This window comes from Bubalus bubalis, chromosome 23 (assembly GCF_019923935.1).
Source record: "Bubalus bubalis isolate 160015118507 breed Murrah chromosome 23, NDDB_SH_1, whole genome shotgun sequence".
Lineage (NCBI taxonomy): Eukaryota > Metazoa > Chordata > Mammalia > Artiodactyla > Bovidae > Bubalus > Bubalus bubalis.
In genome coordinates this window covers 42,562,497-42,633,322 of record NC_059179.1, presented here as the reverse complement: position 1 = coordinate 42,633,322, position 70,826 = coordinate 42,562,497, and the positions used below count along the sequence as shown (strand labels likewise).

At 46.2% G+C, this 70,826-nt stretch overlaps 3 protein-coding genes and 1 non-coding gene across 4 annotated transcripts; 1 reads left to right on the top strand and 3 right to left on the bottom strand.

Annotated features, from left to right (window-relative positions):
• The first annotated feature begins 12,536 nt into the window (after window positions 1-12,536).
• Window positions 12,537-15,548, top strand: C23H10orf120 (chromosome 23 C10orf120 homolog). Its single transcript, XM_006080399.4, has 3 exons — window positions 12,537-12,788; window positions 13,000-13,075; window positions 14,793-15,548. Exons 1-3 carry the CDS (start codon window positions 12,589-12,591, stop codon window positions 15,546-15,548), a joined length of 1,032 nt encoding a protein of 343 aa, XP_006080461.3. The 5' UTR covers window positions 12,537-12,588.
• A 3,864-nt stretch (window positions 15,549-19,412) lies between these two features.
• LOC102396169 (spermadhesin-1) lies at window positions 19,413-27,169 on the bottom strand. The gene is made up of 5 exons (XM_044935118.2): window positions 26,677-27,169; window positions 24,292-24,321; window positions 23,075-23,210; window positions 20,966-21,153; window positions 19,413-19,417 (listed from the first exon to the last, which is right to left on the bottom strand). Exons 1-5 carry the CDS (start codon window positions 26,720-26,722, stop codon window positions 19,413-19,415), a joined length of 405 nt encoding a protein of 134 aa, XP_044791053.2. The 5' UTR covers window positions 26,723-27,169.
• Window positions 27,170-29,616: 2,447 nt separating this feature from the next.
• On the bottom strand, window positions 29,617-29,688 carry TRNAC-GCA. Its single transcript has one exon. It is a non-coding gene; the product is annotated as a tRNA-Cys (tRNA).
• Window positions 29,689-41,512: 11,824 nt separating this feature from the next.
• LOC112577723 (spermadhesin Z13-like) lies at window positions 41,513-48,116 on the bottom strand. Its single transcript, XM_025273926.3, has 4 exons — window positions 47,949-48,116; window positions 45,582-45,611; window positions 44,575-44,716; window positions 41,513-41,699 (listed from the first exon to the last, which is right to left on the bottom strand). Exons 1-4 carry the CDS (start codon window positions 47,992-47,994, stop codon window positions 41,513-41,515), a joined length of 405 nt encoding a protein of 134 aa, XP_025129711.2. The 5' UTR covers window positions 47,995-48,116.
• Between the last annotated feature and the right edge of the window lie 22,710 nt (window positions 48,117-70,826).

Below are 70,826 nucleotides of genomic sequence, written 5' to 3'. Positions count from 1 at the left end.
ATCTCCCTGGACTAGGAAAAGGCAACTCACTCCAGTATTTTTGCCTGGAAAATTCCATGGACAGAGGAATCTGGTGGCCTACAGTCCATGGGGTTGCAAAGAGTCGGACATGACTGAGCACACACATAAACACACACACACACACACCCCATCATAGCAGATTACTAAAGCTTTTAATATGCTTTGTTTTCGAAGCAAATGCCTTCTAAACTCTCATTAATATTGTTTTAAATAAATATGCATATTTAGAGTATTTAAATATTTTAAGGCATGTATAGTTCATACACTGTTGCCTATCCGTGAATGCTCTGTGGTTGTTAATTATTATTGCTAATCTTGGTGGCATTCCTTATTTCAGACCAGATCTGTGGTTTAGGGGTGGTGACTTTGGGGCTGCTAAACCCTTGCCTCTAACCATTTTCCTGTGTGAATTTCATTAGCTTCCTGTTCATATTTAATCTCTTTATCAGACTAATTTGTATCCATTCAGCACCTCATCATTTCCTGGAGGGACTCTAACCTCAGATTATACTGAGATTGGTGGGTTTTTTGTTTTTCTAGTTTTAAATAGTGTGACCTTGGGAAAATCATTGAAACTTTCCCCCAAAGTAGCCAACTTCTTTGTCTGTAAAACTCCATCAAAGGACCTCCTGAGGAAGAATGAGTAGGGGGCTGCCCAGAGACCCCGGTGCAACAGTGCTGAGAGCCGTGTTTACTGTGTTAACATTAGAGACAACTTCTGTGAGTCCTTTCCTGCTGTCTTCTTTTCCAGATCCATAAATGGGACTTCCTGGAGGTCAAGACCCCAAAACGCAAAATCATTCATATTTGTAACTTCTTTCTGCTTGGGGAGAGCTGTTTGTTATCTTTTTGGGGCCATGTCTGCCTCCTTGAAATTAAAAAAAAAAAAGTTCTTTTTTTTAAACTGGATTATAATTGCTTCATAATGTAGTGTTAGTTTCTGCTGTACGACAACTGTGCATGCTAAGTCACTTCAGTAGTGTCCGACTCTGTGCAACCCCATAGACAGCAGCCCACCAGGATCCAGTCCCCGGGATTCTCCAGGCAAGAACACTGGAGTGGGTTGCCATTTCCTTCTCCAATGCATGAAAGTGAAAAGTGAAAGTGAAGTCGCTCAGTCGTGTCTGATTCTTAGCGACCCCATGGACTGCAGCCTTCCAGGCTCCTCCGTCCCTGGGATTTTCCAGGCAAGAGTACTGGAGTGGGGTACCATTGCCTTCTCCGTGAATCGGCAATATTTAGACATATATCCCCTCCCTCTCGAGCCCCCCTCCCACCCCCATCATCCCACCCCTCTAGGTCAGCACAGAGCACTGGGCTCAGCTTCCTTGTAAGTTGATTCCCAGTTTCCCCATCATTCCTTCCCTGCTATATCTTGGCCACGTCTCACTTAGAAAAAAAAGTTTTTTATTGGAGTATAGTTGAATTTCGATATTGTGTTACTCTCTGCTGCACAGCAAAGTGAATCAGTTACACATCCATAGATTGATATATCCCCTCTTTTTCAGATCCTTTTCCCGTTACAGGTCAAGCACCCGCAGAACGGGAGGGGCAGAGCTGAGACCTGAACCTGGGACAAATCCCTTCACCAGAAGCTACAGTTTCCCTCTCAAAATGATGAAGAATATCATCATTTCCTTTTCCTTCTTGGCTCATCTGTATGGGGCACTCTTGGTGTAAGCAGAGCCTTGAGCTGACTTAAGGGCTTTGGTCATATCAGCCCTGGGTTTCCACTGCTGGGGTGCACGTTGCTTTAGTTAGAGGACGAAAATGATGTTTTTCTCATTTGCACTTAGTAATTCATCGTCTCTCTCTTTTTTAAAACCTATTCTCATTGCCCTGGGGACTCAGATCTGCCGTTAGACCACATGGTCTTGAGTGACTCCTCTGTCTCTCTTTTTCTCTAAGTCTCCACAGGTCAGATGAGCACCCTGTAAGCCTTGCATCTGGTGAGCCAGCTGGGACGTACCTCCCAGACACGGCCAACTCCTTTCCTCTGACATGCTCTTTTTGGCTGTTGGCCTCTCAGATGGGGTATGTAGCAACCCAGATGGGGGACAGAGCTGAATCAGATGTCAGCGAGGCTGGGACGCAAGACAGGAATGGAGCCTGGACCCTGCTTAGTCATACCCTTCCCCATCCTCTTCCCATTCCCCCACTTCGTGGGAGAGAAAGGAACATCACAGCCTATGGACTTGACTTGGTGTGGCCCAGCAAGGAGGGTCTTTTCTCCTATTTTATCTATGTCCAGATTTCACAAGGAGTGACAGGCAAGAAGGAGCGTTCTAAATACAGGAAGGTGGCCCATCCCCCCGCCTCCTGCCTTGTCTGGTTGCAGTGGAACCAGCAGAATCAATGTCTGGTTTGTCTGGCGCCATCTTCACACCAGGCTAACAGAGGAAGTTCTTATTTAAAGATAAAGGAAACCACAGTTCACACCCTCCTCTGTAATCTGATGGAGTCTCAGAACTGCTAAGCTGGAGTAAGGGTAAGATAGGACCATCCCCAGCCTGACTCTCACAGTGAGCTCAGACATTATCCCAGGCTGGTACTTCCAGTTTCATGAGCCAGGATTTAGCAGTGCCTCCAGTGTTGACGGAGGGGCAACAAAACCCCCAACACACTCTGCAGCTGAAAGCCAGAAAGTGAAGTCAAGTGAAGTGAAAGTCGCTCAGTGGTGTCTGACTCTTTGTGACCCCACAGACTATACAGTCCATGGAATTCTCCAGGCCAGAATACTGAAAAGGGATCACTTCAAAAAGAAAGCACTTGAATGCAAATTTGTAGAGACAGAAAGTAGACCAGCAGACTACTGGCTTCCAGGGGATTAACTGTAAATCCGCAGGAGAGATCGTTTGGGGGAGACATTCCAAAACTGAATTGTGAAGGCAATCATACAATTCATTAAACTTATTATCTGTGAATGACATGTCTAAAACAGGCAAATTTTATAGTAGATAAAGTTTACTCTGGGGCTTCCCGCTGATGACTCAGTGGTAAAGAATCTGCCTGCCAAGCAGGAGAAACAGATTCAATCCCTGGCTCCACAAGATCCCCTGGGGAAGGGAATGGCAACCTACTCCAGTATTCTCGCCTGGAGAATGCCATAGGCAGAGGAATCTGGCAGGTTACATCCATGGGGTTGCAAGAGAGTTGGACATAACAGCTACTAAACAAAAACAAAAGTTTATCCTGATAAAGTTGTTTTTAAAGAACTAAGCTGTTAAGCATGCTGCCTCCTTCGAAGGAAGTTGCAATGCTAGTCTCACTCTTCGGGGTGAAAGTGCCAACTTGTCTGCATGGCCTGACAGGCTCTTCTAGTTTCTGCCTGCGTCCTTTTCTGGCCCCTTGTCCTGTCCCCACACGCCCTTTTCTGCCAACAGTTCCGTGAACTCACAGGCTCTCTCTGGCTTTGCTCTTTCCTCTGTGTGGAGTGCCCACCCCTTCTGCCCTCCTGATGGGTCCTGTCACTTCATCTACAGACAGATCAGATCCAGCCCAGATTTCCCCAAGGTGGGCAGGGGAGGGACTGGCCAGGATGGAGAGTGTGGATCTCAGGGACCACCCCTAAGCGCTCCTCTCTGGATCTCTGCTTCCCCTTGAGAGGGGTCTCACTAACCACTGCTGACCCCAGGGTCCTGGCCTCCGAAGCACAGTCCACACTCCTGCCCCACCACCCCTCCCCGCAGCCCCAGTGTAACCCTGGACCGAGACCAGACTGGAGCAGTTGGAGCTCTGGCTCGCTCTTCAGGGAAGCAGACATAATCAGGAAAGTACATGGAACCACGAGGTTCAGCTTATCTCTGGCCACCATGATGGGGCTCCCAGTCTGGCTCCTGACTTTGCTCCAAGCTGGCTCCCTGGGGTAGAGGTCACCTTTTCCTCACCACCAGGGCCACCGGCAAGAGTGGTTAGATCTTTCCAAGATCTAGATGCAGGACAGTAAGAGCTGGAGAGTGGCAGTAATTCTTTTAGCTTAAAGCCCTTCCATGAACCCGTTTCTTGCCAGAGGACTGGGCTCACCCCTGATGCTTTCAGGAAGATGCCTCCACCTCCTATACACAGTGGTGTGGCCTCACCTAAGTGATTCAACCAGGCAACCAGAAGCGAGCCCTGGAGATGCACACTGTCAGGAGCTGTGGGCTGTTTTCACTCAACCTGTGGCCCCTCCCTTTACACCTCAGCCCACATAAGGACATCAAGCCACTCTATGGCCCAGAGCTCCCTGCTTCACTTTACAGCGCTATCTTAGCTAAGCTTTTTGCTTTCACAGATATTTATTAAGTGTTTTCTATGTGTCAGTAACTTCATTTTAATAAGATCTCTAGGAACTTTATATGGACTTCCCAGGTGGCTCAAATGGTAAAGAATCTGCCTGCAATGCAGGAGACCTGGGTTCGATCCCTGGGTTGGGAAGATCCCCTGGAGAAGGACATGACAACCTGCTCCAGGATTCTTGCCTGGAGAAGCCCATGGACAGAGGAGCCCAGTGGGCTACAGTCCATAGAGTCTCAAAGAGCTGGACACGACTGAGCGAGTAACACTTGCCGTGGGTTTATATACACATAAATTTTGGAGAATCACTGGCCTAGAAGACCTTTCTAGGAGGCTGGAGCAGCCATGAAGAGATACCCCACGTCCAAGGTTAGAGAAACCCAAGTAAGACGGTAGGTGTGGCGAGAGGGCATCAGAGGGCAGACACACTGAAACCATAATCACAGAAAACTAGCCAATCTGATCACACAACCACAGCCTTGTCTAACTCAATGAAACTAAGCCATGCCCTGTGCGGCCATCCAAGACAGGAGAGTCATGGTGGAGAGGTCTGATAGAATGCGGTCCACTGGAGAAGGGAATGGCAAACCACTTCAGTATTCTTGCCTTGAGAACCCCATGAACAGTATGAAAAGGCAAAATGATAGGATACTGAAAGATGAACTCCCCAGGTCAGTAGGTGCCCAATATGCTACTGGAGATCAGTGGAGAAATAACTCCAGAAAGAATGAAGGGATGGAGCCAAAGCAAAAACAACACCCAGTTGTGGATGTCACTGGTGATAGAAGCAAAGTCTGATGCTGTAAAGAGCAATATTGCACAGGGACCTGGAATGTCAGGTCCATGAATCAAGGCAAATTGGAAGTGGTCAAACAGGAGATGGCAAGAGTGAACGTCGACATTCTAGGAATCAGTGAACTAAAATGGACTGGAATGGGTGAATTTAACTCAGATGACCATTATATCTACTACTGTGGGCAGGAATCCCTCAGAAGAAATGGAGTAGCCATCATGGTCAACAAAAGAGTCCAAAATGCAGTACTTGGATGCAATCTCAAAAACGACAGAATGATCTGTTTCTAAGGCAAACCATTCAATATCACATTAATCCAAGTCTATGCCCCAACCAGTAATGCTGAAGAAGCTGAAGTTGAACGGTTCTATGAAGACCTCCAAGACCTTTTAGAACTAACACCCAAAAAAGATGTCCTTTTCATTATAGGGGACTGGAATGCAAAAGTAGGAAGTCAAGAAACACCTGGAGTAACAGGCAAATTTGGCCTTGGAATACGGAATGAAGCAGGGCAAAGACTAATAGAGTTTTGCCAAGAGAACACACTGGTCATAGCAAACACCCTCTTCCAACAACACAAAAGAAGACTCTACACATGGACATCACCAGATGGTCAACACCGAAATCAGACTGATTATATTCTTTGCAGCCAAAGATGGAGAAGCTCTATACAGTCAGCAAAAGCAAGACTGGGAGCTGACTGTGGCTCAGATCATGAACTCCTTATTGCCAAATTCAGACTCAAATTGAAGAAAGTAGGGAAAACCACTAGACCATTCAGGTATGACCTAAATCACATCCCTTATGATTATACAGTGGAAGTGAGAAATAGATTTAAGGGCCTAGATCTGATAGAGTGCCTGATGAAGTATGGATGGAGGTTTGTGACATTGTACAGGAGACAGGGAGCAAGACCATCCCCAAGAAAAAGAAATGCAAAAAAGCAAAATGGCTGTCTGAGGAAGCCTTACAAATAGCTGTGAAAAGAAGAGAAGCGAAAAGCAAAGGAGAAAAGGAAAGATATATCCATTTGAAAGCAGAGTTCCAAAGAATAGCAAGGAGAGATAAGAAAGCCTTCCTCAGCGATCTACTACTACAAAGCAATCCACCACAGCAAAGAAATAGAGGAAAACAACAGAATGGGAAAGACTAGAGATCTCTTCAAGAGAATTAGAGATACCAAGGGAACATTTCATGCAAAGATGGGCTCGATAAAGGACAGAAATGGTATGGACCTAACAGAAGCAGAAGATATTAAGAAGAGGTGGCAAGGATACACAAAAGAACTGTACAAAATAGAGTCTCATGACCCAGATAATCACAAAGGTGTGATCACTCAACTAGAGCCAGACATCCTGGAATGTGAAGTCAAGTGAGCCTTAGAAAGCATCACTACGAACAAAGCTAGTGGAGGTGATGGAATTCCAGTTGAGCTATTTCAAATCCTGAAAGATCATGCTGTGAAAGTGCTGCACTCAATATACCAGCAAATTTGGAAAACTCAGCAGTGCCCACAGGACTGGAAAAGGTCAGTTTTCATTCCAATCCCAAAGAAAGGTAATGCCAAAGAATGCTCAAACTACCTCACAATTGCACTTATCTCACACGCTAGTAAAGTAATGCTCAAAATTCTCCAAGCCAGGCTTCAGCAATACGTGAATGATGAACTTCCAGATGTTCAAGCTGGTTTTAGAAAAGGCAGAGGAACCAGAGACCAAATTGCCAACATCTGCTGGATCATGGAAAAAGCAAGAGTTCCAGAAAAACATTTATTTCTGCTTTATTGACTATGCCAAAGCCTTTGACTGTGTGGATCACAATAAACTGTGGAAAATTCTGAAAGAGATGGGAATACCAGACCACCTGACCTGCCTCTTGAGAAACCTATATGCAGGTCAGGAAGAAAAAGTTAGAACTGGACATGGAATAACAGACTGGTTCCAAATAGGAAAAGGATTACGTCAAGGCTGTATATTGTCACCCTGCTTATTTAACTTATATGCAGAGTACATCATGAGAAATGCTGGGCTGGAAGAAGCACAAGCTGGAATCAAGATTGCCGGGAGAAATATCAATAACCTCAGCTATGCAGATGACACCACCCTTATGGCAGAAAGTGAAGAGGAATTAAAAAGCCTCTTGATGAAAGTGAAAGAGGAGAGTGAAAAAGTTGGCTTAAAGCTCAACATTCAGAAAACGAAGATCATGGCATCTGGTCCCATCACTTCATGGGAAATAGATGGGGAAACAGTGGAAACAGTGTCAGACTTTATTTTTCTGAGCTCCAAAATCACTGCAGATGGTGACTGCAGCCATGAAATTAAAAGATGCTTACTCCTTGGAAGGAAAGTTATGACCAACCTAGATAGTATATTGAAAAGCAGAGACATTACTTTGCCAAGAGAGGTCTGTCTAGTCAGGGCTATGGTTTTTCCAGTGGTCATGTATGGATGTGAGAGTTGGACTGTGAAGAAGGCTGAGCGCCGAAGAATTGATGCTTTTGAACTGTGGTGTTGGAGAAGACTCTTGAGAGTCCCTTGGCCTGCAAGGAGATCCAACCAGACCATCCTCAAGGAGATCAGTCCTAGGTGTTCATTGGAAGGACTGATGCTAAAGCCGAAACTCCAATACTTTGGCCACCTCATGCGAAGAGTTGACTCATTGGAAAAGACCCTGATGCTGGGAGGGATTGGGGGCAAGAGGAGAAGGGGACGACAGAGGATGAGATGGCTGGATGACATCACCGACTCGATGGACATGAGTTTGAGTAACCTCCGGGAGTTGGTGATGGACAGGAAGGCCTGGCGTGCTGTGATTCATGGGGTCGCCAAGAGTCCGACACGACTGAGCAACTGAACTGAACTGGTCTGCCTAGAGCCAATGGGTTTGTAAAGGGAACTATCATTCTAAAGCACACAGCCTCTGATATAAAGTCTGAATATAGCGCAATGTTAGAAAAGAGCACCATTCTTATAAACCAAGGGGGCCATGTCTGTAGGGAACCTTAGCCCTGGAGAGCTGGGGTGGCTGGTGGGTCTTTGCAGAGCCAGCTTTCACTGAGTGGCAAAATCCACCAGAGGGCGCCAGAGCCCAGGAGGTGACTGCAGGGACAGGTGTGGCTAGCGGGGGAAGAGAATCTTGGACGTTTTGGTGTATGACCTGCATACACACACACGCAAACACACACATGTATGAGCACTCCTTGATAGTCATAAAATAAGTTGGAAAATGTACTTAAAGAAAAAAAGGTAGGAAGTTAAGTTCAAAAGAAAAGAAATTTTTAGAGAATGATATGAGAAATCATAAATATATATGCAGTATGTATATAGATTATCATTCCTACCTAGGACAGGAAATGCTTTCTTAAACAATCCATGAAAAGCAATGACCATTCAGGAAAAGGCTCATAAATTGGAGTGCAGCTGGAATAAAGGATGTATTTTAAACTTAATTTTGTATTGGAGTATATTTGGTTTAGAATGCTGCATTAGTTTTAGATGTACAGCAGAATGGTTCAGTTATCCATATACGTATATCCATTCTTTTCCAGATTCTTTCCCCATATATGCTATTACAGAATACCGAGTAGACTTCCCTGTGCTGTGCAGTAGGTCCTTGTTGGTCATCTGTCTTATATACAGTACTGTGTATATTTTTAAAATTAATTTTTGGTGGAGTATAGTTGCTTTACAGTGTTGTGTTAGTTTCTGCTGTACAGAGAAGTGAGTCAGTTACACATGTACATGTATCCACTCTTTTTCAGATTTCCTTCCCATTTAGGTTACCATAGAGCTTTGAGTAGAGTTCCCTGTGCTATACACTAGATTCTCATTAGTTATCTATTTTATACATAGTATAAATAGTGTATATATGTCAATCCCAATCACCCAACTCTTCTCACCCCCAAAAGGCATCTTTAAGAAAGGGGAGAGGCTAGTCAAGAGTAGGAGCAGATATTTGCAGATATTTTACTGGCAATAGGCTTATAAAAAGAATATGTAAAGAAGTTGTACATATCAATAAGAAAAGCAATTACTAGAAAAAATGGACAAAAGTCTTGAATAGACATTTCACTAAGGGTAATCTCAATGGGCAATAGAAAAAGTATTGGACTTCATTTGTAATCATTAAAGTATAAATTAAAGCCACAATGACATATCGCAACATACCCACTAGTGTTGGCAAAAAGGAATTCTCATACATTATTGGTGGGATGGTGAATTATAAAGACATTTTTGAACAGAGCTGAGAATTCTCTAGGAAACTGAAGTTACACATACCCTGCTGCTGCTGCTAAGTCACTTCAGTCATGTCTGACTCTGTGAGACCCCATAGACGGCAGCCCACCAGGCTCCCCCGTCCCTGGGATTCTCCTAGGCAAGAACACTGGAGTGGGTTGCCATTTCCTTCTCCAATGCATGAAAGTGAAAAGTGAAAGTGAAGTCGCTCAGTTGTGTCCAACTCCTAGCGACCCCATGGACTGCAGCCTACCAGGCTCCTCCGTCCATGGGATTTTCCAGGCAAGAGCACTGACTGGAGTGAGGTGCCATCGCCTTCTCCAACACATATCCGAGGGCTTACCAATTTCACTCTTAGGTACGCACCCAACAGAGTAACTGCAAGCAAACCTGTACAATCATGCTCCCCAAAGTAAAAAAATCCAAATGTAAGCAACAGAAGACTGCTTAATAAATAAGACACTCATGCTAAATGACAATGAAAATGATTGAACTACAAGCATAACAACAGCAGAGTCTGGAAAATACAATGTTGAGGGGAAATGCAAGTGTGAAAGAATTCATACTGTATGAATCTATTAATACGAAGCTCAAAAATGGGCAAAACTATGCACAAAAACAAGCACCCTGATATTAAAAAGCTATTTAAAAATGAAGCAAATCATTAAAACCTAATACTTAGAAGTAGATTTGAGAGTTACTTTCATGTGTTGACTTGGTTGGGCCATAGTGCCAGCCAGGGCTTCCCAGGTGGCGCTTGTGGTAAAGAAACTGCCTGCCAGCCAATACAGGAGACCATGGTTAGATCCCTGGGTCAGAAAGATCCCCTGGAGGAGGGCATGGCTACCCACTTCAGTATTCTTGCCTGGAGAATCCCATGGACAGAGGAGCCTACAGTCCATAGGGTCGCAAAGATTCAGACACGACTGAAGCAACTTAGCACACATGTATGCCCAGTCATGCTTTGGTCTGATCCATTATTCTGGATAGTTATGTGAGGGTGTCTTTGGATGAGATTGATATTTAAATCAGCAAACTTTGAGTAAAGCAGATTGCCTGTTGCTCCATAATGTGGGTGGGCCTCATCCAATCAGCTGAAGGCATGAATAGACTGAAGACTTATGTCCCTTGAACAAGAGGCAATTCTCCCAGTGGTCTTGAACCTCTACATGGGCTCTCCCAGAGTCTTCAGCCTGCTGGACCACGCCAGCAGATTTTGGACCTTCCAGCCTCTACAATCATGTAAGCTAATTTCTTAAAATAAATTTCTCTCTTTTTCCAGTTCCCACCCCAAACCTACCATAGTCATGGCGACATCACTTCTGGGCAGCATGGCAGGGTGCCCTTTATCACTGTCTTTCTGATGCCTGGAGGAGCTGTGCCACCTTTTTCTACCTGAACCTGCTAAGACAAGGCCATAGCTACTCCATCTCAGTACCTGGATGGGACCAGGCTGCAGGTCCATGGCCAGTCCTAGAATATCCTCCACTAGCCCACAGTCTACTGCTCGTATCTCTGTGTTTTTCCTTCTAGTCCTTTTTCTTCTTGAATTCTGTTGTATTGACACACCCAGATCATACTTTATATAAGTTTTGTATGGTCTTTAAAAAAATATCACATTACATCCTGAGTGTATTATTGGAAATTTGACTAAGACTTGATTTTTTTGATGTGTGCCATGCTTAGTCGCTCAGTCGTGTCCGACCCTTTGCGACCCTCTGAACTGCAGCCTACCAGGCTCCTCTTTTCATAGGGATTCTCCAGGCAAGAATACTGGAGTGGGTTGTCATGCCCTCCTCTAGGGGATCTTCTCAACCCAGGGGTTGAACCCAGGTCTCCTGCATTGCAGGTGGATATTTTTACCATCTGAACCGAGATCCATAATAATCTTTTTTTTTATATATATATTTTTGGCTGTGCTAAGTCTTAGTTGTGGCACAATCTTCAGTCTTCACTGTGGCAAGTGGGATCTTTAGTTGAGGCATGCAAATTCTTAGTTGAAGAGTGTGGGATCTAGTTCCCTGACCAGGGATTGAACCCAGGCCACCTGCACTGGGAGTGCAGTCTTGGCCTCTGGACCACCAGGAAAGTCCCCGCCCTTAATATTCTATCATGTACCAGTCATTGGTTGTTCCACAAACATTTGTGCAGTGCACGCAATATGCCAGGTGTTGTGTGGGTTGTGCAAATGGCTGTGTGTAGGACAAATGTGTGAGTCGATGCATACAGGGCAAGAGGCACTGTCTATACCGCTCCACGGCACTGGCTGCTGATTTCCAGGTTCACAGCTGTTCTAGGGAACTGAAATTGCCTGAGTATGTGAGAGGAGCATTGGTGCATTTTAGATGGCTGCTGTGGGCATGAGCTCTGGACATATCCCCACTTAGGGGTGTTTTCTGGTAGAAGCAAAGGAAAGCTTCAGGACCAGTACTTGTCAGAGATATCATCTTCCATGAGCTGCTTCTTTACTTTTTAAACTCATTTTTTTCAAAAGGTAATAGGCTCTCATGGTTCTAAACAATACTGTACAAAACAATAATGTACACAATGAAAAGACCCATTACCACCTTATCCATATCTGCCAGGTACCCACCTCTGATAACCATTTACGACATTTTTTGCATGTATTATTCTAGTGTTTATTTATGCAAATGCAAGTATACATGCTTATTTTTTTCCTTTTCAATACAAAAAGGTTGTCTACAATGTATATACTTTTGTGCCTTGATTTTTGCACTAACAGTATTTCTCAGAGATATTTCCAGGTAAGCTGGGCCCTAAAAGATAAGCAAGTTGTCAAGGCAGAGAGGCATATTTGAGACATGAGGGGAGCATGTCTAGAAGCTGATTCCAAGAACCATGGATAGAGTTCATGGATGGAGCATGAGGAACTAAGATTGGAGCTAAGATTGGAGAGGCAAGCCAATACCAGGGAGAGACTTCAGGTCATGAGTGTTCATCCAGAAAGAGCTGAGCAGTCTTTATGGGCTTATAAGTGGCATTGACGTGGTCAGATCGTCTCCCAGCTACACTTCTCTGCCCACTCTATTTCTCTGGACTCCAACATACCGAGACCATGGTAGTGTGTGTCCATTTCAGTCCAGGGGATCATCTGATGCCTAAACTCAGACCTCACAATAGCTGCCACGTAGGCCAGTTATGATGCAAGATGTTTGTGACTGTCATTTGGATTCGCATTAAAGCTGTCTTAGGAAGAAACTCCAGGCACTGACACCTCCCATCCTAGCCTGGAGCCAGAGTATGATCAGAGAATGGGAGAATGGCTGTCCGAAGATTGGAAAACAGAGGGCTAGAGATTCAAGGGCCCAAGAGAGGATGACTACAGAGGGGAAGTTAAATAAGAATGGAATACCGGTGCGCGTATTCAATATAAGCGATTCCTTCCTGAATAAAGAGTCCCTGTCCTCCCAAGGGGATCTATGCCCTGCTTCACCACTGGGGTGAGTGTAACTGTGCTCCTGGTCCGTTCCCTCCCACCCATGTCAGATTTGAAGCCAAATGGAAGAGCCCACCCTGTGGCTGTAGAAACTGTGATCACAGAGCATCACCCTTTGTGATCAACGTGGCATCAGCCTTTGTGAGATTTCCCACTCCAAAAGGCAAAACTAGGAAGACCATTTCCGAGTTCTAATACACCTCTCTGCCTTCCAGGATATGGACCAAGTTCTACAAGTCAGACCCACGCATCGCCCTCGGGAAATACTCTCCCTTGGAGAAAGAGATCCTAGTAAGTGCTGTGAAATTTATACACAGGGAGGCTCCAGGGAATCCAGGCAGTTAGGCTAGGAGAGTCAGAGTTTCAAAAACCACCAGCAACACAGGTGTGAGTCTCCCAAGCAGTGGAGGAGAGTTGGCTGAGTTAACTAGTGGCTTCCATATTTGCCTAGCAAAAGCAAAATACTCTCTTATTACAAAGTCCCAAGCAGGACTGTAACTACAAGTGATAACAAATCACGGAAGCGGCCTCTTCTTGAGCCCTTATCTTGCACTAGTTGCTTTCATATATGTTATCTTATGGAGACCTCACAGGGGTAAGATCAATACAATTCTCTCAGATTCATAGTAGGTGAGAAGGAGAGTCAGATTTGAAACCAGGCTCATCTGTTCCCAAAGATCTACCCTCATTCTCACTATACAGGGTCTCGGGCACCCTCACAGATGAAGGGCAAGGGAGCCACTAGATAATTCTTTCTGTGCGTGTCCTTTGCTCCTGTCCCATTGAGAACTTTTTAAAAATTTTCCATCGTAAATGCTATATTTTTATGTTTTTGTTGTTGTTGAGGTAACATTGATTTAGAACATTATTGTTGAGGCAGTCCGAGAGCAGGTGGGAAAAGAATTTCCGGACACAGAATACTGCAGAAAGGAGTGTTTTATTTAAAAAAAAAAAAAAATAGCAGAGATAAAGTGGGCATTTCGAGTGCAACAGGCTGATAACTTCTGACAAGCCAGGGAGAGTTGACCACTTTCATGAGTTAATAGCCAATTTTTATAGCCTCAAGACAAAGACAGTTCCTACTGGAAGGCTGGTGTTAGGTGATTGGAGTGCGACAGGGTGTTTACTGGAGTGGGCATCTTTGCCTAACTGGGAATCAGGAAGCTTGTTAGTGATGAACAAGGGGACTTTTGGTAAGGTTACAAAGGGGCCCGGTTGGCTTTGGTAAGGTTACAAAGGGGCTCAGTTAGCCTTGGTTCCAGGCTCTGCTTCTGTGGCCTTGGTACAGGGGCCTCACACCTGTGACCTGCAGCAGAACTCAGCAATTACATCAGCGTCTTGTGTACAACGCTGGGTTTCATATTTCTCTATGTGCTACGTGTGCTCCCCGCCAAAATTTAGTTTTCTCCATAACCTTACAGCTCATCTCCTTTACCCTTTTTTCCCTTCCCCTCCCCACTCTTCCTTCTCTGGTAACCACTACTCTTGTTTTCTCCCCTTTACTAACCCTTGATGTACGATACTAAGTGAAGTGAAGTCGCTCGGTCATGTCTGGCTCTTTGCAGCCTGGTGGGCTCCTCCGTCCATGCGATTCTCCAGGCAAGAATACTGGGGTGGGTTGCCATTTCCTTCTCCAGGAGATCTTCCTGACCCAGGGATCAAACCTGGGTCTCCTGCATTGCAGGCAGATACTTTACCCTCTAAGCCACCTGGGAAGCCCATACTAAGTGAAATAAATCAGATTGAGAAATACAAATACTGTAGAAATTCACCCACATGTGGATTATAAAAAACTAACGAACAAACAAATGAACACATCAATCCCCTTGAGATTTTAACCACCACCTCTCCCCACTCACCCCCCAGCCCCCTGCCCATTGGCCCTGGAGAAGGGGATGTCAACCTACTGCAGTATTCTTGCCTGGAGCAGAGCCTGGCAGGCTCTAGTCCATGGGGTTGCAAAGAGTCGGACACGACTGATGGACTCACACACCTTTTCCCTCGTCAGCGTCTAGGTGGCGTTCACACCGTCGCAGCCCGGAGGTTTCTGACTTACAAGCAAGAGGAAGAACGGAAAATGCTCAAGGAACTACAGACGCTGTCTTCAGACTACAAACGGGCGGTGGATTATAGAAGGCAACACACCCCTCCTTGTGCCATCTGTGGGCCCCTGGGGAAAATGTGGACGGCCAAGGTGATCGTGTCCCCGGAGGAGTTCAGGATGCCCCGGCGGGAGAGGCTGAACGTCAGCAAGCACATAGAGCGTATGCAGCTGGCGAGAGCCCTGCGGAGCAAGCAGCTCCTACCCTACATCGAAAGGTTTAGGAGCTCGTCGCTTCTGCCTGCAGGGGGCCTGGGCCCCATGGCAAGGGCCAGGGCTGGGGAAGGCCAGGATGACTGCAACGCCGACGATGGTAACGATGCCCATCAAAAGGGGAGAGGCGAGGCAGAGAGCAAAACCTCCAAAAGACAGGAAATTAAAATGAACGTCATTTTCAAGTCAGAAGAACCCAAAAAATGCATAACGTACCATCCAATCGATCTAAAACCATTCTTCCCTGCAAAGAAAGCGGAAAGGTCCATCACTGGCTTAACAAACAGAAGTCTTTTGCACGTGTCAGAATTTCCTGGCGACCTCATGCTAATGAATCAGGATTTTCTGTCTCGGGGGATCTACCCCAGTTATGCATCACAGGCCACCCGTCTGGAGGAAGAGAATGCCTGGAAAGAGTACATGTGCAAAGTTGCTTCCCATCATTATTAAAGTTTTGTTTATCTCCATGGTAACCCAGCCTCCTGGTCCTTATTACTCCTGCAGCTCTGCCCCAGGTGTCCTTTCTCTTTTTTTTTCTTTTTTTTTCTTTTTTTTACTTTTAAAAAACTTTTCATTAAAAAAAATTATTTTATATTGTAATGGGGTTGATTAACAATATTTCAGGTGTACAGCAGAGTGATTCAGTCATATATATTAATATTTTTTTGGGCTTCCCTGGTGGCTCAGCTGGTAAAGAATCTGCCTGCAGTGAGAGAGACCTGGGTTCGATCCCTGGGTTGGGAAGATCCCCTGGCGAAAGGAAAGGCTACCCACTCCAGTATTCTGGCCTGGAGAATTCCAGGGACTGTCTAGTCCAAGGGGTTGCAAAGAGTCAGACACAACTGAGCAACTTTCACTTCTGTGCTCTTTTTGGCTTCCTAGGTGGTACAGCGGGAAAGAATCCACCTGCCAGTGCAGAGACAGTCCATGGGATCACACTAAGTCAGACACTTCTGAAGCAGCTGAGCATACACACACACACACACACACACACACACACAAAGCAAGTGTAAACTCTGCAAGGCCTTGCAGATCCTTGAAAAGAAGCCCTGTTGCGCACGGACATTGCCGGTGGTAGAATAAGCATATGTCCAGAAGGGACACATGGACTGGTTTATGTTATGGGGGGAAGGGCAGGGAGACAAGGGACATTCTGAGATGGGACGCTGGGTTCTCACCTGGACAGTGTGTGGTCTGGGGCTGGGCATCTGTGTGAGAGAGAAGGAAGGTTAGATCTAAAGCACAGATGTGTCCAACTGGAATCAAAGCTGAAGCAACTTTGAGAAATAGACTCTGGGCTGATGTTTTTCATGATTCCTCTGAGGAGTCACTGTCAATGTCATCATGATCTTTCTGACCCATGTCATTTTGGGACACCCCGATGCATGGCCATTGCCCACATCAGTGTGGCCAAAGGCTTTCTGTCCACATGTCCACGGCCCCTCCTGTGACAGCCAGAGGTCATTATAGCCACATCGCCCAGGACCATCAGTCAGTCTTCCTCAGGTCTATGACAACCCCATGGTCACCCTGGAGGTGTTAGGATTCTGGGCTGTGCACGAATGCCTGGAGAGTCTCCGAGGGGCTCTGCTCCAGATAGCCATGCCCTAGCCGGTCCCTAGCATTCCATTTGTCACCTGCCTGCCATCCCCACGCCCTTGAATCATCAAGGGGCTTCATGATGAGCTGTTTACCCAGGAATTCTTTTCTCTAGGTAGATGCTAGGGAAAAGCAACATAATACACCAACTGAGGTTAAACAGTGCTGCCCCGGAGAAGGAACTCTGAGGAAGCAATTGACGAGTGCCTCGCAGAGATGGATGAATGCTTCTGCAGAAAATAAAACCTTTCATTGTTCTGTCCTCAGAAGCAGAGCTTTCCTTCTGACCTGAGTGTGTAGCCACTTCTTGGTTTCTGACCCCCCCTCCTCAGGCAGATGGGGTTGGGGGTGGGGCCGCCGGCTCCAGCAGCCATTCTTGCGTCCAAGAGCAGGATCAGAGGCACAAGTTGTGTCCATATTCTTGTGGAGCACCCTCCTAGTCTTGAGGAGGTCCTTCTGCTTCTCTCTCTGGCCTTCAAAGCCCTCTCTGCTCTTAACTCCTGATCCCTTCCTTTATCCTCACTTAGCCACAAGCACGTGCCCTGCTCACAAGAGACAGGCTGGAGGCTCTAAAGGATCTAGCAGGAGGCAGGGGACATGTCCAGGAAGAACCAGGACCTTCTGTACAGGTTTCACCCTTGACCAAACAGAGCCTTCCCAGAGATAAGGACAAGAAGAGCCCGAAATCTCTGAAAATGGCAAAGGGCCAATGCAGGGAAGTTTTCGGAGCCATCTAACCATCTGAACCCTCGAGAAATTACATAAACCATGGGAAATGCGTGTGTTGTCAATCCCACCTCCTTGAGTTTGCACCCCAGTCTTGATTCTTGACCACACTATTTCAAGTTTACAGAAGCAACGTTTGAATAGTCTAAACCCCGTTTTGCAGCCATTTGCAAGGCGTTTCATCCTTGGGCACACAAGAGTAACTTAGTGTAGGTCCAGACCCCATGTCAAATCTGGAAGGACAGAGACCCTTCCTCACACAGATGACTTCTTCTGTCTCAGCATCTTTTCTGGTCTGTGTTTGGCTTAGCCTACCGTTGAGGGAAACGTGACTCCCATGTTAACACTGAAGACTGCCTGGAGAGAAATGCAGAGCCTCATTGGAACATTGAAAACACAATCTGACCTTATCACTCATTCATTCATTTAAGAATTACTAGTCGGACCCTAAAGTTTGAGTGCCACAATCGTACGCACTGAATAAATAAGCAACTGATACTGTATGCTTGACCTCCCTGGTGGCTCAGATGGTAAAGAATCTGCCTGCAATGCAGGTGGCCCAGGCTCCACTCGTGGGATCGCCTCGAATATGACCGAGTGACTAACAGCCCCTGTATACTTAAATCTCATTGAGATCTACATGAGGCAAGTGAGAGAGGCACAAAGATGCAATGGTAGAGTCAGTCCTTCAGCTGAACCAGGATGTGCTTCATGGGGCTCCCCGAGCAGCAGGCAGATGTGTCTGGAAGGTTGGAAGGATGGATTCCTGGCCGAGGGGACAGTGTGAGCAAAGGCTCAGAGTTGCTCAAAGGTGTGCAGTGTCCAAAGCTCAGTATGTGATGGCTCAGCCCTGAGAGGGGCCGGAGGGGAGAAGACATTAGAAGGGAGGGAAGGTCAGGTGAAGAAGGGTTTGATAAAACTCTGCTAAGGTGGGTAAACTCTATGGACTGGTTTTCAACAGGAAGTGAAAAATGGAACCGGATTGTGGTTTGATGCCTATGCTGGATGGTGGGGGGTGAACTGGAAAAGATCCTAAAATCTACAATATCAACAAAGAAAAATCACCTTCAGAGAACTCACTTGAGGAAGGGAGATTCCAGCGTGACTTTTTGAGTTGACCTCAACAGGATGGTCCACACACACAGATTATTGTGCCTGAGGGAGTTGATGGTTCTCCCCACAAGTTAATGAAAAGACCCCCACACTCCCCCTCCTCTCTGAACAGAAGAAAGGGACATGGAAGCAGCTCCAGGCTTATAAGGGGCTGTGCCATCCCTGTTTTTGACCCTCCCAACTCCTGGTCTGAAAAAATGCAACATCACCAGACTTGATGAGCCCGCAAACCATGTGAACTTTATCTTTTACTCTCTGCAGACCTTTAAAAGGGACTATGATGCAATATAATTGATAGTTGGATGGTGGGAATCAAAAGACATTCAACATATCCTCACCAAAGATTCTTTATCCTCAAGCACATTGCTTGAAACTTGGCAGGGAGCCGGGCCAGCGTCTCACTGCTATGTCTGTAGAGGGTTTCCTTGTGCAGGCGAGGAAAATCATAAATAGACAGAGCTCTTGTCCTGACATAGACCTCAGACCAATGAGAACCCCTCTGGGCATAAAGACCTTCAGGAGGGGTTTCAACTACTCTCAGCGATGCCTGGGGTTCCAAACCTGTGACACCAGGACTCACCAACTAAAACAAAATCCAGACTCAGGTAAAGAGACTTTATTCAAAATGATTATAATGATAAAGAGAAGGAACTAACCACAAGACTGGCAACAATCTAAAGCCCAGTAGTAAGGAATCTTTCTGTAGTTAGGAGACCAGGGGCTGGAAAGGATGGAGGTGACAGGCTGAGAGCAGCAGGTGTGATTAGACAGGTGATCAGAAGATGCCTCTCCTTGTGGGCAGCTGATTCCAGAGGGTCTTCAAGGAATGTTGTTCTCTTTTGCAACGCTTGTCCACTCAGGCCTGAGCAGAGATCACTAAGCTGTGGGATGGAGAACAGGTTAAGTAGAGTTTAAGGAGCATTTTCTTCCAATTGACATGTGGGTGAAATTGCAGTCAATCATTAATGAGGAAAAAATACACTCTTGAGGGACTGTGCTTGGTTTGTTTTAGGTTACATATACATCTGGTCCCATTACTTCATGGCAAATATATGGGGAAACAGTGGAAACAGTGAAAACAGACTTTATTTGGGGGGGCTTAAAAATCACTGCAGATGGTGACTGCAGCCATGAAATTAAAAGACGCTTACTCCTTGGAAGAAAAGTTATGACCAACCTAGACAGCATATTAAAAAGCAGAGACATTACTTTGCCAACAAAGGTCCTTCTAGTCAAGGCTATGGTTTTTCCAGTAGCCTTTCACATGTATGGATGTGAGAGTTAGACCATAAAGAATACTGAGTGCATAAAAGTTGATGCTTTTGAACTGTGGTGTTGGAGAAAACTTGAGAGTCACTTGGACTGCAAGGACTGCAAGGATGCAACCAGTCCATCCTAAAGGAGATCAGTCCTGAATGTTCATTGGAAGGACTGATGCTGAAGCTGAAACTCCAATACTTAGGCCACCTGATGCGAAGAACTGACTGATGCTGGGAAAGATTGAAGGTGGGAGGAGAGGGGGACGACAGAGGATGGGATGGCTGGATGGCATCACTGACTCAATGGACATGAGTTTGAGTAAATTCCGGGCATTGGTGATGGACAGGGAGGCCTGGCATGCTGCAGTCTGTGGGGTCGCAAAGAGTCGGACACGACTGAGTGACTGAACTGAACTGATTGATATATGCCTGCTGCTGCTGCTGCTGCTGCTGCTGCTGCTAAGTCGCTTCAGTCGTGTCCGACTCTGTGCGACCCCATAGATGGCAGCCCACCAGGCTCTGCGGTCCCTGGGATTCTCCAGGCAAGAATACTGGAGTGGGTTGCCATTTTCTTCTCCAATGCATGAAAGTGAAAAGTGAAAGTGAAGTCGCTCAGTCATGTCTGACTCTTCGAGACCCCATGGACTGCAGCCTATCAGGTTCCTCCATCCATGGGATTTTCCAGGCAAGAGTACTGGAGTGGGTTGCCATTGCCTTCTCCAGATATATGCCTAAAGGATTTTAATATGATCAGGAAGGGAAATTTTATATTTGAGAGGAAATGATTATCTTGTTTAGATGTAAAATAAAACTTGTAAAAGAATTTTCATGTCAGATCTTCACAACTGCAAGATCTGGGGATGCAGAAAGGCTGTCATAGAACTGGTGGATCTTTCTGGAGAAGGAAATGGCTACCCACTCCAGTGTTCTTGCCTGGAGAATCCCATGGACAGAGGAGCCTGGCAGGCTACTGTCTATGGGGTCGCAAGAGTCAGAAATGACTGAGCGACTTTCACTTTCACTTCACTTCACTAGGTCACACTGCCTCTGGCTCATCTGCTGACAATCGAGTTTATTTCAACAATTGTATAAACACCACACGTCCAACTTCCCTGTACCATGCACAGAGAAGGAGGACTTATCAGCAGGTGCCTGTCTCCTTTTACCTACCTTGTGGATCCTGAAAGTATAACACTTCATAGAAAGAAGCTGGGTGCTCAGGCTCTCTGATGTACTTGACAGTCATGATACTGCCAGAAGATCTATAATCCAGGAGTGAACCTTCACAAATCTTCCCTAAGAGAGAAGATCTTGGCAGCCCATCTATAATCTCCAGAGACTCTTTATTACAGTTGAGGCTGTTGGAGCAGAGAGAAGGGCAGGCATCAGCCTTTGGAATCATGGTCCCTCCAGCAGGCAGCCTCCCCTGTCCAGACCCAGTGCAATCACAGAGCTTTGCTCACCAGACTTCCCAGGCATGGTGCCCACAGGGAAGGAGACTAACCCTTCTGGAGGAGGGGATGGTGGTCACCCAGGACCCTCCCCACACCAGGGCTGCAGGTGACTCCTTGCCTCCTGAGCAGCCCCACTGATGGGGCTCAGGGAAGCCCACCCAGAACTCTGGGATCAGGAGCCACTGGAGGGAATAGTAAAGTCAACCCTGAGGACTGTTTCCTTGGGCAACAAGAATGGAGTCAGTTGAGGCCCAGACATGCTTGTATGACTCCACTCCTGCTTCACCTTCTGCACCCCTGGCACAAAGAACCCAGGACCCCCTATTAGCCTCCAGGATCTAGAGAGGCGAAAGGGGCATCCAGCTCTCCCTGCTGTGGGCAAAGTGCACACTCGGGTAGTCACACTCCTGCTGAGGTCTCCGTCTCCTCCTGCTCATCAGACCTGACCCCACCCTGTCTTTCTCTCTCAGCCACCAGCGTGTGTCCCACCCAGGAGCGAGATTGGAGCCTCTCTGTGCTAAAACGAGACACGGAAGGGATATCTCACCAGGACACACACTCAGCTCCCTCTATACTAGCTCACTCTTGGACAGACTGATTCCTTCCTGGTCCCAAGGACAGTCATATACAAAACTGGCCTTTGAGAGGGTCAAAGGAACAATTAATGAAAATTTTAAGAATAATCTGTCCCTCTGATCCTAATAGAAATGGTGATGTAGGAAATGCCTGCCTCCTTCAGCCCTGGCGTGTGGTTTCGGTAGATGGTCTGAGCCCTGCTGTGAGGCAGGCATCTCCAGGTTGTCCTCACACAGAGCAGCTCCTCCATCTAGTGGAGACCTGACCCTGTAGAAGGTCTGGGGGGACAGGGCCCTCAGTCACAAGATAACATCACCTGTCTCAACCACCACTGTGGATTATACATCACTTGGTCTGCAACTGGTGGAAATGTGGCCCCTGTGTTAGTATCTGTGAAGAGTAACCTACTATAGAAATGCTACAACTTGTTTCTACATTGACAGTGCTTTCTGTTGCAGTATTATTCATTCTGTCTTTTAATTGTTCATTCAGTCTTTCATTCATCCATGCACTCACTAGTTAGAAAATATTTCTTGACCGCCAAAAATAAGACTCCCTTTCTTGTAGGCACAAACTCAGACATGGGCAGGAATGGTGTGTGCATCGTCGCTCAGTCATGTCGCTCAACTATTTGAGACCCTATGGACTGTGGCCCATCAGGCTCCTCTATCCATGGGATTCTCCAGGAAAGAATATTGAAATGGGATGCCAGTCCCTTCTCCAGGGGATCTTCCCAAAGCAGGTAATATATGGGGCACAAATCTGAGAAAGATCTGCCCAGCTGTGGACAGAGTCAGAGAAGGGGTTTCATGTGTGATGGAAAAGTTCTTCCAGTGAACTCGTGAACTAGGAAATGAGGACCCTAAGCAGCAGGTGGTGAGTCTGGGAGAGGTGGAAGGTGCCTTCCAGGCAGAGGGGACAGTGTGAGCAAAGGCTCAGAGCTGCCCAGCAGTCTGATGGGTCCACAGCTCAGTGTGTGCTGGCTCAGCTCAGAGAGGGGGCAGAGGGGAGAAGAGGTTAGAAGGGAGGGGAGATCGGGGTCCCCTGGAGGGATCTGAAAGCCATGCAAGGAGGGTCAGCTCTATGCAGAGGGCAGGGGGCCATGCAGGGTCGTCAGCAGGAGTGAGCTGGAGTCAGGATGTGTCTGGATGTGTGTGCTGGGTGGTGCAGGGGGAACGGGAAGGGGCAAAGAGGGACACCTTCCCATAAAACCACACCATCAGCAAAGAACACTCAACTGAGTACTTACTGGAGATATTGGATAGACACCCTAACATGGTACTGTGGTGGCATCTGGATAGTCCAGACACAGTTCGTTTTTGGTCCATAATAGGTGGCGATCACTCCAGACTCCTCTTTTAGGATTCCCCCACAGTTAGTATTCCCTATAACAGAAGAAAGGATTCCAGTCTCCCAGAAGGTGCACCAGGCTGCTGGGATCTGTGCCATCCCTCGCCTACCCCACTGCAGGTGGTCCTGACTCCCACTCCCCAATCACAAACAGACATCCACCATCCAGTCTGAGCATCCAGGAAAATGTGGTTTTCAAGGTTTTACTCTTTTCAGAATTTTAAAGAGATCCATACCCTTTACTGCAGTTTGTTTTGATCCCTGAAAAATATAAGAGTTTAACACCTTGTCAGCAAAAAATTGTTTGTCAAGTGAAAGTGCAAGTCACTCAGTCGTGTCCGACTCTTCGACGCCATGGACCATACAGTCCATGGAATTCTCCAGGCCAGAATACTGGAGTGGGTAGCTGTTCCCTTCTCCAGGGGCTCTTCCCAACCTAGGGATCAACCCAGGTATCCCACATTACAGGCATATTCTTTTACCAGCTGAACCGCCAGAGAAGCCCATTGTTTGCAAAGTGAAGATAAAATAGCACTTTCGTCATTAGTGTTTTGATCAAATGAGTTCAAGTTTTACCTGGACCTGAAAATCACTAGGGAAATCAGTCAATCATCGATTGATCAATCATCAGTCACTCAATCATCTATCAGCCCCCACATCAGGGGGAAAACGTTCTCTTTGCCCAGCACCCCCCTGATGCCAATGCACCCTCTGCCTGGAGGCTCTGATATCTGACACTGGACACGGTGATGCCCCTCAGCCCTCCAGGCTCCAGCCATTGAAGGTGGCTCCATAGTCCTGGGACACCTGTGCTGTGGAGAGGTGGTCCCATTCCTGCCTCATGAGGTTGTGCAGGTAGGAGGGCAGGGGAAGCTCCTGGGTTGTGGAGGTGAGGAGGGGAGGGAGAAGGAACAAGGTGGGAGTCGTAGGAGGTCAGGTTATGGGACCCTAGGGATTGTTAAGACCAAGGCTGACGGTCAGCTCCGGAAATGCCAAGTTCCTTTAACCAAAAGGTAAATGACACCAGTGTTTCCAGGAGAGGCATCTGAACTGAAGCCCTAAAGCACTGCTCCCCGTGAGGAGCATAAAATGGTAAAGCATTAAGACTGTACTTACAGGGGAGCCAGTCCATTGAATCCACTGTGGCTGGAAAGACATCAAAAGAGAACAACAAATGAAAAGCTGGAAGTTACTGAAGTGTTAAGGCTATATAACACACACAGTGCACACCCTGTGAGGAGGGGCTGTGTTTCCAGGGATCGTGCTGGGCTCACAATACTTGGCTGCCCTCGTCCTGGGAAGAGCTGGGTCCTGCAGGGACAGAGCAGGAAGGAAGTCTGGAGCTTAGCCTTCAAGACTCGCTCATTCAGCTGTGACTGTCTGTTTCTCAGGCCCACTCAGTGAAAATGAATGTTCTGGTTCTGGAGCCACAGTCAGACAAGTCAGCTCTCAGGAGGCTGAGTGGCTTCTCCAGTTAACCTGGGAGTTTCTGCTCGGCAGGTTGAACCTGCTGTTTCCTAGGAAACCTCTCAGTCCCGGGCCAATCAGAACAGAGAGGCACTCAAAAATAACTTGAGTATTTCTTGTAATTCTTCAATGAGACTAATGATGAATTTGCTTTTGGTGTAAATACATGGAATAAAAATCTCAGCTGAGAAGAAATGAGAATTCTTAATTTATGAAAGTTTCACCGTATCAGGGAACTGAGTCAGTGACCTGACAGCAATCACTGTTTCCTCTGTTGTTGTGGCTTGTAGTTTATCTTCAGGGCATGATAAGTGGGCACAGCACAGCTCAGGAAACAGACTGGGGCCCAGTGAGCCTCGGGTGACAGCTGGATGGCTTTAGACAAGGTATTTATTCTCACAAACCTCAGTCCACGCACCTGTAAACTGGAAATTTAATAGTCACAACCTCCTTGGTTCCAGAGGACAGTCCACGCATACACAGCTCAGTGTCCATCCCAGAGAGGCTGTCCACTATGCTCCCTGCCACTGTCAACCTCCCACCACATTCATTTCCTTTCCCATAGACACTGCTTTCCTCAGTAAATAGAAATCAACAAGCGCTCTGGAAGCTATGTGACCATAGATGTCAACCAGGACACTGGGGTCCATCTCCAGCTGCCCATCCTGAGTACCGAAGTGGCACAGTGTTGGGGGCCACAAAGGAAACCTCCCCACCCTGGAGCATCCATCTCATCTGCTCTGGAAAATACAAATCGAGGTTTCTCTGAAAGCAGATCTCAAGGGCAGAATCACACATCTTCCCATCACGGACCTGCACGTACAGTGACCTCCTCTGATCTAGAATCTAAGGTCCCGGCTTTGAAGCAGGGGAACAAGCAGCCCCTTGGAGGAGTTCAGGACACATCACCCCAAAACATGCCATCCTGATCTGTTGATTTGAACTGATGGTGCTTGAGAAACAGCAGATGCAGGAAGGGCTCTGATGGACATGTTTCTACCTATAAGCTGCCCACAAAGTGTCCCAGGAGCAGGGCTCTCCTTCCCCACCCCGCACAGCCCCAGACCAGGGAGATGGGAAGGTCCTGATCACAGGAGACAGGGATAAATGCTGAGAAGGATCTGTGCTCACACACTGATAGCACAAGCCCATGCCGTCCACTCGGCTCCTGGTCATGAGCACAGCTGCCTGCAGGGGAGCAGGGAAGGAGAGTGTGGGTCGATGAAAAGAGGAGCTGGAGCAAAAAAGCACAGAGAAGGCGGAGGGGACAGAGTAAGACCCACAGAAAGCGAGGAGGAAGGAGACAGAGAGAGCGAGGAGGAAGGAGACAGAGAGAGCAAGGAGGAAGGAGACAGGCTTCCCTGAAGGCACGGCCATCTCTTCTTTCCCTCCAGCACCAAGAATCTTCGTGGTTCCCTCTATGTTCAGTGCAGGCCCAGCACCCAGCCCCCTGCAAGGCTAAGACCCCACCCCCACTCCCCTCGTAGGACATCCTCAGCCTTGCTGGGAGCTGCTGCTCCTGCCGGTCATCCCAGAGCTCGTGTTGCTGCCACGTCTCCATCCCGGGGGCAGAGGCAGAGCAGCCCACCTGTCCTGGGGCTTCTGCAGGGGCCCCCACTTCCCCTTGGATGCCACCCTCCAATCAGGTCCAGCCGGGGTCCCACCTACAACACTCACACCATCACACTTCCAAGACCCCTGCAAAGCTGACCATGTCTGGTTCACCTCCTCCAGGTCTGGGCTGAGAGCTGGCTGTCCCACAGGGCATCCCAGGGGACATTGGCTAAAGCAGAGGGGGCCCAGGGAATGCATGCCAGAGCAAGGACGGACAGCCCAGAAAATGTTTTAAAATCACTGTATACTCAGCCGTGGGTCATGACCATCCTGTTGGACACTCCTCCTCCAGGCCAGGCTAAGGGTGGCATCTCCTTGGAGGAGGGCAGCTTGCAGACCCTCTTCTTGGGCAACAAGTGAACTGCACAGACTCTCTAGGTTGAACAGGAAGCAGAGAGGCCCCAGGGGCAAGGGGCTTACCTGTGCTGAGCAGTAAGGCCCAAGGGATGACGCTGGACAGCTTCATCTTCGCAGCCTGGCACCAGCCTCAGCAGTGAGCCTGGCCCCGGAGGCCTGGGGCTATATACACACAGCAGCTGACACCTGACCTCCTCTTCCCCTGGAGCCCAGCCCCGCAGGGCTGCGGGAGTCCCGGGTTCTCTAGGAGAAGCAGGCTGCCTGCTGCTTTCTTTGTGTCTTTGTCACACACTTTCTGTGCCTTTTTCCCCTGGGAAATAATGAGCAATTTCTTTTCTTCCTCTCCTCTTCCTGCAGTCCTAGATAATAGGTGACATGGACCAATGGCCACACAGAGCTCTTATTTGGGAGCCCTCCTGTCTAAGGTTAAGCTTCAGCATGTTCACCTCCAGTGACTTGCATAAGCCTCACAACACCTTGGACAGGAGAGGACCTGAGACCCAGAGAGGCCAAGGGACGTGCCTACATCCCAGGGCACCAGTGGCAGAAGAAGGACCAGTCTGACGTCCCAGCTGCCTTGTCTTAAGAGCCCTCCTGTGTCACTCAGGGCAAAGGCAGGTAAACAGCCCCATGTCTGCTCCAGGTGTGCGGGTCACAATTGGTGGGGCAGCTGGAGTACATGTCAGCCTGTGTGGTGTGTCCACAAGAGAGAAAGGTAGGCACATGTTGGCATTTATTCTATATTTATACCAACACCCACATGGCTCTGATAGTGAGGTATTACAGTTATGAGAACCCAGAAGAGCTCCTTGTTGAAAACATGTAGCGGATTCCTAACATGTTCCATCTGAGTTTACTTTATAAGTAAACTTTGTAAGTACTTTATAAGTCAACTTTCTACTACCTATTTATCCAAGGAAATGAAAACATGGCCACACAGAACATTATTCATGAATATTCATAGCTTCATTATTTGTAACAGAGAGTGGTTAAAAACCCAAATGTCCATTCATTGTTGAATGCGTAAATGAAACACAGTCTGTTTGTATAATGGAAGTCATTCGACCATTTAAAGGACCACCAGCCCAATTGTCTTTCAAGGAGCATTAGCAACTACACACCAACCAGGAGAACGCTATGTCCATTTTCCTGACCTTAAAAACTCTGCATTTTACTAAATCTTTCAAAATTCCATGCTGATTAGAAATGCTTAAAATAATATCTTTTTAAAAATATGCACTTCTCCAACTGCCAGTGGGGTTGGCTGCTTTTCCAGTGGGGATGTAGCTTAGTGGCAGAGTGTGTGCTTAGCATGCATGAGGTCCTGGGTTAAATCCCTGGCACCTCCAGCTTTCTTGGGGGGGGTGTGGAATTTGTTTTGGATTCTAAATCAGTACTAGATGCATCCTCATTTGCTAAGAACACCCACCGCTTGCCTACTTTTTTAGTTCATTTTGAGCTTCCCTGGTGGGTCAGACAGTAAAAGCATCTGCTCGCAATGTGGGAGATCCAGGTTCAATCCCTGGGTCAGGAAGATCCCCTGGAGAAGGAAATGGCAACCCACTCTAGTACTCTCGCTTGGAAAATTCCATGGATGAAGGAACCTTGTAGGCTACAGTCCATTGGATCGAAAAGAGTTAGATATGACTGAGTGACTTGGGCTGGAAGAAGCACAAGCTGGAATCAAGATTGCCGGGAGAAATATCAATAACCTCAGATATGCAGATGACATCACCCTTATGGCAGAAAGTGAAGAGGAACTAAAAAGCCTCTTGATGAAAGTGAAAGAGGAGAGTGAAAAAGTTGGCTTAAAGCTCAACATTCAGAAAACGAAGATCATGGCATCTGGTCCCATCACTTCATGGCAAATAGATGGGTAAACAGTGGAAACAGTAACAGACTTTATTTTTGGGGGCTCCAAAATCACTGCAGATGGTGACTGCAGCCATGAAATTAAAAGACGCTTACTCCTTGGAAGCAAAGTTATGACCAACCTAGATAGCATATTCAAAAGCAGAGACATTACTTTGCCAAGAGAGGTCTGTCTAGTCAAGGCTATGGTTTTTCCAGTGGTCATGTATGGATGTGAGAGTTGGACTGTGAAGAGAGCTGAGTGCCAAAGAATTGATGCTTTTGAACTGTGGTGTTGGAGAAGACTCTTGAGAGTGCCCTGGACTGCAAGGAGATCCAACCAGTCCATCCTAAAGGAGATCAGCCCTGGGATTTCTTTGGAAGGAATGATGCTAAAGCTGAAACTCCAGTACTTTGGCCACCTCATGCACAGAGCTGACTCATTGGAAAAAAACTCTGATGCTGGGAGGGATTGGGGGCAAGAGGAGAAGGGGACGACAGAGGATGAGATGGCTGGATGGCATCACTGACTCGATGGATGTGAGCCTGAGTGAACTCTGGGAGTTGGTGATGGACAAGGAGGCCTGGTGTGCTGCAATTCATGGGGTTGCAAAGAGTCGAACATGACTGAGAGACTGAACTGAATTGAACTGAACTGAGTGAATTTACTTTCACTTTCCAATGTTTCTAGTCCAACCCCAGTTCTTTTGAGAAATGCCTGTTCGTGCATATCTTTGGGCCAGTTTTCTGTTATTGTTGCATTACTCATTTCTCTTTATGGGTGGTAGAAACTTCCTGTTCTTTTTAAGTCATATGTTTCTTTACAGAAACCCTAATGGGTTCCCAGTGGGAGGGACATGCTACCTCAAGCAGAGCACAGAGAAGTTGCCTGAGCTATCTGGTCACTCAAGCTCTTCTGGCTAATGAATGGAGGAGGAGGAGGCTCATTGGACAGGGTCTCCCTCTCAGAAAACAATGCTGGTTCTGCTCCAGTGGTTAAGTGCCCTGGTTGTTATTTCTGTAAAGTGAAGTCGCTCAGTCGTGTCTGACTGTTTGCAACCCAATGAACGGTAGCCTACCAGGCTACGCGATCTGTGGCATTTTCCAGGCAAGAATACTGGAGTGGGCTGCCATTTCCTTCTCCAGGAGATCTTCCCAACCCAGGGATTGAACCTGGGTCTCCTGCATTGCAGACAGACGCTTTACCATCTGAGCCACTAGGGAAGCCCAAAATGCAATAATTCCGTACAGTTCTCCTTCCATCTAGAATCTCCCTTGACTTATCGTTCCCTGTTACCCCTGGCAGTCCCCTACACACAGAATACTCCCTGGCTCTGGTCTGTGGACAGAACAAGGAGCACCCCATGGCTGTAAATGGCTGGATGGAGGGAATGCAGGAGCCATGGGAGGAAGACAGTTGCTTGTCTTCCATCCCAGCCCAAGCATCCTACCTTCAGTCCCTGCGTGTCTGGTTCGCTGTCCTCCCCCTCAGCGTCCATGCAGGTTTGTGACTGCTTGGGGGGGAAGGAAAACACAGTCCCATTTCCAGGGACACTCAGGAATCAAAGTCTGAGCTCTATTTGGGTAGCCAACTGTCCTTCCGCCACTTGTCCGATTGTCTCCCACTGTGCCAATAATGGGTGCGTGCGTGCTCAGTCGCTTCAGTCAAGTCCTACTCTGCAGCCCGCCAGGCTCCCCTGACCTTGGGATTCTCCAGGCAAGAACACTGGAGTGGGTTGCCATGCCCTGCTCCAGGGGATCTTCCCAACCCAAGGATAGAACCCGCTTCTCCCGCGACTCCCTTATTGCAGGAGTGGATTCTTTATCACTGAGCCACCAGGGAAGCTCTTGTTACCAGGTTAATTGGTTAATTACCAAAGCTTTATAATAATCCTTCATGGATAATAGTTGCTATTTCCCCTTTATATGTGTGATTTCAGTTCCTTTTCAAAATTGCCCTATTTTGGAACTTTCATTCTTCTATATGAGTTTTGGATTGTCTTAATGGCAACCCACTCCTGTACTCTTGCCTGGAAAATCCCATGGATGGAGGAGACTGGTGGGCTACAGACCACGGGGCCACAAAGAGTCGGACATGACTGAGCGACTTCACTTTCTTTCACTTTATCAAATTCTAGGAAAGTCGATTTTAATTTAAAGTGCATTAAATTAATAGATGTGTTGGGCAGAATTGGCATTTTTATGATCTGAAGCTTTTGAACCTGTAACACTTGTGTTTCTCCATTTCATCACATTTTCTAGTCTTTCAGTATCATTTAGAAGTTTTTTCCATAGAAACCTGATACACCTAATCGGTTATTACAGTTGGAAACATTACTATTTTTCACACATTGATCCAGCAATCTTAACCTTAGCATTAGTTCCTATCAATTGACTTCAGATAATTTTTAAAAATTTTCTATGTGTACCATACTGGCTGAATAAGATTAGTTTTATTACTTTTTTGCCAATTATTACAATTTAACTCCTTGTTCTTACAGAGAAAAGTGCTAAAATGACCAGAGTCTCCTAAACAATGCTGATTAAATGTGATGGTTATCATTCCGTCTTACTCTTAACTTTAATGGGATTACTTCTGAAGCCTCACCGTATATTAGAGGTCTGCTGGACATTTTTTTATACTTATGCTTTAAGGCATTTAGCTTGTTCCCTTCAATAAGATTCTAAGAGCTCTTTTACATCATTAATGCCTATTGAGTTTTGCTGGATTTGTTTCTGAATCCAGGAAGCAGTAATACAGACTTTAGTGCTTATTCTGTTAAACTCAAAAATTACACGAGTAGATTTTCTGATTTTGAATTATCTTTGCATCTTTGAGATAAATTCTTATTTTTAAAAATATTTTTTAACAATACTCAATTCAATTTCCTAAAATTATGTCCTATTCTATTTCATTTTATCTTGTTTTCATCTGTATTCTTCAATTACATTGCCTAAAATTTCTTTTACTGTCTGTCCTTGCCCATAACTCATATCAGATTATAGTTATATCACTTCCGTTCAGTCACTCAGTACTGTCCGACTCTGTGACCCCATGAACCACAGCATGCTAGTCCTCCCTGTCCATCACCAACTCCCAGAATCTACCCAGACCCATGTCCATTGTGTCAGTGATGCCATCCAACCATCTCATCTTCTGTCATCCCCTTCTCCTCCTGCCCTCAATCTTTCCCAGCATCAGGGTCTTTTCCAATGAGTCAGCTCTCCGCATCAGGTGGCCAAAGTATTGGAGTTTCAGCTTCAACATCAGTCCTTCCAATGAACACCCAGGACTGATCTCCTTTAGGGTGTACAGTTTGGATCGCCTCGCAGTCCAAGAGACTCTCAAGAGTCTTCTCCAACACCACAGTTCAAAAGCATCAATTCTTTGGCGCTCAGTCCAACTCTCATATCCATACATACTGGAAAAACCATATCCTTGACTAGACAGACCTTTGTTGGCAAAGTAATGTCTCTGTGTTTTAATATGCTGTCTAGGTTGGTCAGTACTCTTGCCTGGAAAATCCCATGGGTGGAGGAGCCTGGTGGGCTACAGTCCATGGGGTCGTTAAGAGTCGGACACGACTGAGGCGACTTAGCAGCAGCAGCAGTAGGTTGGTCATAACTTTCCTTCCAAGGAGCAAGCATCTTTTAATTTCATGGGTGCAGTCACCATCTGCAGTGATTTTGAAGACCCCAAAATAAAGTCTGTCACTGTTTACACTGTTTCCCAATCTATTTGCCATAAAGTGATGGGACCAGATGCCATGATCTTAGTTTTCTGAATGTTGAGCTTTTTAAGCCAATTTTTCACTCTCTTCTTTAACTTTCATCAAGAGATTTTTTAGCTCTTCTTTGTTTTCTGCCATAAGGGTGGTATCATCTGCATATCTGAGGTTATTGATATTTCTCCTGGAAATCTTGATTCCAACTTCTGCTTCATCCAGCCTGGCATTTCTCATGATTTACTCTGCATAGAAGTTAAATAAGCAGGATGACAATATACAGCCTTGATGTACTCCTTTTCCTATTTGGAACCAGTCTGTGGCTCCATGTCCAGTTCTAACTGTTGCTTCTTGACCTGCATACAGATTTCTTAGGAGGCAAGTCCCATTTCTTGAAGAATTTTCCACAATTTTTTGTGATCTACACAGTCAAAGTCTTTGGCATAGTCAATAAAGCAGAAGTAGATGTTTTTCTGGGACTCTTTTGCTTTTTTGATGATCCAGTGGATGTTGGCATTTTGATCTCTGGTTCCTCTGCCTTTTCTAAACCCAGCTTGAATATCTGGAAGTTCACGGATCACATGCTGTTGAAGCCTGGCTTGGAGAACTTGAGCATTACTTTGCTAATGGGTGAGATGAGTGCTCCTGAAAAGATGAAAGATGATGCTGTGAAAGTGCTGCACTCAATGTGCCAGCAAATTTGGAAAACTCAGCAGTGGCCACAGGACTGGAAAAGGTCAGTTTTCATTCCAACCCCAAAGAAAGGCAATGCCAAAGAATGCTCAAACTACAGCACAATTGCACTCATCTCACACGAGCAAAGTAATGCTCAAAATTCTCCAAGCCAGGCTTCAGCAATATGTGAACCGTGAACTTCCAGATGTTCAAACTGGTTTTAGAAAAGGCAGAGGAACCAGAGATCAAATTGCCAACATCCATTGGATCATGGAAAAAGCAAGAGAGTCCCAGAAATACATCTATTTCTGCTTTATTGACTATGCCAAAGCCTTTGACTGTAAGGGTCACAATAAACTGTGGAAAATTCTGAAAGAGATGGGAATACCAGACCACCTGATCTGCCTCTTGAGAAATTTGTATGCAGGTCAGGAAGCAACAGTTAGAACTGGACATGGAACAACAGACTGGTTCCAAATAGGAAAAGGAGTACATCAAGGCTGTATATTGTCACCCTGCTTATTTAACTTATATGCGGAGTACATCATGAGAAACGCTGGACTGGAAGAAGCACAAGCTGGAATCAAGATTGCTGGGAGAAATATCAATAACCTCAGATATGCAGATGATACAACCCTTATGGCAGAAAGTGAAGAGGAACTCAAAAGCCTCTTGATGAAGGTGAAAGAGGAGAGTGAAAAAGTTGGCTTAAAGCTCAACATTCAGAAAACGAAGATCATGGCATCTGGTCCCATCACTTCTCGGGAAATAGATGGGGAAACAGTGTCAGACTTTATTTTTCTGGGCTCCAAAATCACTGCAGATGGTGACTGCAGCCATGATATTAAAAGACATTTACTCCTTGAGAGAAAAGTTATGACCAACCTAGATAGCATATTCAAAAGCAGAGACATTACTTTGCCAACAAAGGTCCATCTAGTCAAGGCTATGGTTTTTCCAGTGGTCATGTATGGATGTGAGAGTAAGACTATAAAGAAAGCTGAGTGCAGAAGAATTGATGCTTTTGAACTGTGGCATTGGAGAAGACTCTTTAGAGTCCCTTGGACAGAAAGGAGATCCAACCAGTCCTTCCTAAATGAAATCAGTCCTGAATATTCATTGGAAGGACTGATGCTGAAGCTGAAACTCCAATACTTTGGACACCTGATGCAAAGAGCTGACTCATTTGAAAAGACCCTGATGCCTGGAAAGATTGAAGGCAAGAGATGAAGGGGACGACAGAGGATGAGATGGGTGGATGGCATCACCGACTCAGTGGACATGAGTTTGAGTAAACTCCGGGAGTTGGTGATCAACAGGCAAGCCTGGTGTGCTGTGGTCCACAGGGTCACAAAGCATTGAACACAACTGAAAGACTGAACCGAACTGAATTACTTTTGGAAATGAATGTCTTAAAGGTAAGGGGAAAGAGGGAACATGAAATTGTCCTCCTTCCTTGGGAGCCAAGCAGTTCCAATAACAGAGCCACTTTGTCAGATGTATTCTTGAAGGACTCAAGCCAGCGTGCGTGCTGAGACTTTATGCTAAGTTGGTTGACATAGAACAGGGAGAGAAGGAATTGCCTAGTAAATTCCCAGAGAGACTACAAGAGGCTCTCCACAAGTTTCCTGATGTGGATCCTGAAAGTGCAGAGGAGAAATAATCTTAAAATATAGATTTCTCACTCAGTCAGCTCCAGATATCTGCCATAAGTTATGAGAACAGGCATTTGAACCAAATCAGTCTTTATAATCTGTTACAGCTGGCTCAGATGGTATATTATGATAGAGAATACAAGGAGCAAAAAAGAAGGAGACAAAAGACTCAAGACCCATTGAGGAAAAATGCCCAGAGGAACCCAGGTGAAAAGGGTTGGGCTTGCTATTACTATGGAGAGGAGGGGCATCTCAAGCTAAGTTGCTCTCAGGCGTCTGAGCTGCCCCCAGCTCTCTGTCCAGTCTGTAAAGGACCACACTGGAGGAGAGACTGCCCCCAGAGGTGTAGGCCCCAGGGGTCGGGCTCTCAGGACAATCAATCAGGGACTGAAGGTTCCCAGGGGTCCCCACACAAACTCCCGACCCAATAACATGTGAGAAACCCTGGGTATCAGTAACTGTGGGCGGCCAGTCAATCAATTTTCGGTTGGACACTGAGGCATCTTTCTCTGTGCTCACTGAAGCCCCTGGTCCACTTTCCTCCCGATCCACTACTGTAATGGGACAGTCACAGCCAAATGCTATTATTTCAGTCATCCTTTAAGCTGCAACTGGGACTCTGGGCTGTTTTCTCACAAGTTTCTGATTGTGCGGAGACTCTCTCACCCCTTCTGGGGAGGGATTATACTGAGCAAGGTCCAGGCCTCTATTTCCATGAATATGGAGACTTCTCTCTTTCTCCCGTTAATTCAACAAAGTGTAAATCCTAAAGTGTGGGCTAATGGAAAAACTGTGGGTTGAGCACAAAATGCTGTTCCTGTCATTATCAAGCTCAAAGACCCTAACCTATTTCCACATCAAAAGCAGTACCCACAAAAGCCCGAGGTTAAGGAAGAGTTAAAAGCCATCATTGAAAAGTTAAAGGAGCAGGGGCTATTCATTCCCTGTAATAGTCTATACAACACTCCTATTTGGGGTGTGAAAAAGTCAAATGATGAATGGAGACTAGTTCAAGATTTATGAATAATAAATGAGGCTGTGGTTCCTTTTACTCATATGCAAAAACGAATGGATTTTCTTGCTTACAGGCCTGAGTAGACACTGAATGGATTGAAGCCTTTCCCTGCCATGGTGAACAGGCTAGGGAAGTTATAAAAATTTTAATCCATGAAATTATTCCCAGGTTTGGGCTGCCACAGAGCCTCCAGAGCAACTATGCTCCACCTTTAAAGCTGCTTTAAATCAAAGGGTGTCAAAAGCTCTAGGAATAGAATATCACTTACACTGTTCCTGGAGACCCCAATCTTCAGAAAAGGTTGAAAAGGCTAATGACATTATTCAAAGACATCCGTGTAAGCTAACGCAGGAAACACAGACAGTTGCTTTAAAGTGTTACCCCTAGCTTTAATGAGGGCCTGAACTGCCCCTAACAAGAAGGGACTGGCTCTATGGGAGACCATTTTTGCACACAGATATTGTCATAGACCCTAAAGCCTTAGAACTAACTACTTGACTCAGCTTTCAGCTTTTCAACCTCCGCATCAATTGAAGGCTTCATATGATGGGTTTCTCTGGTTGAAGAAAAGACTTTCTTCAACTCTGTGAATATCTTCACCATCAGCAACCACGTGTGATGTCTCTCTTTAGTCTAGTGATATCTAGCAATCCTAAGATGGACTGGTGTAACATTTTGTACGTTAACTATGGATATACTGTGGTTTTCAACTTTGATTATACATTATCTTGGTTTAATGACTATTTTGCTGCACATAAATAGGTAAATGCATCTAGATCTGGTGGTTTTCTACCTGATGTTTATCAAACATGGGATAAGATCATATGGCTAACTCCTGAAAAGGGATGCCTACTATCTAACACTCGTATATGCTTGGAACAAATAGAGCCATCCCCAGAAGTTAGCTGACAACTTAATTACAATGATTGGAATCAATTGAGATTTTTGCCTCAAGAAATATGCAATGTGATCATTCCTGTGTTTTCCAATCCCAGTTCAGGTCCTCCTTCTGCCTGCCCAGGAACTGATTGGGACTGGATCCCTCAGTCATGCTTGTTTGCTCCAAACGGGACCTACTGGATATATGGCTCTTACCTATGGGCATGGCTTCCCCCTGGCTGGATAGGGAGATGCACCCGAAGATTACCTTTTACTCATGGCTTTGTATTTTCAGAGCTTCCAGAGAATCCTGCCAATCTGCCACACCTTAAAACTCACTGGGCAAGGTCTGTATTTCACTGGTATGATTATCTGGCTGCAATATTCATTCCCTCTCTGGGAACTATAGGTGTTATGCTACAAGTTGATGCTCTGACTAAGTTTACTCAACAGGCTTTACAAGAGTCTCAAAAAGCTATTTCAGCCCTTAGTACAAATTATTATATTAACCAAATACAAATTAGAAAGGTGGTTTTACAAAACAGATTGGCTTAAATATTCTAACGGCCCCACAAGGAGGAACTTGTGATATTATTCATACCCGATGTTGTACATAATACCAGATATGAGTACTAATGTTACTCACTTTACTAAACACATGAAGAAGATGATTCAGGCTATGGATTCTCCTGAAGTCTCAGTCACCTCACTTTTGGAAATGTTAACTAGCTCCCCATGGTGGAAAATTGTCTTAATCGTGATAATTCTAATTGTTCTGCTTGAACTGTTTGCTCCCTGCACGTGTAACTGTGTAATGAATTTGCTTCCAACCATTTGAAAGCTTTTAAGTTACGAATGGTTGTATAGCCTCCTAAGAGTACCGCAGACTCCTCCAACTATTATTTGGGGTCCCTGGATCAGAGACCCTCAATATGAGGGTTAGGAGAATATGTTGCCTCAACAGATTAGGGACGATACCCTTCAACAGCAGGAAGTAGTTATGGAATGAAAACGATGCCTCTTTCCCTCGGCAACATAATTCTCCTTAAAGAAAAGAGGGGAATGAGACGGTCAATTCCTAGGCAGGTTGCTAAGAAGTCCGGGGACCTCAAGGAGGAGAGAGCGGTCTGGAATTCTCAAGGAGGAGGAAAGGACACATGTCTTATTTCCCCCCCCCCCTCTACATTCCTTAGTCTTAGTCACATAAAATTTTTTTTTTTCTTTAAGCCAGAAACTGATGATTACACAACAAAACTCAGTTTAAACTCTGTACTATGGATTATATAGCAACAATGTATCCTGTTTGAGAAATCTGTATGCAGGTCGAGAAGTAGCAGTTCGAACTGGACATGGAACAACAGACTGGTTTTAAATAGGAAAAGGAGTACATCAAGACTGTATATTGCCACTCTGCTTATTTAACTTATATGCAGAGTACATCATGAGAAACTCTGGACTAGATGAAGCACAAGCTGGAATCAAGATTCCCGGGAGAAATATCAGTAACTTTAGATATGCATCCTTATGGCAGAAAGCAAAGAAGAACTAAAGAGTCTCTTGATCAAAGTGAAAGAAGAGAGTGAAAAAGTTGACTTAAAACTCAACATTCAGAAAACTAATATCATGGCATCTTGTCCCATTGCTTCATGGCAAATAGATGGGGAAAAAGTGGAAATAGTGGCAGACTTCATTTTGGGAGGCTCCAAAATCACTGTAGATGGTGACTGCAGCCGTGAAATTAAAAGACACTTACTCCTTGGAAGAAAAGTTATGACCAACCTAAACAGCATATTAAAAAGGAGAGACATTACTTTGCCAACAAAGGTCCATCTAGTCAAAGCTATGGTTTTTCCAGTAGTCATGTATGGATGTCAGAGTTGGACTATAAAGAAAGCTGAGCACCAAAAACTTGATGCTTTTGAACTGTGGTGTTGGAGAAGACTCTTGAGAGCCCCTTGGACTGCAACGAAGTCCAACCAGTCCATCCTAAAGGAAATCAGGCCTGAATATTCATTGGAAGGACTGATGCTGAAGCTGAAACTCCAATACTTTGGCTACCTGATGTGATGAACTGACTCATTTGAAAGGACCCTGATGCTGGGAAAGATTGAAGGCGGGAGGAGAAGGGGATGACAGAGGATGAGATGGTTGGATGGCATCACTGACTCAATGGACATGAGTTTGAGTAAACTGTGGGAGTTGATGATGGACAGGGAGGCCTGGTGACCATGGGGTTGCAAAGAGTTGGACATGACTGAGCGACTGAACTGAACTGATGCTGCTTGAGGACAGTTTCTCCTTCCTGAAAACCTTCTGACTAATCCTGATATCAAATGTATATTATGGAAGTGGGTCTGGTAGGATCTTTCTATTGTTAAGTTCTAATCCTGTTACCCTAAAATGTAAATTGTGGGAGCGGGTCTGGTGAAATTTTTACAAGCTTGAGACATTCTTTGGATTTATTGTAATAACTAATTTAAAAAGTATGTAATTCCCTTGCCAATGACTACCAAATGGGGCATCCCCCCCTCTGATGTCTATGTCAGAAACTTTCCCTGTCCCTTTTCATTCTTTAATAAAACTCTGCTACACAAAAGCTCTTGAGTGATCAAGCCTGGTTCGTGGTCATGAAGCTAAATCTTCTTCGGAGATCGAGAATTCAGCATTGTTCACCATAAGCTATCAATTGTAGAGTTATCCATTCAGCTGAATCATGATGTACTAATTGGGGACCCTCAGAAGCAGGCAGGTGAAACTGGAAGTGTTGTAAGAATGCACTTCTGGCCCAGGGGACAGTGTGAACTATGGCAGGAAGATGCCCAAAGTTCTACTGGGCCCAGTACTCAGTGTGTGATGGCTCAGCCCTGAGAAAGCATATAAGGAAGAAGACATTAAGAAGGAGGGAAGGTCAGATGGAAAGGATTTTATAAGCTCTAAACAGGCTTCTCTGTGCATGGAATTTTTCCAGGCAAGCATACTGGAGTGGGTTGCCATTTCCTTCTCCAGGGGATCTTCTTGACCCAGGGATCGAACCCTGGCCTTCCTGCATGGCAGGTGGATTCTTTACTGACTGAGCTACCAGGGGAGCCCCAAACTCTGCTAAGATGGGTAAATTTAATCTCAATGGCAGGGATTCATAGAAGGGCTTTCAACAGGAACTGAAAATGGAATCAGATCCTGTTTGGATACATGTGCTGGATAGTGGTGGGTGAACTGGAGGAAATCAGGATGAAAGCTTTCCTAATATCTACAACATCAGCAAACAAAACCCACCTCCAGGAAACTCACTTGCGGGAGGGAGATCCCAGCAAGGCGCTGAGCCGCTCTCATCGGGCATTGTTGTTCTTGAGGGAGTTGATGACCCAGCTCAAGGTCCATGAAGAGGCCCCCACACCACCCCTTCCGCTCTGAGCAGAAGTCAAAGACTTGAAGGCAATTTGGTCAGTTCCAGGCCTACAAGAGGCTGTGCCATTCAGGCACCACTGTGCTTTTTGCTCCTCCTATCATCTGATCTGATAAAACGCAGTATCACCCAACTTTGATGAACTGACAATGCAGGCTTTATGTTTTACTCTTTTCAGAACTTCAAAAGTAACCCTGATGCAGTACTAGGCTAGGGGGCATCAAAGAGATTAAACACATTCTCATCAAATATTCTCTACCATCAACCATGTTGCCAGAAAGTTTAGCAGAGAGTTGGGCCAGCATCTCGTTTCTCTTTCTAGGGAGGTTTTCCTTGTGAAGGTGAGAGAAATAGTCAATAGGCACAACTCCTGTCTCCAGACAGGCCTCAGACAAAGGAGAATTCCTCTGGTTTTAAAGACCTTCAGAGAGGATTTCAGTCACTCTCAGTGATGCCTGAGTTCCGACACTGTGAAATGAGGACTCACAAACAAAACAAAAAAAACAATTCCAGACTCAGTTAAAGAGACTTTATTCAAAATAATTACAGGAATAAGTAGAATGATCCAGCCTCTAGACTGACAAGTTTTTAAAGCTCAGGAGTAAGAAGTCTTTCCTTCCATGGAGGAGACAGACAACTGGGACAGACACAGAGGGAGGGATGGGTTCAATATGTGATCAGACAGGTAAGCAGAGGACATCTCTTCTCTTGCTCAGCTGATTCCTGAAATCTGCAAGGACCGTTGTTCTCATTTGTAATGCTTGCCCACCCTTAGGCACAAGGCAAATGTCACTAATCTCTGGGATGGAGAGCAGCTTAAATAGACTTTGGGTAAGTCAAATCAATAAACATTTTCTTCCAACTGATAACTGGGGGAAACTTTCAGCAAAAACACTAATGAGGAAAAAAGCAATTTTGGGGACTGTGTCTTGTTTCCTCTGGGTTACATATGTATCTATATACCTGCATAACACCTATATAATGAACATAAATTTCCATTAGTATACTAATATACATATATGCATATATATGTACGTGTATGTATATATATATAATATATATCTGCTATATATCTACATATTTACTATACACCTATAGACCTTATATATATGTATTGTATATTCCCTGATGGCTCAATGGTAAAGAATCCACCTACAATGAAGGAGACGCAGGAGATGCGAGTTCAATCCCTGGGTCAGGAAGATTCCCTGGAGGAAGAAATGGCAACCCACTTCAGTATTCTTGTCTGTAAGACTCCATGGACAGAGGAGCCTGGCAGTCAACAGTCCATGGGGTCGGAAAGAGTCGGACACGACTGAGCACAAACATGCGATACTATCTGTACCTCAAATTTTAAATAAATTTATTGGAAAATGCCAAAGGGATTTTAAAATGATCAAGAAGGGAAATTTTACCTTTGAGAGGAAATTTTCACATCATCAAGATGAAAAATACAATTTGTCAAAGAATTTTCATATCAGGGCTTTCCAACTCAAAAATCCGGGGTTTGCAGAAGGGCTGGGATAGAACTGGTGGATGATTCTGGAGAGCCTCAGTAGTCACGCTGCCTGTCACTCACCCAGTGATGGTCAGGTTTATTTCAACAGTCACGTAAATACCACACACCTAGCTCCCATGGAGCCATTCACAGACAGGAGAGGGCATGGCAGCAGGTCTCTGCTCTCTAAAACCTACCCTACAACACACGACGGAAAATTAATAAGAAGACAGGGGCTGGGTGGTTGGGCTTTCTTGTGTACTTGACGGTCATAGTATTGGTAGAAGATGTGTATTCCGTGTGTGAAGTGTCACAGATCTTCTGTGAGTTAGAAGATTCTGGCGGCCCATCTATAATCTCGAGAGACTCTTTATCACAGTTGAGGCTGTTGGAGCAGAGGAAAAAGCAGGCATCAGCCTTTGGAATTGTGGTCCCTCCAGCAGGCAGCCTCCCCACCTGGACCAGACCCAATCACATAGCTTTGCTCACCAGACTTCTCAGGCTTGATGCCCACAGGGAAGGAGACTCACCCTTCTGGAGAGGGGCGTCACCCAGGACCCTCCCCTCACATGACTTCACATCTCCTGGGAAGCCCCACTGATGGCTCAGGGAAGCCCACCCTGGCCTTTGGGATCAGGACCCACTGGAGGGCACAGTACGGCCAACCCTGACCATTTCCTTGGACAAGCAAAGAGTCAGGGGAGGCTCAGATACGAGTGTGTAACACCACTCCTGGTTCACCCTCTGCACCTCTAGCACAGGGGGCCTAGGACCCCTCGTGGCCTCCAGGACCTGCAGAGGTGAGAGGGGCGGCCAGCTCTCCCTGCTGTGGGCAAAGTGCACACATGGGGTGTCACACTCCTGCTGAGGTCTCCGTCTCCTCCTCTTGCCCATCAGACCTGACCCCACCCTGTCTTCCTCTCTCAGCCACCAGAGTGTGTCCCACCCAGGAGGAAGACTGGAGCCTCTCTGGGTTAAAACGAGACCCAGAAGGGACATCTCACCAGGACACACGCTTGACACTCTCTAAGTTAGTTGAGCTAACTTTTAGTTAGTTAGCTGTGCCCTCCCCTGTTTAGTTAGTTTGCTCTTAGACTGATTCCTTCCTTGATGCCAAGGACAGTGAGAACAAAAATAAATCTCTGCAAAAGTGGAGAGGTCAATCAGGGGAAGTTTTCCATATAACGTATCCCTCTGACCATAATAGAAATGCGATTCAGGAAATGCCTGCCTCCTTCAGCCCTGGGGTGTGGTTTGGGGAGATGGTCTGAGCCCTGCTGTGGGGCAGACATCCTCACATGGTTGTCCTCACATGGAGCAGCTCCTCCGCCCAGTGGGAGACCTGATCTCATAGAAGGTCTGGAGGGACAGGGCCCTGAATCGCTAGAGAACATCACCTGTCTCAACCGCCACCCTGGACCGCATGTGGCCAGCCATGGAAATGTGGCTCCTGTGTTTGTATCTATGAAGACTAACCTGCTATAGAAGTGCTGTATATTATTGCTACATTGCAAATGCTTGCTGTTGCCACATCATTTCGTTCACTTTTCCCGTTATCATTCATTTACTCTTTCTTTCTTTCAATGGTTCATTCATTCATTTATTCAGTCATTAGTTAAAAAATTATTCCCTGACCCCCCCAAAGATTAATCTGCTTTCTCTAGAGCAAATTTAGACATAAGCAGGAGTGATGTTATGCTGTCAATCTGAGAGAGTCATTTCCTAGGCAGGTTGATAAGAAGTCTAGGGGTCCCCAAGGAGAGAGGGTCTGGAATTCTCAAGGAGGAAGGAAGGACAAACTTTTTTTTCCTCATGAAATTAAAAGACGCTTACTCTTTGGAAGGAAAGTTATGTCCAACCTAGATAGCATATTCAAAAGCAGAGATATTACTTTGCCAACAAAGATCCGTCTAGTAAAGGCTATGGTTTTACCAGTGGTCATGTATGGATGTGAGACTTGGACTGTGAAGAAGGCTGAGCACCGAAGAATTGATGCTTTTGAACTGTGGTGTTGGAGAAGACTCTTGAGAATCCCTTGGACTGCAAGGAGATCCAACCAGTCCATTCTGAAGGAGATCAGCCCTGGAATTTCTTTGGAAGGAATAATGCTAGAGCTGAAACTCCAGTACTTTGGCCACCTCATGCGAAGAGTTGACTCATTGGAAAAGACTCTGATGCTGGGAGGGATTGGGGGCAGGAGGAGAAGGGGACGACAGAGGATGAGATGGCTGGATGGCATCACTGACTCAATGGATGTGAGTCTGAGTGAACTCTGGGAGTTGGTGATGGACAGGGAGGCCTGGCGTGCTGCGATTCATGGGGTCGCAAAGAGTCGGACACGACTGAGCGACTGAACTGAACTGACATTCCTTAGGATTATATAACAATAATGTATCCTGCCTGAGGACAGTCTCTGGATTAAACCTTCTGGCTAATTCCATTATCTTAAAATGTAAATTATGGGTGTAGGTCTGCTGAGGTCTTTACAACCTCCAGACATTCTTTGGACTCTCTGGAGAGTATATAACTCCATTGCTAACACTAGAAAGAGTGTACTCTTTCTGCCCCCTTCTGATGTGTATGTCAGAAGCTTTCTCTATCTCCTTTATACTTTAATAAAACTTTATTACACAAAAGCTCTGAGCAATCAAGCCTCATCTCTGGCCCCAGATTGAATTCTTCTCCTCTGGGGGCCAAGAATCCTGGTGTCCTCGCATGATTCAACAACAACCTTTCAAACTCCCCCAGAGTTTTGCAGGGATTAATGGATGGGGCACAAATCCAAGAAAGATCTGCCCAGCTGTGGACAGAGTCAGAGCAGGGGTTTCAGGTGTGATGGAAAAGTTCTTCCTCCAGTGAACTTGTGAACTAGGAAATGAGGACCCTAAGCAGCAGGTGGTGAGTCTGGGAGAAGTGGAAGACGCCTTCTAGGCAGAGGGGACAGTGTGAGCAAAGGCTCAGAGCTGCCCAACAGTCTGATGGGTCCACACCTCAGTGTGTGCTGGCTCAGCTCAGAGAGGGGGCAGAGGGGAGAAGAGGTTAGAAGGGAGGGGAGATCAAGGGTCCCCTGGAGGGATCTGAAAGTCATGCAAGGAGGGTCAGCTTTATGCAGAGGGCAGAGGGCCACGCAGGGTCATCAGCAGAAGTGAGCTGGAGTCAGGATGTGTCTGAATGTGTGTGCTGGGTGGTGCAGGGGGAACGGGAAGAGGCCAAGAAAGACACCTTCCCATAAAACCACAACATCAGCAAAGAGCACTTACTGGACATAGTGTACTTCCAAAAGAATTTTGCAACCTGGGTCCATCTTGATGATCCAGAGGCATTCCGTATGCAGTCCCAGATAAGGGTAGATCACTCCATATTCCTCTTCATAAAGGTCCCCGCACAAATGTTTATCTTTAACTGAAGAGAGAATTACAGGTGCCCAGGAGCAGCACCAGGCCGGCGGGGAGGGTACCGCCCCTGGGCGCCACACCACCGTACGTGGTCCTAACTTCCCCTTCCGCCAATCACAAAGGAACCTCCAGGGTCTAAGTCTGGAGTCCCCCAAAAGTGAATCTTATCTGGTACTCTGCAGAACATAGCAAACCCACACACACGTTACTGCAATTTGTTCTGACACCTGAATATAGAAGAACTTCAAACTTGCATGATGAAACATTTTTCATCAAGTGAGGATAAAGACAGTACTTTCTTCAGGGGTGTTTATCATCAAAAGACTTCCTATTTGTAAAAAATGCTCAGCGAGTACCTGGGGCAGAAGTCACCAGGGAAATCAATCGATCATCAGTCGATCAATTATCAATGATCAGTCAGCCCTCTCATCAGGAGGAAGCCTGTCCCTCTGCCCAGAACCCCTCCTGCTGCCAGCACATCCTGTGCCTGGACACGGTGATGCTCCTCAGCCCTCCAGGCTCCGGCCATTGGAGGCAGCTCCATCATCCTGGGACACTGGTGCTGTGGAGAGGTGGTCCCACTCCTGCCCAGTGAGGTTGTGCAGGCAGGAGGGCAGGGGAGGCTTTTGGCTCTGGAGGAGGAAAAGTGGGGAGGGGAGGAGGAGCATGGTGGGGCTCATGAGAGGTCACGGGGTATGAGACCCTAAGGACTGTTAAAACCAGGGCTGAAGGTCAGCTCCGGAAATGACAAGTTCCTTGGCCTGGTTTGCCAAAATGGTAAAGTGTTTTCAGGAGAGCTATTGAAACTGCAACCCCCAAGCACTTCTCTGTGTGATGAGCAGGAAAGGATGAAATAATATCTATGCACTTACAGTGAAGCCCATCAGTTGAATCCGATGCGGCTGAAAGAAACAAGCAAAAAAACAGAAAGTCAAGATGACAAGGTGGAAGTTACGGAAGAGTCAAGCCTTTCGCATAGACAACGTGGAGAAGGGCTGAGTCTCAAGGAAGATGCAGAGCATGAGAGAGAACCCTGGCTGTCCCTGTCCCCAGGACAAACCTGGTCTCATAGGGGCAGGGCAGCATGGAGGCCTGGCCCTCCACCTTCAAGACTCCCTCATCCAGCTGCTTTCTCCTCGTCTCTCCGATTCCACCATGTCTCCTGGGATGCCCCCACTCTGGAGCCAATTAGAGGTCAGCACTCAGGGTGCTGACCCACCTGGCCTGATTTTCCCAAGAATTTCCCAGTTTGAGCACTGTAAGACCCTCTCCCGAGAAACCTCTCCAACCAGGTCACAACAAGACATTTCATCACTCTAATGAACATGAACTGTTTGGACAATTCTGTACTGAGGTCAGTGACCAATTTGAGGTTGAACAAAATGAAATCAGTTTTCCACTACAGAGAAGTGAACCATCTGAATTTATGAAGTTTCACTGTACCAGGGAACTGAGTCCAGGGCTTGGGTCAAGGGTGCTGATCCAGCCCCTCAGGCTCCACCATTGATGAGACCATGATGTGATCAATGGGCACAGACAGCGCATGAATCAGATGGCCCTGGGGCTCAGAGCGGCTCAGGTGAGAGCTGGATGGCTTTAGACAAGGCATTTACTGTCACAAACCTCAGTCCATTCAACTATAACCTGAAAATTTAATAGTAACAGCCTCCTTGGTTCCAGAGGACAGTCCACGCATACACACCTCAATGCCCATCCCAGAGAGGCTGTCCACTATGCTCCCTGCCACTGTCAACCTCCCACCACATTCATATCCTTTCCCATAGACACTGCTTTCCTCAGTAAATTGAAAACAAAAAGCGCTCTGGAAGCTATGTGACCATAGATGTCAACCAGGACACTGGGATCTGTCTCCAGCTGCCCGTCCTGAGTACCGAAGTGGCATAGGACCGGGGGCCACAAAGGAAACCTCCCCACCCTCCATGGATGGATGGGGCATCCATCACATCGGCTCTGAAAATACAGATCAAGGTTTCTCTGAAAGCAGATCTCAAAGGCAGAATCACACATCTTCCCATCGTGGACCCACACTTCTGGTGACCTCCTCTGATTTGAATCTGAGGTCCCGGCTTTGAAGCAGGGGAACAAGGAGCCCCATGTAAGAGTTCACCCCAAAACATGCTGCCTTGATCTGTTGATTTGAACTGATGGTGCTTGAGAAATGGCAGAGGCAGGAAGGCTCTGATGGACTTGTTTTTACCTATAAGCTGCCCACAAAGTGTCCCAGGAGAGAACCGCAACCCCCCAACCCCCCACCCAAGACCAGGGAGATGGGAAGTTCCTGATCACAGGAGACTGGGATAAATGCTGAGAGGGATCTGTGCTCACATGCTCTCAGCACAAGCCTGTCCTCCCCACCTGCCAACCACCCAGCTCCTAGTCATGACCACAGTTGTCTGCAGGGGAGCAGGGGATGGGGAGGGAAGCAGAGTGTGGGTTGATGAAAAGAGCAGTCTGAGAAGAAAAGGGGAGAGAAGAGGGAAGGACAGAATGAAACCCACGTAGAACAAGGAAAGAAGGAGACAGAGGCTTCCCTGAAGGCATGGCTATCCTCTTCTTTCCCTGTAGCACTGAGAATCCTCATGGGTCCCTATGTGTTTAGGACAGGCCCAGCGCCCAGCCCCCTGCAGGGCTAAGACCCCCGTCAGGAGGTCCTCAGCCCTGCTGGAGCTGCTGCTCCTGCGGGTCATTCCTGAGCTCATGTTGCTGCCACGTCTCCCTCCCTGGGGGGCAGATGCTGAGCACCCATCTGTCCTGGGATTTCTCCAGGGGCCTCTGTTTCCCCTTGGATGCCCCCTCCAATCAGGTCCAGCCTGAGTCCCACCTCCCGCACCCACACCATCACACTTCCAAGACCCATGAAAAGCTGCCCACAACTGGTTCACCTCCTCCAGGTCTGGACTGAGGACTGGCTGTCCCACCGGGCATCACAGGGGATACTGGCATAAGGCTGAGGTAGAGGGGAGGCAGGGGGCCCAGAAAACACATGTCAGAACAAGGAGGGAGAGCCCAGAAAATGTTTAAGAGTCATTATATGCTTAGCCCTGGATATGGCCATGCTGCTGAACTCTCCTTCTCCAGGCCAGGCTGAGGGTGCCATCTCCTTGGAGGAGGGCAGCTTGCAGACCCTCTTCTTGGGCAACAAGTGAACTGCACAGAATCTGTAGGTTGACCAGGAAGCAGAGAGGCCCCGGGACAAGGGGCTGGGGTCCAGGCTTTACCTGTGCTGAGCAGCAAGGCCCAAAGGATGACACTGGACAGCTTCATCTTCGCAGCCTGGCACCAGCCTCAGCAGTGAGCCTGGCCCTGGAGGCCTGGGGCTATATACACACAGCAGCTGACACCTGACCTCCTCCTCCCCTGGAGCCCAGCCCGGCAAGGCTGCAGGAGCGCCAGGTTCTTTAGGAGAAACGGGTTGCCTGCTGCTTGCCCTTGTCTTTGTCAGAGATTTTCTGTGTCCTTTCCCACCCAGACTGGGAAATGATGGCCTGTTTCTTCTCTCCCTCTCCTGTTTTTGTGGTCCTCAATGAAGGTTGGCAAATTAGCCACAGACCACCGGGATGCCCTGTTTGCAGGGCCCTCTTCCCTGGGGTTCAGCTGCAGCTTGTCCACCTCTAGTTACTTCATAAACCTCAGCACGACTTGGATGGAGAGGAACTGAGACCCAGAGAGACCAAGGGGCTTGCCCACATCCCAGGGTGCCAGTGGCTGAAGCAGGACCAGTCAGATATCTTGGCTGCCTGGTCTTAAGAGCCCTCCTGTGTCACTCAGGGCAGAGGCAGGTAAACAGCCCCCCATCTGCTCCAGGTGTGGGTCACAATTGGTGGGGGCAGCTGGAGTACATGTCAGCCTGTGTGTGGTGTGTCCACAAGGGAGAAAGGTATGCATATGTTGGCATTTATTCTATACTTATACGAAGACCCACATGGTTCAGACTAGTGAGGGTGTTACAGTTATAAGAACCCAGAAGAGCTCCTTGTTGAAAACATGCATCAGAATCTCAACACGTGGAGGATATATAAGCCAACTTTCTACCAGGTATTTATCCAAGGAAATGAAAAGATGTCCACAGAGAATGCTGTGTATGAATATTCATAGTTGCCTTATTCTATCAAAGAGTGGTAAAAACCCAAATGTGCATCCATCCATCCATCGTCGAATGCATAAATTAAACATGGTCTGTCTATACAATGGAAGTCATTCTCCCATTTAAAGGAACAGCAGGCCAATTGCCTTTCAAGGACCATTACAATTACTTTCCAACCAGGAGAACACGATGTCCATATTCCTGAAGGTAAGCAACTCTGAATTTGATTAAATTTTTCAGAATTCCTTGGAGATTAGAAACGCTCATAAATCAACTTTTAAAATGTGCATTTCTCCAAATTTCAGTAATTTGGTCTCTTTTCCATGTGTCTAGCTCAGCGCTAGGCCTCTGGTGAAATGCCTGTTCATGCATATCTTTGGGCCAGTTTCTATTAGTATTTCATCACTCACTTTTCCTTATGGGTTGTAGAAACTGCCTGTTCTAAGTCTTATCTTTCTTTACAGAAGCCCTAATGGGTTCACAGTGGGAGAAACATTCCACCTCAAGCAGAGCCCAGGGAAGCTGCCTGAGCCATCTGGTCACTCAAGCTCTCCTGAGGAGGAGGCTGATTAGACAGGGTCTCCCTCTCAGAAAACAATACTGGTTCTGCGCCGGTGGTTAAGCTCCCTGGTTGTGACTATGATAACAGGCAATAATTCCTCACAGTTCCCCTTCCATCTAGAATCTCTCTTTCCTCATCATTTCCAGGTTCCTTTCACACTCTCCTACACACAGAATGCTTCCTGGCCCTGGTCTGTGGTGAGGCCAAGGAGCTGCCCATGGATGGAAGTGCCTGGATGGAGGGAATGCGGGAACCATGGAAGGAAGGCAGGTCCTCATCTTACCTCCCAGCCCAAGCAGCCTGTCTTCATCCTACGTCATCCCACATCAGGCCCGCTGTCCTCCCCTGCAGTGTCCATGCTGTGCTGTGGCTGCCTGGGGGGAAAAACCAGTCCCTTTTCTAGGGGCACTCAGGAATCAAAGTCTCAGGTTCCTAAATTCACAAGAGCCTCTGGAGAAAATTTATGGGGTAACAGCAGCTTTTGAGGACTTCTGTCCCTCAGATGGTTGTCCCAAACTTCATACCTGGTTTCTGAGGTTCCTAAACAGGCCTGGTCTCCTTGCTTCTAGCCCCTTCCCTGTGGACTGCTCCCTGGCACACCTCTCCTCTCCTCTCCTCTCCATGAGATGCACTGGGTGTCTGCACCTGGCTCAAAGACCCCCTAAGTACCTCCTGCTCCATCAGAGCTTTCCAGCTGCTCTCTTTCTAGATCATCCCATGGGTAGGCATCATCTCCTTCTCAGTGACCACGGTTTTATTCTCAGGGAGGAGCTGAAGGGTCTGCTGGGCATTTAGTAAGCTGCCTTCCCAGAACCGCAGGTTTATTCAGCGTCTGTTCCCCTTGCATGTGTCACAGGCCTTGGGAGAAGCTGACCCCAGACCCAGCTCCAAGGACTGGCCTCAGTGGTGAAGGAGGTGGTGTGAGTGTCCCCAGGAAGCTCCCCGTCCTGGCGATGGTGCAAGAATGAGCAAGCATGTCCCCAGGTGAAGGGACAGGGGAGGTCTGGCTGCAGGGGAGGTGGGAGAGGTCTGCTCCACGTCCTCCCCACTGAGGGTGAGGCCAAGTCACAAGGGAGGCAGAGCAAGAGGATGGTGGGCCGCCAGTCCAGAGCCGCTGGGCAAGCTCGCCCCAAAGCCCCTCCCTTCCAGCTCCAGGGGGCACTGCCCGTCTTTGTGGTTGAAGGCGTTTGGGATGGCATGTCAGTCTTTTGAAGGAGGAAATATCCTCACCCCTTCAAGGTGCCATGAATCCCAGAACAAAAAGTGTTCCTAAAATTTCTTAGAGAGTCTTAAAAAAAGAAATACATTCTATCCCCTTTTTGAATCCCCAAGCTGGCAAACCTGCTCCAGCTCTGTTTTTGTGCGTGTGTTTGTGTGGAGTAAAAACAAAAATTTCAAATCCTGCAACAGAAAATTGACCAAGGGTGATGCCAGCCATTCCGTATTGCTCCTAATGTAATGGAATTCCTTCCAAAGACTCCTCAGTAAAGAAGCCGTCTTGCTAGGTGGTTTTCATAGCTGCATTTTATGATGTTAAGCTTGTACCCGTCAGTGAGTGGTTTCTAAGAGTTTTATTTGACATCATTAATAGTTACAGAATTTTGTTTCATTTGTTTTGAATCTATTGATGTGTCATTGTAGATTTTATGTTTATTCTGTTAACGTGACAAGTTCCTCTAAATAGGTTTTTGGTGTCTCGTTGTACTCCTGGAATAAATCCTTATGCTTTACAAATATTATCACACTACTATGTTCAGTTTCTAAAACTGTATTCTATTTCATTTTTTGTTCTTATATTGACATCTATGTTCTTGAATTAGATTGCATGACATTTTCTTTCCTGTACTGTTCTTTCCCATTACATGTATCAGATTATATTTACATCAGATTGTTCTAAATTTATAAAATGAGCTGGGTACCCTTTTCACTTCCTCAAGATATCTTGGAAAAGTTAAAGGTCATCGAAACAGTGATTTTCATTGTTAAACTCTCTGGAACTATCAACTTTCTGAAAAGAAATCTTCCCATTATTAATTCCATTTTTTTTAAATTATGAAAGCATGATAACATATTTACAGGAGATTTGGAAAAGGTAGAACAAAGTTTTATGTAGGTTATGTTCAGCTCAGCCTAGAATGGAAGAAATATGATTCCCAAATTAACCTGTGTGAAGACTGGCTGGAAAGAAATGCAGTACGTTACAGGATCATTGAAAATGCATGTGTGAACCTATACTCATTCACTCATTCATTCATTTAAGAATTGCAACTTGGACATTGGAGTCACACAGTGGTAGAGCCACACAACTAATAAACAAATGATAAGTTAAATGACCCAGGGATTTACACAAGGTAAGTGAGGGGGGAAAGGAGCGAGATCCCTGCACCTAAGAGGTGTCAGGAAGATGATAAGGTAACGTTAGCCCTCAGTCTGAACCATGGTATCCTATATGGGGGTTGGGGGAGGGGGAGGTTCTGGCAGAGGGCGTGTGAGTCAAAAGGTTTGGACAGATGCGATCCTGGCAGATGAGATCGTGTGACAAAGACATGGAGTTGCCCCAAATTCTTCAGTTTCGAAAACTCAGTGTGTCATGGTCCAGCATTGAGAGGAACACAGGGGAGAAGAGGTTAGAAGGGAAGGAAGGTCAGAAGAGGAAAGATTTTGGAAAACTAGGCTAAGGTGGCTAAACTTTATCCTGAAGACAGAGACCCATGGATGGGTTTTCAACAGGAAGTGCAAATGGAATCAGATGTGTTTAGATGCGTGTGCTGGATGGTGAACTGGAAGAGACCAGGGTGGGATCTTTCCTAAAATCCACAACATCAGCAAAGAAACCCCACGTCCAGGGAACTCACTTGAGGAAGGAAGACTCCAACATGGCTTTCTGAGCTGGTCTCATCAGGATGGTCCAGAGAGACGAGTGGTGCTCTCAGGGGAGTTGATGACCCTGCCCAAGTCTGGGAAGAGACTCTACATCCCCAACTCTCCAAAGAGAACAAAGTAACACAGAGGAGGATGCAGGTGTGCCCTCGTGTGTGGGGTTTGTGTCACGCAGGCAGATATTGTGCTTCTTGGTCCTCCTAACATCCTGGCCTCTGGTAAAATGCAGCATCAAAACCTGAATCTGGGAATATTACTAAGCCATAAAAAAGCACAAATTTGAGTCAGTTCTAGTGAGGTGGATGACCCTAGAGCCTGTTAGAGAGAGTGAAGAAAGTCAGAAAGAGAAAAATAAATATTGTATATTAGCACATATATATGGGATTTAGCTTCCAAGGTCAGACAAGATTGGCCAAGTACAGGATGTCATGGGCATATCAAACCCATCAATCCTAAAGAAAATCAGTCCTGGATGTTCACTGGAAGGACTGATGCTGAAGCTCCAATACTTTGGCCACCAGATGTGAAGAACTGACTAGTTGGAAAGGACTCTGGTGCTGGGAAAGATTGAAGGCAGGAGAAGGGAACAACAGAGGGTGAGATGGTTGGATGGCATCACCAACTCAATGGATAAGAGTTTGAACAAGCTCTGGGAATTGGTGATAGGGAAGCCTGGAGTGCTGCAGTCCATGGAGTCGCAGAATTGGATATGACTGAGTGACTCAACTGAAACTGATGGGATTTGGGGCTTGAGTTCACATGGTAAAGAATCTGCCTGCTAATGCAGGAGACCTGGGTTTGATCCCTGGGTCTGGAAGATCCCCTGGAGAAGGGAATGGCAACCCACTCTAGTATTCTTGCCTGAAAAATTCCATGGACAGAGGAGTCTGGCAGCCTACAGTCTATGGGTTTGCAAAGAGTTGGACATGCTTCAGCCACTAACACTTTACTTATGGGATCTAGAAAAATGGTATAGATGAACCTAATGGAGATGCAGATATAGAGACTGGACCTGTGGACACAGTAGTACAGGGAGAGAGTGGGACGAATGGAGAAAGTAGCATCAACATATATACACTAACATGTGTAAAATGAGTAGCTGGAGAGAAGCTGCTCTATAACACGGGGAGCCCAGTCTGGTGCTCTGTGAGGACCTAGAGGGGTAGGATGGAGGCAGGGAGGGAGGCTCACGAAGGAGGAGATGTATGTAAAATTACGGCTGATTCATGCTGTTGTATGGCAGAAACCAGCACAACATCGTGAAAATTAAAAACCAACAAACCAACCAACCAACAAAAACCCCTGAATCTGATGATCCCACAAAAAAAAAACATGTTTTTCTCTTTGCAGATCTTTTTAAGACACCCGAATGTAGTGCTAGTTGGCCAGTGGGCTTTAGAAGAAATTTAATGTATCACCATCAAATATACTTTATCATCAACCACATTGTCAGAAAGTTTAGCAGAAAGATGCTCCAATGTCTCTACTCTGTCTTAGAGGTTTATCTTGGGCGCAAGAGGGAAATAGTAAATAGGCAAAGTAACTATCCGAAGACAGGCCTCAAAAAATAAAAACCTCTATGATTTTAAAGAACTTCAGAAGAGGTTCCTCTCATTCTCACTGATGTCTGATTCTCTAACCTGTGACATGAGGACATTTAGAGTAAAAGAACAAATCCAGACCAGGTAAAGAGACTTTATTCAAAATGATTATAATGACAAGTGGAATGATCCAACAACAAGACTGGCAAGTATTGAAAACTCAGGAGTGAGGAGTCTTTCTTTGCAGGGAAGAGACAGAAGGCTGGAAAGCATGGAGGAGACCGGATGGGACGAGCAGGTGTGACAGACAGGTGACCAGGATGTGTCTCTCCTCGTGGTCAGCTGATTCCAGAAGAGTCTTCCAGGAAGATTGTTTTCATCTGCAACACTTGTCCACTCTTAGGTGTGAGCACGATCACTAAGCTGTGGATGGAGAACTCAACTAGAGTTTGGTTAAGTCAGTTACACAGGGGCTTCCCTCATAGCTCAGTTGGTAAAGAATCCGCCTGCAATGCAGGAGACCCTGGTTCAATACCTGGGTTGGGAAGATACCTTGGAGAAGGGATAGGCTACCCACTCCAGTATTTGTGGGCTTCCCTTTTGGCTTGGGGAGCTTCCCTAGTGGCTTAGATGGTAAAAGCATCTGCCATGATGTGGGAGACCTGGGTTCAATCCCTGCGTCAGGAAGATCCTCTGGAGAAGGGAATGACAACACACTCCAGTATTCTTGCTTGGAAAATTCCATGGATGGAGAAACCTTATAGGCTACAATCCATGGGGTCACAAGAGTCAGACACGACTGAGTGATTTCACTTTCACTTTCTTGCCCTTGTGGCTCAGCTGGTAAAGAATCAGCCTGCAATGCAGGAGACCTGGGTTCGATGCCTGGGTTAGGAAGATACCCTAGAGAAGGAAAAGGCTACCCACTCCAGTATTCTGGCCTGGAGAATTCAATGGACTGTATAGTCCATGGGGTCGCAAAGAGTTGGATACCACTGAGTGACTTTCACTTCACTTCAATTAAACAAGCATTTTCTTCCCATTGATAAGTGGGGGAAAAGTTTAGCTGATCATTAATGAGAAAAAAGAAACAGTTTTGAGAAACTGTGTCTGATTTGCCCTAGGTGACACATGTATATATTTGTACGCACAAATATTTGGTGAACAGAATATACATTTTGTGTAGTAAATGGCGAATATACATCCTGCTATATCTATATCCTAAGATATATATGTGCGTTATATCTATATATCTCGCAAATATATACATTTTATATAGTATACTATGTGTAGTACACATTTTAAATGTACACACTAGAAATGCTTAAGGTTATAAGATCCAGAAAGGGAAATTTTCTATTTGGGAGGAATATGGGACATAATCAAAGGGAAGAGTAAAATTTGAAAAGAATTTTCATATGGATCTTTCCAATTCCAGTATCTCAGATGCAGAATGTTGAGAATGAGCGGGTGGATGTCTCTGGAGAGACTCACTGGGTCATCCTGACTCTTGCTCACCCAGTGATGATCATGCAGAACTTAGACTCGACCTTACTTCCGCAGTCATGTAACAGCCACATGCCCAAGTGGCCACAGAGCCACGCACGGACAGGAGAGGGCACGTCAGCAGACACCTGTCCATCTCACCTACCTGATGGATGCCCGTAGTAAGATATATCAAAAGAAGATGCTGGCTGGTTGGAACTTCTGTAGTACTTCACGGTCATGACATTGGAAGAAGATCGAAACGCCAGGTGTCCCCCTGAACAGAACTTCCCAAATGTGGTACTGTCTGGCAGCCCGTCTACGATTTCCACATACTCTTCATTACAGTTGAGGCTGTTGGAACAGAGGGAAGGGCAGGCATCAGCCTTGGGAATTGTGGTCCCTCTGGCAGGCAGCCTCTCCTGTCTAGACCCCACACAATCACACTGCTTTGTGCACCAGACTTCCCAGGCTGGTGCCCATGGGGAAGGAGACTCATCCTTTAGGAGTGGGTGGTGGTCACCCAGGACCCTCGCCCCCACAGGGGCTGCAGGTGACTCCTTGCCTCCTGGGCAACCCCACTGATGGGGCTCAGGGAAGCCCACCCAGGACTCTGGGATCAGGAGCCATGGGAGGGCACAGTACAGCCAACCCTGAGGACCGTTTCCTTGGGCAACAAGCACGGAGTCAGGTGAGGCCCAGACAGGCGTGTGTGATGCCACTCCTGCTTCACCCTCTGCACCCCTAGCACAGGGGGCCCAGCACCCCCTCTTGGCCTCCAGGATCTACAGAGATGAGAGGGGCGTCCAGCTCTCCCTGCTGTGGGCAAAGTGCACCCAGGGTTGTCACACTCCTGCTGAGGTCTCCGTCTCCTCCTCCTGCCCATAAGATCTGACCCCACCCTGTCTTCCTCTCTCAGCCACCAGCGTGTGTCCCACTCAGGAGCGAGGTTGGAGCCTCTCTGGGCTAAAACGAGACACGGAAGGGACATCTCACCAGGACACACACTCAGCTCGCTCTATACTAGCTCGCTCTTGGACGGACTGATTCCTTCCTAGTCCCATATCCAAAACTGGTCTTGGAGAGTGTCAAAGAGACAACAATGAAAACTTTTAGAATAATCTATCCCTCTGATCCTAACAGAAATGGTGATGTAGGAAATGCCTGCCTCCTTCAGCCCTGGCGTGTGGTTTTGGAAGATGGTCTGAGCCCTGCTATGAGGCAGGCATCTCCAGGTTGTCCTCCTCACATGGAGCAGCTTCTCCGCCTAGTAGGAGACCTGACCTCACAGAAGGACATGGCCCTCAGCTATAAGATGATAGAACTAATCTCAGCCTCCCCTGACAGTGACCTTTATTCCACAAATAATGAAAATGTCACTTCCAGGTTAAAATATATGAAGAATAACCTGCTACAGAAATGCTGTAACTATTGTTACTTTGGAAATACCTTCTGGAGCGTTATAAATTCCTTCATACTTTCAAACATTTATTAGATCTTTCATTCAGTTATTCACTCCTAAGTAAAACAAGCAAACAAGCGATAGACATGCATCCTGGGAGAGACAAACTCAGACATCAGCAGGAGTGATGTTATGCTGTCAGTCCCCCAGAGTTTTGCACGGATTAATGGATGGGGCACAAATCCAAGAAAGATCTGCCGAGCTGTGGACAGAGTCAGAGCAAGGGTTTCCGGTGTGATGGAAAAGTTCTTCCTCCAGTGAACTCGTGAACTAGGAAATGAGGACCCTAAGCAGCAGGTGGTGAGTCTGGGAGAGGTGGAAGGTGCCTTCCAGGCAGAGGGGACAGTGTGAGCAAAGGCTCAGAGCTGCCCAGCAGTCTGGTGGGTCCACAGCTCAGTGTGTGCTGGCTCAGCTCAGAGAAGGGGCAGAGAGGAGAAAGGGTTAGAAGGGAGGGGAGATCGGGGTCCCCTGGAGGGATCTGAAAGCCATGCAAGGAGGGTCAGCTTTATGCAGAGGGCAGGGGGCCATGCAGGGTCATCAGCAGGAGTGAGCTGGGGTCAGGATGTGTCTGAATGTGTGTGCTGGGTGGTGCAGGGGAAACAGAAAGGGGCAAAGAGGGACACCTTCCCATAAAACCACACCATCAGCAAACAACACTCAACTGAGCACTGACCTGAGATATGGAATTGTCAGTACAATTGTATAACCTCTCTCCAAGAGGATGGTCCAGGTACACTTTGGCTCCCATGAGGAATAGCTGGAGATCCACCCAGAGAAGTTTCTGCGGACACCCCCACATTTTCTAGCCTCTACAACAGAAGGCAGGTTTCTGGGTGCCCAGAGGCTGTGACAAGCCCTGGGTTGGAGGCGGGGGTTGCTGTGCCGTTCCTGTGGCCACACCATCATTAAACCTTGTGATTTCCGGATTCCAGAAATCACAGATCAACATCAATGATCCAAGTCTAATGACCTCCAAAAGAGTGATTTTGATGTTTTACTCTTTTAAACATTATAAAGGGAGCCATACCCATCACTGAAATTTGTTTTGACCCCTGAAAACAGATATATTTAATCCCTCTTCAGCAAATAAATCTTTATCATCAGCAGCATGGCCAGACTGGAAGTCAAAAGGTGCACACAACCCCCTCCTTCTGCGTCCTGTGTGTCTCTTCCCAGTGAAGCCTGAGAAATAGCAAAGGAACAGCCTGAGGAGTCAGACCCCTCAGAGCCATGAAAACGCACTCACTGTGCAGACCTGCAGGGAGCACTGGGACCCACTCAGTGACACCCAGGCTCCACATCTGTATGTGAGGATAAAAGGGGCATTTTCCTTCGGGCATTTGGATCTAATGAGCTCCTGGTTGGAAGGTGCTCAGCCAGTGCCTGGGCCTGGAAACCTCTAGAGCACACAGCCCATCTCTGGTCAGCTGCACCCTCTGACCCGGTCCATCACGATATCCTCACTCCCTCTCCTTGTGAAGCTCTCATCTCTCACCCTGAAGACGGCGATGTCCCCTGTCCATTACGAGGCGGCTCCATCCCCCTCGGCCACCTGCTGCATGGAGATGTGGCCCCTTCCTCCTCCCCCCCACCCCAGGGAGGCTTCTCCTGAGTTTGGAAGACTGCAGGTGGGGTGGAGAGAAGGAATGAGGCAGAAGGGGGTGTCCTGAGAGGTCTGGAGAGACTGGAGTTAGAGATTGTGGTGACGGAGCCAGGCTGTGAAGTACAGAAAGCTATGTTCTTTTGGTAACGGGTACGTACATCTCCCCCGTAGAGAAGCCACTTGCACCTCAACTTTAAGGCTCATCTCTACGTGATGAGGGCAAGTGGTGAAATCACATCGTCTACACTTAGCTTCATCTGATTCTGTTGAAACCAGTGTGGCTGAAAGGTAGCAAAACAGAAAACATCGTGAAAATGAGAGGTTACAGAGGGGTCAGGGTAAGAGAATGGAAAACGCACAACCCTGTGAAGACGAGCCGTGTGCCCAGGGATGGCCGTGAGAGGAGAGAAACGCTTCGCTGTCCTCCACCCTGGGGACCGTCCTGGTCACACATGGGAAGGGCAGAGGGAGGGCCTTCAAAGCCTAGCCCATTCAGCTTGATGTCTTTGTTTTCCCCAGATCTACTCAGTTTAGGGCCAATGTTCCCTCTCTGCAGCCAGAGTTGGAAGAGTCAGCCCCCGGGAAGGTGACCACCTTGTCCCTTTAGCCTAGGGTTATCCAGGTCTCAGCACTGAACTACCTTCTCCCAGAAAATATCTCAGTCCCAGCCAAACTAAGAGAGTAGTTCACCCAACTAGGACATAAACGTTTCCTGTTAATCCTTTGGTGGTGAATTTGATGTTGTGGTGAACACATTGAGTAAAATTTTCAGTTAAGGAGAAGTGAACCATCTTAATTTGTAGAAGCTTCACTGTATCAGGGACCTGAGTTAGGTGCATGGATCAAGGGCCCTGCTTTCAATCATGTGGCCTCCCAGGGTGGACCTGCACTGTGGCTTATCTTCACGATACAACGATCAGGCGTAGCAAAGCTTAAGAATATCTGGTTCTTGGCCCTGGGTCACAGCCCTGTGTGGATGAGAGATGCATGGCTTTGGAAAACTTATTTTCTCTCCTTTAGCCTCAATCCATTCATCTCTAAAATGGAAATTGAGCAGTAAGAGCCTCCTTGGTTCCAGAGGACAGTCCACACATGCATAGCTCAGTGCCCAGCCCAGGGATGCTCCCCACTAGGGAACCTGCCACTCATTCATTTCCTTTCCCATAGAAACTGCTTTCCTTAGTAAATAAAAATCAACAAGTCCTCCTGAAACTATTTGACCATAAATGTCAACCAGGACACTGGAGTCCATCTCCACCTACCCTTCCTGAGTCCTGAAGTGTCATTGGACTGGGGACACGGTTATTTTCAAATTTCTTTTGATATTGATTTCTAACATAATTCCACAGTGATAAGAGAACAGACTATGATTTCAATATCTTTAGACCATGAAATTTTTGTACCTTGTCTTATGTCCCTGGATATGTTCCAGTGTCTCCTAGTTTATAGTCTATAGGAACCTGAATAGAATTGGTATCTTACTGTTGTGTGAAAACTGTATAAATCTTAATTATGTTGAATTGGTTCACAGGGCTTCTCAGGTCTGTTATATTCTTTTACTTCTCTGTATATTCATTCTATTAATTTTGAGAGTTTGATATTAAAGCTCCAATGAGAGATCTTATTTATTTTAAAAAATAACTGTACTAGATAGCAGAACTATATGTAACTTTGTTCTGTATTTTCCAAGTCTCCTGTAAATGTGTTATCATACTTTCATAGAGGGATGGTATGGGGAGGGAGGTGGGAGGGGGGTTCAGGATTGGGAACACATGTACACCCATGGTGGATTCATGATGATGTATGGCAAAACCAATACAATATTGTAAAGTAATTGGCCTCTAATTAAAATAAATTTAAATTCAAAAAATAAATAAATAAAAATTAAAATATTAAAAAAAATTCCTCCCCACTCTGGGGCATCCATCACAGTCTGCTTAGGAAGACACAAATTAAGGTTTGCCTGAAAGCAGGCCTCAGGGACAGAAGCAGAAATCATTCCTGTCCCTTCAGGTGACGTATCTGGCCTAGACCCACACGTACAGTGACCTCCTCTGATCTAGAGTCTGAGGTCCTGACTTTGAAGCAGGGGAACAAACAGCCCCTTGTAGGAGTTCAAGACACATCACCCCAAAACATGCCATCTTGATCTACTGACGATTTGAACTGAAGGCACTTGAGAAACAGCAGAAGCAGGAGGGGCTCTGATGGACCCATTTCTACCTACAAGGCGCCCATGAAGTGTCCCAGGAGAAGGGCTGCCCCTCCCCACCCCCACCCTGGGCCTCATCACAGGAGCCTGGGATGGACCCTGAGAAGGATCTGGGCGCACACACTGACTGCACGACCCTCTCCTTCCGCTCGGCCCCCACTCAGCTCCTAGTCGTGACCCACCATTGACTGTAGGGAGAGTAGTGGGGAGGGAAGAAAGAGCCTAGTCATGGGGACAGTCCCTGACAAGAAGTTTGAGGGGCAAAGGTGAGCAGCGGAGGAAAAACAGGGAGAGGGGAGGGAAGCTGAGTGAGACGAGAGGAAAAGAGGAGACGGAGCTGAAAAGTGCAGAGGAGGAAGCACAAAATGAGACAGACAGAACCAGGAAGGAGGAGACAGCGATTTCCCTGAAGAAATGGCTGGCTTCCTATTCTTTCCTGTCAGCACTGGGAACCAGCATTTCTCATAACGTACTCTGCATATAAGTTAAATAAGCAGGGTGACAGTATACAGCCTTGACGTACTCCTTTTCCTATTTCGAACCAGTCTGTTTTTCCATGTCCAGTTCTAACTGTGGCTTCCTGACCTGCATACAGATTTCTCAAGAGGCAGATCAGGTGGTCTGGTAATCCCATCTCTTTCAGGATTTTCCACAATTTATTGTGATACACACAGTCAAAGGCTTTGGCATAGTCAATAAAGCAGAAATAGATGTTTTTCTGGAACTCTCTTGCTTTTGCCATGATCCAGCGGATGTTGGCATTTTGGTCTCTGGTTCCTCTGCCTTTTCTAAAATCAGCTTGAACATCTGGAAGTCTATGGTTCACATATTGCTGAAGCCTGGCTTGGAGAATTTTGAGCATTACTTTACTAGCGTGTGAGATGAATGCAATTGTGCGGTAGTTTGAGCATTCTGTGGCATTGCCTTTCTTTGGGATTGGAATGAAAACTGCCCTTTTCCAGTCCTGTGGGCATTGCTGAGTTTTCCAAATTTGCGGGCATATTGAGTGTAGCACTTTCACAGCATCATCTTTCAGGATTTGAAATAGCTCAACTGGAATGCCATCACCTCCTCTAGCTTTGTTCGTAGTGATGCTTTCTAAGGCCCACTTGACTTCACATTCCAGGATGTCTGGCTCTAGGTCAGTGATCACACCATCGTGATTATCTGGGTTGTGAAGATCTTTTTTGTACAGTTCTTCTGTGTATTCTTGCCACCTCTTCTTAATATCTTCTGCTTCTGTTCTTTCTTGAGCTCATCTTTGCATGAAAGGTTCCCTTGGTATCTCTAATTTTCTTGAAGAGATCCCTAGTCTTTCCCATTCTGTTGTTTTCCTCTATTTCTTTGCATTGATCGCTGAAGAAGGCTTTCTTATCTCTTCTTGCTGTTCTTTGGAACTCTGCATTCAGGTGCTTATATCTTTCCTTTTCTCCTTTGCTTTTTGCTTGTCTTCTTTTCACAGCTATTTGTAAGGCCTCCCTAGACAGCCATTTTGCTTTTTTGCATTTCTTTTTCTTGGGGATGGTCTTGATCCCTGTCTCCTGTACAATGTCACGAAGCTCATTCCATAGTTCATCAGGCACTCTATCTATCAGATCTAGGCCCTTAAATCTATTTCTCACTTCCACTGTATAATCATAAGGGATTTGATTTAGGTCATACCTGAATGGTCTAGTGGTTTTCCCTACTTTCTTCAATTTAAGTCTGAATTTGGCAATAAGGAGTTCATGATCTGAGCCACAGCCAGCTCCTGGTCTTGTTTTTGCTGACTGTATAGAGCTTCTCCATCTTTGGCTGCAAAGAATATAATCAATCTGATTTCAGTATTGACCATCTGGTGATGTCCAGGTATAGAGTCTTCTCTTGTGTTGTGGGAACAGGGTGTTTATTATGACCAGTGCATTTTCTTGGCAAAACTCTATTAGTCTTTGCCCTGCTTCATTCCGTATTCCAAGGCCAGATTTGCCTGTTACTCCAGGTGTTTCTTGACTTCCTACTTTTGCATTCCAGTCCCCTATAATGAAAAGGACATCTTTTTTGGGTGTTAGTTCTAAAAGGTCTTGGAGGTCTTCATAGAACCGTTCAACTAAAGCTTCTTCAGCGTTACTGGTTGGGCATAGACTTGGATTACTGTGATATTGAATGGTTTGCCTTGGAAACGAACAGAGATCATTCTGTCGTTTTTGAGATTGCATCCAAGTACTGCATTTTGGACTCTTTTGTTGACCATGATGGCTACTCCATTTCTTCTGAGGGATTCCTGCCTGCAGTAGTAGATATAATGGTCCATCTGAGTTAAATTCACCCATTCCAGTCCATTTTAGTTCGCTGATTCCTAGAATGTTGACATTCACTCTTGCCATCTCTGTTTGACCACTTCCAATTTGCCTTGATTCATGGACCTGACATTCCAGGTTCCTATGCAATATTGCTCTTTACAGCATTGGACCTTGCTTCTATCACCAGTCACATCCACAGCTGGGTATTCTTTTTGCTTTGGCTCCATCCCTTAATTCTTTCTGGAGTTATTTCTCCACTGATCTCCAGTAGCATATTTGGCCCCTACTGATCTGGGGAGTTCCCTTTCAGTATCCTATCATTTTGCCTTTTCATACTGTTCATGGGGTTGTCAAGGAAAGAATACTGAAGTGGTTTGCCATTCCCTTCTCCAGTGGACCACATTCTGTCAGATCTCTCCACCATGACCCGCCCATCTTGGGTTGCCCCACGGGCATGGCTTAGTTTCATTGACTTAGACAAGGCTGTGGTCCTCGTGTGATTAGATTGACTAGTTTTCTGTGAGTATGGTTCCAGTGTGCATGTGTAGTCATGTCCAAATCTTGGGACCCTATGGACTGTAGCCCGCCAGGCTCCTCTGTCCATGGTATTTTCCAGGCAAGAATTTCCCAGGTTATTTCCTCCTCCAGGGGATCTTCCCAACCCAGGTATAAAACCTGTGCCTCCTGCAGCTCCTGAACTGCAGGCAGATTCTTTCCTGCTTGAGCCATCAAGGCAGCCCCAAGTAAGATGTTAGCTACATTTTTTTTTTTTTTTTGCTAGATATTATTGAGCAAGTTGAGACAGTTTCCCTATATTTCTGCAAGTTTTTATGATGAGTAAGTGTTGAATTTTCTCAAAGGCTTTTTTGAGGAAAAAACAAACAAACAAACACCTTTGTTACAACCAAGTGACTTTTCTTTTTCATCATATTGATGCAATGAATTACAGAAACCAATTACAGAAATTGATTTTTAAATGTTTAGCCTTGCGTACTCATAATAAATGTCAAATCCTTGAGGTTTATAATTCTTTTTATACACTGTTGGATTCAATACACTAATATTTTGTTGAGAATGCTTGCCTCTATGTTTCTGAGAGATTTGGTCCATAGTTTTCTTGTTATGTTTTAGTTTAGTTTTGAGTTTTAGTTTAGTTTTGATATTAAGGTGATGCTGGCCTCATAGAATGACTTAGAACATAGTCTCTGTGCCTCTATCCTCTGAAAGATATTCAGAAAATAACATAATTTTATCCTTAAATGTTTGGTAGAATTCACTGGTGAATTCCTGTAGCCCTGCTTGGAAGATTACCAATTACTGATTCAATGTCTTCAGTGGATCTATTCATATTGTCCATTGGAAATGGACATTGAAAATGCATCTGTGAATCTATCACTCATTCATGCATTTAAGAATTCCAAATGACCCTAAAGTGAAGGTCCACAGTGGTACTAAATTATAACTAAAGAAATGATCTGTATGTTTACATCACATAGAGATTTACAGGAAGAAAGTGAAGGGGAAAAAGGAGAGAGACTGGTTCCCTTGAGAGGGTCAGGAAGATATGATGGTGAGAGAGTCAATTCCTGGGCAGGTTGATAAAAAGTCCGGGGTCCCCGAGGAGGAGAAAGGGGTCTGGAATTTTCAAGGAGGAGGAAAGGACAAACGTCTTTTTTTTCCTTCTACATTCCTTAGTCTTAGTCACATAAAACATTTTTTAATTCAAGCCTGGAACTGAGGATTACACAACAAACAACTCAGTTTAAACTCTGTACTAGGGATTATGTAACAACAATGTATCCTGTTTGAGGACAGTTTCTCCTTCCTGAAAACCCTCTGACTAATTCTGATATCTTAGAATGTGTATTATGGGAGTGGGTCTGGTAGGATTTTTCCAATGTTAAATTCTAATCCTGCTATCAATGCAAAGAAATAGAGGAAAACAACAGAATGGGAAAGACTAGAGATCTCTTCAAGAAAATTAGAGATACCAAGGGAACATTTCATGCAAAGATGGGCTCGATAAAGGACAGAAATGCTATGGACCGAACAGAAGCAGAAGATATTAAGAAGAGGTGGCAAGAATACATAGAGAAATTGTACAAGAAAGATCTTCAAGACCCAGATAATCACGATGGTATGATCACTGACCTAGAGCCCGACATCCTGGAATGTGAAGTCAAGTGAGCCTTAGAAAGCATCACTATGAACAAAGCTAGTGGAGGTGATGGCATTCCAGTTGAGCTATTTCAAATCCTGAAAGATGATGCTGTGAAAGTGCTGCACTCAATATGCCCGCAAATTTGGAAAACTCAGCAATGCCCACAGGACTGGAAAAGGTCAGTTTTCATTCCAATCCCAAAGAAAGGCAATGCCACAGAATGCTCAAACTACCGCACAATTGCACTCATCTCACACGCTAGTAAAGTAATGCTCAAAATTCTCCAAGCCAGGCTTCAGCAATATGTGAACCATAGACTTCCAGACGTTCAAGCTGATTTTAGAAAAGGCATAGGAACCAGAGACCAAATTGCCAACATCCACTGGATCATGGCAAAAGCAAGAGAGTTCCAGAAAAACATCTATTTCTGCTTTATTGACTATGCCAAAGCCTTTGACTGTGTGTATCACAATAAATTGTGGAAAATCCTGAAAGAGATGGGATTACCAGACCACCTGACCTGCCTCTTGAGAAATCTGTATGCAGGTCAGGAAGCCACAGTTAGAACTGGACATGGAACAACAGACTGGTTCCAAATAGAAAAAGGAGTACGTCAAGGCTGTATATTGTCACCTCGCTTATTTAACTTATATGCAGAGTACATCATGAGAAATGCAGGGCTGGAAGAAGCACAAGCTGGAATAAAGATTGCCAGGAGAAATATCAATAACCTCAGATATGCTGATACACCACCCCTATGGCAGAAAGTGAAGAGGAACTAAAAAGCCTCTTGATGAAGGTGAAAGAGGAGAATGATAAAGTTGGCTTAAAACTCAACATTCAGAAAATGAAGATCATGGCATCCGGTCCCATCACTTCATGGGAAATAGATGGGGAAACAGTGGAAACAGTGTCAGACTTTATTTTTCTGGGCTCCAAAATCACTGCAGATGGTGACTGCAGCCATGAAATTAAAAGACGCTTACTCCTTGGAAGGAAAGTTATGACCAACCTAGATAGCATATTCAAAAGCAGAGACATTACTTTGCCAACTAAGGTCCGTCTAGTCAAGGCTATGGTTTTTCCTGTGGTCATGTATGGATGTGAGAGTTGGACTGTGAGGAAGGCTGAGTGCTGAAGAATTGATGCTTTTGAACTGTGGTGTTGGAGAAGACTCTTGAGAGTCCCTTGGACTGCAAAGAGATCCAACCAGTGCATTCTGAAGGAGATCAGCCCTGGGATTTCTTTGGAAGGAATGGTGCTAAAGCTGAGCTCCAGTACTTTGGCCACCTCATGCGAAGAGTTGACTCATTGGAAAAGACTCTGATGCTGGGAGGGATTGGGGGCAGGAGGAGATGGGGACGACAGAGGATGAGATGGCTGGATGGCATCACTGACTCAATGGACGTGAGTTTGAGTGAACTCTGGGAGTTGGTGATAGACAGGGAGGCCTGGCATGCTGCGATTCATGGGGTCGCAAAGAGTTGCACAAGATTGAGTGACTGAACTGAACTGAACTGAATCCTGTTATCCTAAAATGTAAATTGTAGGAGTGGGTCTGTAAAATTTTTACAACCTTGAGACATTCTTTTGAGTTATTGTAGTAACTAATTTTAAAATATATAATTCCCTTGCTAAAGACTAGCAAGAGGGACACTCTCTGTCCTCCTTCAGATGTCTATGTCAGAAACTTTCTCTGTTCTTTTTTTTACTTTGATAAAACTCTGCTACAGAAAAGGTTTCGAGTGATTAAGCCCGGTCCCTGGTCTCGAAGCTAAATCTTCAGAGATAAAGACCGATATCGTTCACTCTAAGCTATCATCTTGGGGGATGTCCAAGATGTTCAGGACAAGGTAAGAACACTCAGAGCTTTAGCCTCTCTGCTTTCTCAGTATACATGTTTCCTGCTTTACTAACTCTCAATGTGCAGTGTGAATGAATGACATGCCCTGCGCGAAGCTAGTGATGAGCCCTGCTCTGTTTTTCAAAGTGCCTTGTGATGACTGAAGGCAGCCCCCAAAAGGGGAGCCTTGTTGGGGGTTTATATCGACCTGCCAGTGCCAAAAAACACCCAAGGTCCCTGAGAGGGGAGCGACCGGAAATGGGCAAAGCTTGTGGGCTGAACTTTCCTTTCTCAGTCAGCTTTTCCTGGTCTCTTTGACTGTTTCATAAATGCATGGGAAATTAGAACTACTCACCTAATCTGACGGAGAAGGCGATGGCACCTCACTCCAGTACTCTTGCCTGGAAAATCCCACGGACGGAGGAGCCTGGTAGGCTGCAGTTCATGGGGTTGGGAAGAGTCAGACACAACTGAGCAACTTCACTTTCACTTTTCACTTTCATGCATTGGAGAAGGCAACGGCAACCCACTCCAGTGTTCTTGCCTGGAGAATCCCAGGGATGGGGGAGCCTGGTGGTCTACCGTCTATGGGGTTGCAAAGAGTCAGACACGACTGAAGTGACTTAGCATCAGCAGCAACCTAATCTGATGGATCATAGACTTTCAATAGACTTGTGATTCATGCCGATCAGTTCAGTTCAGTCTCTCAGTCATGTCCAACTCTTTGTGACCCCGTGGACTGCAGCACACCAGGCCTCCCTGTCCATCACCAACTTCTGGAGTTTACCCAAACTCATGTCCATTGAGTCCATGATGCCATCCAACCATTCCATTCTTGGTTGGCCCCTTCTCCTGCCTTCAATCTTTCCCAGCATCAGGGTCTTTTCCAATGAGTCAGCTCTTCGCATCAGGTGGCCAAAGTATTGGAATTTCGGCTTCAGCATCAGTCCTTCCAATGAACACTCAGGACTAATCTCCTTTACAATGGACTGGTTGGACTTCCTTGCTGTCCAAGAGACTCTCAAGAATCTTCTCCAACACCACAGTTCAAAAGCATCAATTCTTCTGCACTCAGCTTTCTTTATAGTCCAACTCTCACATTCACACATGACTACTGGAAAAACCATAGCCTTGACTAGACAGACCTTTGTTGGCAAAGTAATGTCTCTTTGTTTTTTATTCTAGGTAAATGTTTAATTAACGTTTATCAAAACCAAGGTGTAAGTTAAGATCCATTTTCTGAGGGAGTGTGAATAAATTGGGCAGAAGACACTTAAGGCTTAATCCTTGGAGGGCTGTTTGATTCCTGGCAGAATACCAGCCACATTTAAATCCTTTTTGATTAAGACATATAATAATCATTTTTCCAATGCAATATGATTCCCTTACTTTTAGACCTAAAAAATGACGTTTGAACAGAGCTTTCAGAGTGTAAGACACAGAGGCCTCAAAAAGCGATCCGTTTTAATTGCTCTGATCTCAGGAACTTCCAGAGGCCCGTTGTGAATCTGCAAAGGGATCTTTGAGCTTGCTATGCTAAAGCTCATTTGAAAAAGAAGATTTGTGGTCCCTTCTAGGGCTTATTAATGTTCCTCCATCTTGAACAGCAGCCTGTGTGCTTTAGGGATGACCAAGAACCAGATTAAGTGAGCCAAAGGTTAGGGCAACCCAAAAGAAAGAGACACATATACAATGACATTTCATTGACTGAATCTACAGTCGGGCACACAATGGGAATGTACTCAATCACGGGCTACCCATGAAATGCAGTCATACTTGTCGACTGCACCCAAAATCATACAAAGGGTCAAACGAGAAAGAACAGTTTCCACAGCTTTGCAGACCACGGTTTTCAGACTGTGCCTGTTTCTTGTGAACACGGCCCCTGTGGGAACACTTGAGTATTACAGTCATCCCTCAGTATCTCCCGAGGGAGGCAGGGAAGTTGCGGGGGAGGAGGCTGGTTCCAGGACCCCACTCACCTCTCGCAGATAGCAAAATGCACAGACGCTCAAGCTCCTTACATAAAATGGTGTAGCACGCTTGGCCCTCCATAGCTGCCAGTTTCACATCTGCTGATTCAACTGCGGATTGAATTTTTCACATTCAATTGGTTGAATCCAAGGATGTGCAACCAGAGGAGGTTCAACTCAAAATGGTCACTAGGTGGCGAAAGACGCCCTCTTCCCCTCTTCCGCCAGCTCTCTCCATCTTCCTATCTCCTGGTGTCATATAGTCCAGCAGTCTTGGAGGCAGGAACCAGCATCATCCACAGTTGACAAATGAAGAATTTTCCACTTCTACCACTCTAGAAAAGTCCAGCAACTGAGTCCAGTCAGCTTTAATTCTCCGAGTACCATTTGATCCAGGAATTTCACAGCTATGAATTTACCCAGCTGCCTTCGCTCTGCCTCTCCACCAGCTCGGAGGTTGTCGCACTGAAGGGGTCGGGGGAAGAGCCGCAGCGGCTGCTGGAAAATGAGCTGTGCTGTGAAGAAGGGATTAGCTGGCAGCGACGGCCGACTCGCCGTTCCCGGGCCGCGCTTCCTCGGCCCGACTCTCCGTCGCCAGCAGCCGCACCCGAGCCTCGCTCGCCCGCCACTCGGACCGCGGCTCCGGAGCTCCCGGCCCACGAGCGCTTCTGCGTCTCAGCCGCTCGGGCCGCGGCTCTCGGCTCATGTCTCTGTTTGTTAACATGCTGTCTAGGTTGGTCATAACTTTCCTTCCAAGGCGCAAGCATCTTTTAATTTCATGGCTGCAATCACCATCTGCAGTGATTTTGGAGTCCCCCAAAATAAAGTCTGTCACTGTTTCCACTGTTTCCCAATCTATTTCCCATGAAGTGATGGGACCAGATGCCATGACCTTCGTTTTCTGAATGTTGAGCTTTAAGCCCACTATGTCACTCTCCTCTTTCACTTTCATCAAGAGACTCTTTAGTTCTTCTTTGCTTTCTGCCATAAGGGTGGTATCATCTGCATATCTGCTGCTGCTGCTGCTAAGTTACTTCAGTCGTGTCCGACTCTGTGCGACCCCATAGACGGCAGCCCATGAGGCTCTCCCGTCCCTGGGATTCTCAAGGCAACCCGAGGTTATTGATATTTCTCCCGGCAATCTTGATTCCAGCTTGTGCTTCATCCAGTTCGGCATTTCTCATGATGTGCTCTGCATAGAAGTTAAATAAGCAGGATGACAATATACAGCCTTGATGTACTCCTTTCTCAATTTGGAACCAGTTTGTTGTTCCATGTCCAGTTCTAACTGTTGCTTCTTGACCTGCATACAGATTTCTCAGGAGGCAAGTCCCATTTCTTGAAAAATTTTCCACAGTTTATTGTGATCCACACAGTCAAAGGCTTTGGCATAGTCAATAAAGCAGAAGTAGATGTTTTTCTGGGACTCTCTTGCTTTTTTGATGATCCATTGGATGTTGGTTTTTTTTTTGTTTTTTTTTAAATCAAATACTGTTTTATGATCTCTGGTTCCTCTGCCTTTTCTAAACCCAGCTTGAACATCTGGAAGTTCATGGTTCACATACTGTTGAAGCCTGGCTTGGAGAATTTTGAGCATTACTTTGCTAATGGGTGAGATGAGTGCAATTGTGTGATAGTTTGAGCGTGGCTTGGCATTTCCTTTCTTTGAGATTAGAATGAAAACTCATCTTTTCCAGTCCTGTGGCCACTGCTGAGTTTTCCAAATTTGTTGGCATATTGAGTGCAGCACTTTCACAGCATCATCTTTTAGGATTTGAAATAGCTCAACTGGAATTCCATCACCTTCACTAGCTTTGTTTGTAGTGATGCTTCCTAAGGCCCACTTGACTTTGCGTTCCACGATGTCTGGCTCTAGGTGAGTGATCACACCATCATGATCATCTGGGTCATGAAGATCTTTTTTGTACAGTTCTTCTGTGTATTCTTGCCACCTCTTCTTAATATCTTCTTCTGTTAGGTAAATACCATTTCTGTCCTTTCTTGAGCCCGT

Bases quoted from the DNA above. Each gene is read 5' to 3' on its own strand.
- C23H10orf120 (XM_006080399.4), top strand. From the start codon at position 12,589: ATGATCAGAGAATGGGAGAATGGCTGTCCGAAGATTGGAAAACAGAGG. The intron at 12,789-12,999 runs GTGAGTGTAACT...TCTGCCTTCCAG, and splicing joins TGCCCTGCTTCACCACTGGG to GATATGGACCAAGTTCTACA. The intron at 13,076-14,792 runs GTAAGTGCTGTG...TTCCCTCGTCAG, and splicing joins CCTTGGAGAAAGAGATCCTA to CGTCTAGGTGGCGTTCACAC.
- LOC102396169 (XM_044935118.2), bottom strand. From the start codon at position 26,722: ATGAAGCTGTCCAGCGTCATCCCTTGGGCCTTACTGCTCAGCACAG. The intron at 24,322-26,676 runs GTAAGCCCCTTG...ATGTCTTTCCAG, and splicing joins GGCCTTACTGCTCAGCACAG to CCACAGTGGATTCAATGGAC. The intron at 23,211-24,291 runs GTAAGTACAGTC...CTTCTGTTATAG, and splicing joins TTCAATGGACTGGCTCCCCT to GGAATACTAACTGTGGGGGA.
- LOC112577723 (XM_025273926.3), bottom strand. From the start codon at position 47,994: ATGAAGCTGTCCAGTGTCATCCTTTGGGCCTTGCTGCTCAGCACAG. The intron at 45,612-47,948 runs GTAAAGCCTGGA...TGTTTCTTTCAG, and splicing joins GGCCTTGCTGCTCAGCACAG to CCGCATCGGATTCAACTGAT. The intron at 41,700-44,574 runs GTAAGTGCTCTT...CTGCTCCAACAG, and splicing joins TTGGAAGTACACTATGTCCA to CCTCAACTGTGATAAAGAGT.